The following is a 60,948-nucleotide window of genomic DNA, read 5'->3' as shown; positions in this document are numbered from 1 at the left end:
CATCAAAGAGTACAGAACAGTACTCTACTCTCAGCCAGTCTTGTCTCATTGTTCCAAGGTTACCACAGCGAGCAGGATGCAGTTCATGGCCTGACCTGATGGTAGAGTGGAGAATGGGAAGTGGGGACCTGACAAGAGCTGAGATGATAGAGCTGGATAAAGAAGGACGCGGTCTCTTGACATGTCTTCACCACAAAACTTCAAATGCTATTAGATTATTAATGATAATCTTAAACTATAATTTATTTTATTATTAAGTTTATTTATTTTATTTAGCCTTGTTGTGCAAGTTCTCTGGAGCTTGTGCAGAGGCAGCAGCTTTTGCCAGAGGGGAACTGGAATCCCCTGGTTGGGCCTGGGTTCTCCTGAGGTTTTTTTTCTCGATTAGAGTTTTGGGTTCCTCGCCACCGTTTGCATACTGTTTTTGCACTATCTGCCTGACCGGGGGGGCTGCTTTAGAATCTTAAAGTTTTACTTAATTAATATTGCATATAGGAATTTATAGTCTGTTATATTTGACCTGTGCTTCTCTCTCCTTTATCCTAAATGTGTGCTCTCACTGAGCGTGTGTGCGTACTTGTCCGTGTACGTACGTGTGTGTGTGTGTTGTGTGTGTGTGTGTGTGTGTGTGTGTGCGTGTCTCTGTGTCTGTGTGTGTTGGTGCGTGTTGTGTGTGTGGAGTGTTTTGTGTGTGGGTGTGTCTGTCTTCTGTGTTTCCAACCTTTTCTTGTTTTTGCAGGTACAACTTTGATTGTTTTGCTTGTAGTCAATGTGTCTCCTGTACAGCTGCTTTGTAACAATGAAAATTGTAAAAGCGCTATATAAATAAAGTTGAGTTGAGTTGAGTTGAGTTATAAAATATTTTATGATTCATACCTCCTCATATTATTCAAATAAATCAAGTCCAGTTCCCCAAATACAGTGTTTTTACTTTTATTAATGGAATTTAAAAAAATAATAAATATTAGTAAAATACTTTTGAAAGACACAATAATATATAAAAGACATGATACCAACTGCAACCATATTCAAGATATAGAACATTTCATGGTTTCTGTAGTTTCTGTAGATCGTGGGTTTACATTCCCGAGAAAACACTGACACAATTTAAATATGAATTAATGCAGAATTATTTCACTTTGAAGAAAAATGTCTGCCAAATATATAATGTAAAAATGTATTCTTATTATTATACGCATATAAGTTAGTGTTTGAGAGTGAAGCGTATCAAGTATGAGGGCTGCCAAACCTTGCTGCATTTCCTTTTGTTGCCATGGTAACAGCAACTTCTCTTATTAGTGGATCTCTCTTCAGGATTTGCGACCAGTGTAGTTCTTTACTGGGAATCCAACAAAGACACTATTTAAATATTTATAAAGCAAGCAGGTGATCAACGATTTGCAATATTTCAATTGAAAGAAAATAAACCCCGAAGTGTCTGTCATTATTATTCTTTAACACAGCAGCACACAATTCTGTTGCACATTCAGAAAGTTTTTTATTCATGTGCACGGATGAGTGCAGATGTGATGGCTGCTGTGCATCACAGGTTTTACCAGGCCATAGTTCTGAGCTCTACAGCGCTGTCACTCAGCTGTCAGACCGGCCCTTGTGGACCCTCACAGTACATTTCACACACAGCCCTCTCAGGGTCACTGATTTCCCAAACGCAAAGAGGTAAGTAGACTCGGGTTCACATTTACCCATCAAACCAGGAAAAAGAAAGACTCGCCGAAAAAGCATTTGCATAGACATTTATTGTTGAGGCTTTCAAAGTGCAGGTGCTTAGTAAAAAAACGAATGACCTCATAATGAATATACTGGCATAGCAACATGGGAAAGCAAACTTTTTTACATTTTCAATTCATTTATTCTCTATGAAAAATATTATTTTGTATATTATATTAGACAGGTTAAAAACAATAGATGGCAGTAAATGATGACATTACTCATTTTTTAAGTGTTCATTTAGAATAAAATGTTTATATTACAAGGTTTGGCCATAATGATTGTATTCTATTATTGACAGCCCCGTTCGGTTCCGATTTCTCGTCTGCATTATCTGCATCTGTTCCATTATTCCCACAAGTCCACATTAAAGAGCAGAAGACAGGCTGGCACCTGCAATTATCCCTGTTCATCCAGCCATGGGCCGATTCTCTCTCTCACACGCATAAGCACCTGCCAGTAAAGGCTGATTATTATGACTCTACACTTGATATAAAGACATAACATTTTTATATTTCCATTTAAGGACATATGTGCTTCCACCACTCCTTAAAGGTCCAGTGTGTCATTTTTTGGAGGATCTATTGACAGAAATGCAATATAATATACATAACTGTGTTCAGAGGTGTATAAAGAGCTTACACAATAAAGTGTTATGTTTTTATTACCTTAGAATGAGCTATTTCTATCTACATACACCGCGGGTCCCCTTGCATATAATTCGCCATGTTCTGTCAGCCGTTGTAGTGTTTCGAACGGGAGGGGTGGAGTGAGCGGTTGGTTGCAATTCGCAACCTTGTCGCTATTTCACTGACTGGACCTTTAACCTATGTGGTGAGGTTTTTTTAATGGTGACAACTGACAATGGCAATGGTGGCTATTAACCCACCTGTGGACAGAGAGAGAGTGAACAAGGATCCCACCAGTCGTGTGGTGCCCGGTTTGCACATACTGTATATGACTGATGCACCAAGTTAATGGCACATTAAGAGGGCGCTGCAGAGACCCTCATCACACCCATGTGCCAGTTTGTGACATTCCGGATACTGAATACTAAATAATTCCCCCTGCACACACACACATACACTCCAAAAACACAACAAAAAACGTTGGATTATTTCAACCCATCATTGGGTCAAACACAGACAAACCCAATGGTGGGTTAAAAGAACCCAGAATTTTGGGTTGAAACAACCCAGCATAGGTTCATTTTTAACCCAACTGTTGGGCTTTTCCCTTTGTGACCCAACGTTGGGTTGAACTAACCCAGCATTTTTTAGAGTGTAAAGTTATTGTATTTCGTTTTTTACATGTAACAACTATGATTTTAGTTGAGCGTTTTTCATCTTGGGAATAAGAAGGTTAGTAAAATGTGCTTCACAGCTGATGGAGAAAATGAAAAGGGGGAAATTCCCATTGAAAAGTGGCTTGTCACTGTTGACCTCTATTCAATGATATTCAGTGGCATGCATAAATACCACAGAATGTCCTCAGTAAGAAGGGGTGACTGAATGACAGAAAGGAAATAAATATCATATAATTCAGTTAAAGGTTTACTCAAAAGTGGAAGAAGGCTCGAGTTGCATTTTGGCTGTACTTCCTTTACCGGCAATACTGGATCCAGGATGTTTATCAGATTGTGTTGTGATTCTATTAATGAATGTACAGTCCAGAAATGTTTCTTCAGCTGGCATTGAAGCTGTCAAAAACCAAACACATTAATCATTTACAAAGAGAAGCAGGCCTAATCACTCTACATGTTTGGTTGTACTGTGCCAATCATCTTCCAATTTATTCCATCACATTCTGGGAACAGTCAGGAAGGGTTTGTTAAAATCTAGGGATGTCAGAATTGATGAAATTTTAACAGTATGGCGAAAAGGAAATCATCCTGAATAGCAGTAAGGCACCTCACTGATTTCCTGCTGGCATTAAGAACTGAAGCCAACTGTTGGGTTACAAGTCTGACTCTATAACCATTAGGCTACAATTGACCATTTATTTAATTCATTTAAGTAAACTTTAAATAAAACAGCTTATTGGATTCTCATAACGGTAGAAGCAAATACTTAAAGAGACTATGATGGGATCAAAATGCATCAAGATTGGGGATAAACTGTTTGGCCACTTGGCTAATCTAAACAAAGGAATTTCAGGGAGAACAAAGACTGGACTGTGGGATGGATTGAGAGCATTAAAAAGGTCATGTGGCTTGATAGGTCCAGATTAATCTTATTCCAAAGCATGTCAGGGTCAGATGGACCAGGGCTCAGATTGTGAACACATTGTTAAGAGAGCATATAAGGAGTCATGGATTGGCCACCACTTTTCCATGTTCAGTCTAAGCTTTTGACCAAAATGAACGCAACTCCAAACAAGACAAAATGTGACAGTGTATAAGGTGTAGAAACAATGCCAATGACAAATGCAATAGAATCAACATGACTCTGGATTTGGTCTGGCAATGTAAATGCTTCACCCCGCTGTTTTGATTTATGGTTGTATAATGCCCTCTTCTGTTTGAAGCATGAACAACATGAGCACTTCATTTCTAAAACTTCAATTTAAGGTTTAATCAGTAATTTACATATTCTGTATGAGTTTTGTTTTACCGATTAGGCCCGAACGTTAGTCTAAAAATTGTTTTCTGACATTTTCACTCAAAAAATGACATAGATATTGTGCATCTACAATGGCAAGTCAGGCAACAAAGTTGAACCACTTTACTTATTCAACAGAGTCAATGACAATGAAAAAAGAATGACAAAAGACAAAGAGGATCATTTAATTCCAGTGTTTTTTTCTCTTTCAGTTGAGAGTCACACATATGAGCATACAGCGGCTGATGAAATCTGTCATGCACACTCTCCTGAGGAACTGCTTTCATGCTGGCTACTTCACTGGTCGGCTCTGAAAAAGTTTGGGATTTTTGACAAAAGGTAAAAACATTACACACATTTAAGTTATGACCTCAAATAAAAGACCAGGGTAAAGAGCATAAAATGACTTAAGACTAGACTGACAAAGCAGGGGAAGATCTGGGTCTGCTTTTGCAACATGTTGTATTAAAAATATTTTTTTGTGTTTCTTTTTCTATCTTTAAAAAAAATCGGACATATTCCAAACGAACAAACGACACATTAAACAAATGGCACCTTTCCTGTCACCAGAACCATATGAGAGGCACTTTTTTGTGAGGAACTGTAATTTGACAGCTTATTTGCTGTTAGTTTGCATTCAAAAGGATTTAACGTGACAGTACCAGAAAGCAGGTACCGCTACAGAAACTCTGGCTCTGGTGCTTTCAGTTTAGCACTTACTTTCACAATCCTGTAGAAATATAAAAACATCCAGGTATACGTCTGGCTGTTATGATGCACCGTAAAAGAGATTTCCACAGTGCACAGCTCAGAAAACAGCCCCATCAGGGCTCACCTTCAGATTAAAAAAATATTCATTCAAGTACACAAGTTATTTACACTTTTTCACTAATGAAAACTGCAACAAGCAATTATTGTGTTAGTCAATATAACAGCAAGCATATTACATTCTTCAAACGAGTAAAATTGGATGAATTTTTGACTGTTGTAACCTTGTAGGAGATGCTTTTTCTTTTGATATTAGTAAATGTTTTACAAATGCATTTCTGTCCGAGTCAGAAAATTTGTGCTGTCAGCAGCAGGGCCGGGCGGTACTTCACAACACCGAGCCACTTCATCTGTACACCACATTAATAAGAAAACAGTTCTAGTACTCCAAAAACAAACAATTGTTAAAATTACTCCAGTAACTTCTCTTATAAGCCTATACATATAGGTATATACAATTTATATTTATAATATATATTCATATTTATAGATGCTTTGTAAAAAAGGGGGATGGGGGGTAAATAAAGGTGAAGTAACCTTTCATATCATACACATACATTATGACACATGCACATTCAGATGATCCTTCACTTTCAAAGATATTGGTAAAACCGTGAGCGCACCACCTGGGCTCCAGAAAGTTTCTGTGGATGAGCATCAGCTCCTAGATTCAGGTTGTTTTTGGATTTGCCTTTTGACGCACCTCCGTTCACTTGCTCGGAGCTGGACTGGACACATGAAGAGGCAGAAGTAGTCAGTGGTTCCGTACTTCCTTCTTGATTCTCTACCATTTCCACCTTGTCCAATGCAAACTGAGCCTCCAATTCCACTCGGCACTGCTCGCGCGCAATCCAGTTCCGGATAGAGAAGTCCTGAGAGTTGCAATCGGGATTTAGGCGCTCCACAGCAGACAGTTCGGCACCTTGATCCACCCCGCCCTGTTCCCTCCAGTCATGAATGACATCAAGTTCCGCAAAATCCCGCTGACCGCCCAAAGTATGCCGCCGTCTGATGCCCTTTTTCTTGTTGCGTGTTTCTGTTGAGCGGGACTTCACACCGAACATGTCATCAGCAGAGCCGCGCAGACGCAACAAGAGTCTCTCTGTGATTTTAAGATGCCAAGCTGGCTCAACGCGGTCAGATTCGCTGCGGCCTGACGCACTGAGGCTACCGGTTGACCGGCCTCTCTTCATGACCCTCAGAACTCGAGAGAATCGGTTTGATTCATTCTTGACCCCTTGATTCCCTGTTTCAACTGACGAATCGCTGTCCGTCTTCTGTCGGAGAGACCGCCTCCTCGACGACCTGTCACTTTCTAGCAGCTTTTGGCAGGATAACCCGTGACCGTCCAGCCTGACTGTGGCGTTGCCATCGTCCACCGTGGTTGGTATGCCAGGGGCAGAGGTGCCAGGACAGAACAGGGGGAAATCACTCTCGCTGTCCGTCTCCATCGGCCGTCCTTCGCTTACAAGCTCACTGCGCTCATCATCTGCTTCGTCCCCTCCCCTGCTCTCTGTCACAGACTGAACCTCCGGGCTTAACGTGACGGATTCCATCCCCGTCAGAAATGTGTTGGATGAAGTGGTAGAGTAGTCTGAGGTAATAGAGCTTACCTCTGCAGTCACAGATGCCCCACCAGGAACCTGTAACAGCTCGGAAGCCACTGACATCACTGTGCCCCATTTCCGAGGTCTGGTTCTGGAAACCGAAGCTCCAGAACTCATGGTGCCCAAGTCTGAGGTGGTCTCATCAAACTGATCCGAGAACGACGATTTGGGAGGGCAAGAGGTCTGGCGGATGAATCCGGGTGAACATGAGAGCTTGGGCGAGGTCTTCAAGAAGAAAGAGTTCCTGTGGTCTTTGTTCTTCGGGGTGGATGCTGCACCGATGCCGTTCTTCTTTTGTCCAGGTGATTTTCGGTCTGGGCTGCTGCCGGACCCTCCTGGAAGTTTCTCAAGGTTTTGGTGTTTCTGCTTTTCACTAGAACTTTCTTTCATTGTGAAGATGGTATCGAGGTCATCCTCAGAGCTGCTGGGCTGCAGCTTGGCCTTGTGCTTTTTTCGTTTGTGGTTGGCTGCAGCAAAGATGGAGGATACTTGCGGCTGAAGGAACTCGCGGCTGCAGTGATACTTCCCTGAGCCCCAGGAACCCTGCTGAGAAGACAGAGCGAGAGAGAGGAGGAGACAGAGAAAGTCAGAGATTGAGAAACTGGTGAAAGCACCGAACACACAGGCTACACAGCACTGAGACCTAGCAGAAAGAAAAAAGCATAACCGCTGCCCTTGTGGGTTGCTAAACCAGATACTCCACCTGCTTCTCTGAAAGCAGCACAAATCAGAGGTTGAAGGACTTGAACATAGAGAGAAACATTAGAAACAGTTACAGAGGTCCATAGAAAGCCCCTCATACTCAACAGTCACATGGCACAAGCAGCACTTGCAACACCAACAGCATGAAGAATGAAGCTGCATAGGTTGCAAAACAAAGCTGGAGCCAAATGACACGAATAGGGATGGGAATCTTAACCAATTTAACCATTCTGGTTATGATTTCACTTTACTCTATCCACGCCAATTGCAAGTTATCTCAGCAATCCTTGTTTTTCTCTATGATGCAGTGGGTGGGACTCTTTTCCACCTTTTAAACAGTACAACATATATGGATCAAAAAGCAGTAAATATTCTGTGTATGGTTGTATTCTTAAAGACCCCCTGTTGTGCAAATCAAGTTTTTTAGTGTTGTTTATATGTTTATGTGGTGTTTTTAATGTGCTTTAAGACAAACCATGTGCAAATGTATAATTTTAAACCATTGCTGAGTATTTTCTCCATAAAACTGTAGTTTACCAAAGACAGTTTTAAAAATGTGGTTTGAAACTGCCCCGGTTAATGATGTCATAAACCTGTAACTAATCACATCAACTCATTTTACGCATGTGGATCAGCAGTTTGAGGCATAAATATGCAAGGCGCATATGTTCGGTGCTGAATTGATCGCTGCACTCCTGTGTCAGCTCTCAGTTTCACTTTCAGTTTTAGCAGCGTCTGACCTGCCAAGTGCGATGGAGTGGAGGCGGAGCTAATTTGCATATTCATATATCTGTGTATACCTAATGAAGTAATGAGTTACATTCAAGGTATTCCAAGGCAAATTATTTTCACATGAAAAAAAACTTAAAATATGTAATTTTGATGGTCAAAGAGATAAAATTATTGACCACAGGGGGGACTTTAAAAACGCTGGTGGGGAATGAGTTATGCCGGGGCCTCGCCAAAAGATTTTTTAACTGTTTCAAACTGTGAGATACCACAAACATGAGGACAAAAAATCCTAGATTTAATCGTTTGGCTCCTATAATGTGTGGTGCGCCGTGATTTGTTGAAGAAAGCACACCACACACAAACAGATTTTCAAACAAAGTCCTGACTGTGAACACAGGAAATCTTGCAAAGTCTCTCGAGACTTCAGAATACGTTTTTTATTATTTCACTGTAGGCTGTTTATTATATATGTGTACATATAACCTTTTACGTGATTTTACAAAAAATATTTATGGTTGAGAAATTGCTCAAGCAGCGTCGTCTATAACGCATTTAAGTAGGCCCAGCACAATATATTATTTTATTGCAACTCAAATATTGTTGAATTTATGTCTTCACAGTAATTAAAAAAGAATATTAATACTGTTTTGTAAAAAAATAGCTGCTGACATTATCATCTGAAAGAGTCTACTGGCTTCACTAGCTCCACTGGACCTATTTTTTTCCGTTCTACCTTAAAGCATCAGCACACTCGGACTCCTACCACTACCATCACTTGCACACAGCCTGAATTTTTTTATTGAAATTATTCGTAATTGCGATGATCGTGTTTGTAATGCTTTTGACCGAAAATTGACAGAATAAAGAAAAGGGTTTGGTTGAAGTCATGACTACAGTTGTTGTGCTTCTGTCCACTGGCTTTCTGATTGGGTATCGTTTTGTTCCACGTGATAATCAACAGAGTTCTTGTGTGTTTTTCCTCGGGGTTTCCCCCACACATCAGGATTTCTGATCGTAAATATTCAACATGATTCGCGATCGGGATGGCTCCGATGTTCTTCCGATCAGGTTCATTCACTCTTAACACACATCACACCACAGGAAAATCTGTTAAAATAATCTGTAGAGCCGTTTAAGATCATCAGGACTTTAATTGTCGGAAGGGGAGAAATTGGCCCGATTATATTGTGGTGAGGCCCCGGCATTAAAGGAACAGTTCACATTTTTCCTTTTGTTGAACACTAAGGTTTTTTGATAAAAATATCTGCCATTTTATATACTATATATGGGTCCCACAATGCTTTAAAAAGCACATAAACACATCATTAAAGTAATCAAAATGACTATTAAGATTTGAAGCTAATTCTTACAAAAAAACTGACTTGTAACAACCTACGAGTTTTAAGACCCACTGACTGAACCATGTCATGAAAGTCTTATGGTTCCAGTATTTTCTAAATAATAATAATAATAATAATAATAATAATAATAAAAAGAGCCGTCTATCGATTCCCAACCCTAGACCGAAACACATACTGCACATTTTAGCACAGACTCATTTTATGGCAGGGAATGCAGTAAGCATGGCATGATGGCCTCTGATCCATCCGTCTCATTTTTTTTTTTGTTATAGCATGGCTCTCATGTGCTGCATTGGGAGGGGTGGAGTGTGTCAGACCGATGAAAAACTACACTCACCCTCTATACCTGACTTATCAGAGAATCGGCCACTGTCCAAGAGTCAAACTCACCTTAGATCTGGCAGAGTCACTGGTTGGTGAATCTGTGGAGTAAACACAAGTAATACACAGTTAGAAGCTTGATCGTGTCTAAAACACAATACTGTATCATAAAAACCATGCTGTGCATGACGACGAGAGAGTGGCAAACAAGGAGAGAGAGGGATAGGCAAAGATAAAACAACAGCAGGCATGCATGCGGATGAATTCCAGTGAGGAGCGATCATTCATGCTTTGGACCGCCTAGCAAACACAGACTCTATTTGTCTGGCACAAAAAAAACGTTATCGTGGTTGCAAAAGAGAGCAGCTGACATCATTATTTAAATGCCCTCAGTCAATGTTTAGCAGTTGGTGAAATATTAAGGATAATCTGAGCAGACAAGTCGATTAGACATGATGATGAGTGTCATGCAGTCAAATATCACTGACTGACTTTTCATTGTGTGCTACAGTATGATCAACTTTAAAGTCAACATCAAATTAAATGAAACCTGTTTACTTACAGACACAAGTGAAACACAAAAGTCAAGAATCTGCTGCAATGAAAATGATGGATTTCAACACGTAATGACTGTACTGAAGCTAATATGGTGTGTGTTGTCATGACAACAATAAAGACGAGACACTCAAGGTCAAAAGTGACAGGGGGTCAGAGAGGGGCTAGCTACCGTACGCACAACAGATGCTCTATGGGAAGACAGAATGTCAGCGGGGAAAAGCTACACAACTGATTCACAGCTTTCATTTCATTGACCGCTACGAATTTGGGAGGGTTATTTCTTGAGAGTCGAGCCGAGCCCCCCTGCACACCCCTTAGTGGTGACGAATGGTATGACCGAGTGATATTCAGAGCCGAGGAGCATTACCATGCTGTCTCTCCATTTGTCCAGCGTTCAGAGAGAGAGAGAGAAATAGAGAGGAGCGAGAGGTGGCGAAGAGCCTTTGAGACAGCAGCACTGCTCTACGCCAGGTACACTGACAAACACCACACACGCCCCCCTGTACACTGTTTCTCAGTGGCCCACATCATCGTCATAAAATGCCAGGGTGTCTGCAGACTAGGCAGCTACACTGCGGGCAACAGTCCTCCCTCTTCCTACAGTTCCAGCTGCCCATCACGGACACTATTGAGTCCATCAGGGACATCAGGGTGTGATAGACTCCGCCCACTTGGCCTGTGTCAAGATCAGTATGTGTGAATGCTGGGAAAGCCTTTAGGACACGCGACAGAGGGGCACTAGGAACAGAGGGATCAGAGATTGGCAAGCGAGTTCTGAGGTTTGGCTTTAGCTGTTGTCGCCAATTCCTCTTTGAGAAAGAACACATGCCGTGTTAGTGCAAACAGCGAGAGAGAACATAATAGAGAACGAAAAGCAAACATGAATCTCAACAAAAATGTCCAGGACATATTTCACCCCAAAATTAAGATAAAAAATTGTAAGAGCAGATTTAGCAAAATAACTATTTTTATTATTATTTAAACTTTATTGTTTTATTATTATTTAAATAAAAAATAGTATTTAATCTCAAAAATTGTTGTCTGCATTTCAGTAAAAAAATAATAATGCTTTCAATAAATAAAAAAGTGGCAGGTGAATAATTGTCATGAAAATTGACTTAATGTTTTTATTTATTTTAATCTTGGTGTAAAATATAACCCAAGAGTGTGGTTGACAGCAAGGTTATTTTAGTTTACTAAATGAAAACTTTAAAAACACTTCTATTTATTGAAATCAAACAAAATATTGGCCTAAAAATGATCGCAAAACAAAAAATTGAAATGTTGTTTCAAATACAATTAAACTAAAACCCAAACAAACATACACAAAAATAAAAATAAACTAATCTTATATAGCAACATAAATATGCTTAAAATGTAATTAAAATTAAAAATCTAAAAATTAAAGCTAGTTTAAAATATGAATAAAACTGAAAATAAAACTAATAACTCTGCTTGACAGGTTTTGTGAGATTCACCTAAACAGAAAAATAATCAAAATAGAAATGCGAAAAACCGTCTGAAATCAACAAAAGGGACAAAGAATTAAAAACACAAACGAAGGTCACACAGAAATATAGAAAAGTTTTCCTTACAAACCTCTGTTTCACAGCCATTGTAATTGTCATAGCACAGCTTTTATACAAGTGTAGAAAGAAAATGCTTCTGTTTCCCGAAAACCAACACATTTTGAACATTACAGATGCGGAACCCATCTCAGTGAGGGTCCGACCCTGGGCATACATTACCTGACACTTCCCCTGGAGTGGTACCGGTCCGGCCAATGTTAGTCAGCAGGTGGTCGATGTTTGGGACGGGTTGAGACTCCACAGCACTCTCCTCCTGAACCGTCGTCTGAACAGTGCAAGAGGAACACAAGTCACACACTTTTAATTTAGGAAAGAAAGAAAGACAGAAAGTTGTTGTGTGTTAATACACACCGTTGGCTCCATGTCGCCCTCCTCAGTGAAGAACCAGTCATACTGCGAGAGAAGACCACACTTCAATTCATTTTATCAAGGCTCAAAATTGAGATTCATTTAGGAGAGATGCTTTATTGAGATGCTTGATCTTTTTTAAATGATGAGAATGAAGACTCACATGCTGAATGAGGGTTTCCACAATCTTGTACTGGTCCGGCATGTGTGTTACCATGTGAGTCATGTTATCCTCTGATGTCCTCACCAGTGTTGGGCCGAACACAATGGCCAGATTCCGTGGCTCCATCTGAAGAATGACATGAGCAGTCAGTATGAGCACAAATTCTGTGATTTAATGTTTGATTGTTTTTTGGTGCATCAATGTACCCTTAACCACCTGGTGTCGTCCACACATGCACTGGCGCGCGCGCACACACACACACAAACGCACACACGTCTGATTCGACTATCAGTCGACTATAGGCAAGACGTGACAATTCTGATTCGACTGTGTAAATTCTTAGTCGGGACACCCCTAGTATTTTGCTTACTGTATGTATCTTGAGTATTTGTATCGTTTCAACTACATTACATTGAATCATACAAAATATCATCAGAAAACTACCACAGCCTTTTCCCCCAAAACACATCTTTGACATCTCATCAGCTTGTTTTTGAATGCAAGAACACATTTTGTTTGTACCTCCCATAACACACCCCCCAAACGTCTTACCCTGTTCTTTTCTGAATTTTCAGCTATGGTTTTGAGATGTGCAGAGAGAAACTTCAGTGTTTCATAATGATGATCAGGCAGCTCGTGAAGCTGAAAAATTAGGAGGATTATTCAGGATTTCCATAACATCAAGTAAAGCTATAAACTCTAACAACAAATGTTTCACGTGAGGTGGCTATATACAGCTTCTTACCAGTCTCTTCAGCACTTTGAGTCTCTCTACAGGATCCTCTATTCTGTTGCCGTCAATAAAGTCTGCATACTTTTCTAAAGAGAGCCAGAAAATGACTAGTCAGTTTATCAAATAAAGCGTTTGTTCCACTCACATCCACTAGATGGCAAACTTCAAGTGCCAGATGCACAAATTAAATGTGAGTCATAAAGAGCCTGGGGCGCGGGATTTCCAAAAGGACTTTTACCGTTAGTGAAGAGAGGTTCAGGAAGCTTCCTGAAGAAGGATTTGAGTAAACTGCTGATCACATTTAAGTCCCTCCATTTCTGTCCAAAAACACGCACCCAAAAAACATTTAACATAGGTGCCGTGCAAGATGTTATGAACACCAGAACCAGAAGAGTTCACTCACATCATCCTGAACATCAATGTCTCCCATGCCCTTGTTATTGAGCTCCTCCTGCATGATGGAGATGGCGGCGTTATTGCCCGGTACTCTGTAAATGCCCGTGTATTCCAGTCCGCGTTCCTCTACCAGCTTACAGCACACTTCCACTATCAGAGGAACAAACTGAAACACACATTTTAGTCGTACACATGCGAAACGAAACCCCTGCGAATTCTGCGAATCACGAAGCGTGCGTTTACTCTGTTAGTGTGAGCTGGAGGACAGTCATCTAGTCTCACTCCAAACGTGACTCCAGGAGACGCTTTCTTTTCAAAGGGCTTTCTCATCAGTCCAGGGATGCCCTTCCTCCACGTGACCTTATCCTTGGGTGGACTCGTTTCATCTGTTCACAGCGTGCACAAAGTTGTGTCAAAGAGACTGTTTCAAAACCAAGGGAGCTATTAAAGGGACAGTTCACCCAAAAATGAAAACTCTTGTCATCTATAACTCGCCTTTCCAAACCTGTACACATGTCTTTGTTCTGCTAAACACAAAGGAAGATATTTGGAAGAATGTCAGTAACCAAACAGATCTCATCCCCTGTTGACTCCCATAGTATTTATTTTCCCTACTATGGCAGTGAATGGGGGATGAGATCTGTTTGGTTACAGACATTTTTCCGAATATCTTTCTTTGTGTTCAGCAGAACAAAGAGATCTATACAGGTTTGGAACAATCTGAGGGCGAGTTATAGATTACAGAATTTTCTCTTTTTGGACGAACTGTCCCTTTAATGCCTACATCTCGCAAAAAAAAGAAATAAATCTTCTGGCAGCTGGGACACCAGAAATATTCCATAAAATAATAATTGTTTTCCTGCAAAATACAAGTTTTTCCTGTTTTCTTGTAAATTTGCAGTCTTTTCTGTAATTCAATATTTTTTACCGTATTCAAAATTTAAGTGCATAAGTGACAAAACGCTATGGTGGACCAGCATGGGCCTTAAAGGGATAGTTCAATTCTTTCATAATTTTCTCACCTGCATGCCATTTCAAACCTGTATGACTTTCTTTCTTCTGCAGAACACAAAAGAAGATATTTTGAAGAATTTTGAGAACCACGACTTCCATTGTATGAACACAAAACCACCGAGACATTTCTCAAAATATCTTCATTTGTGTTTCACAGAAGAAAGAGTCATATAGAGCTTTTTAACATCATGAGGGTAAATAAATGATGACAATGATGAATAAATAGATTTTTGTAAACCTTTTGTAACGGACAAATCACATGGTGTTACCTTTATGCACCGCTTTTCTGTCATAGTCCTTGTTTGGTGAGTGAGGGCTGGTGGCTTTACTCTCCCCCTTGCCACCCAACAGCGTCTGTCTGAAGCTCAGAGACTGCCGGGAGGCCTTCGGAGACGCTTCTGTCTTACTGCTGGTTGGACTGCAACAAACAAAGCTTTCAGATCTTTGTACCGAAGACAGAAGACCAGTGAACTCCCATCGATGGGAAGCCTGGAGTTTCCTGCTCACCTCATTAGAGTGTTGTACTCTTTTATTTTCCGGTTGATCAGGTCTGTGCTGGTAACAGTTGCATTCTGTGAAAGGAAAGAAGGAAACAGATGGGAGACAAAAGCTGGTGTCAGATGAGCAGACATAAGAGTGGAATCCCCAAACACACCAGAGGGCTTAAGGATATCCCAATGCTATCTGAAAACTGGAGACATGTGATAGTGTAAATGTCATGTGCTTTTCCTGAACATTAGGCCCTAAGGATATGCTCACCTTTTCTGAAAATGGCCTTAAAATAGGCTCATTTCTCCATATGTCATTGAGACATTCAAAACATTCTCTATATAAATGTCAAGTCCTAGATCAGGATACACTTATTCCATATATGCCATTTATTAGGAGTATAAAATGCTTTTTTCAAGTTCAATTTCAGATTCTGTAAATAAAATGTTCGCAGAGTTGCATGCGCTAAACGTATTTCACGTTTAAATGCATAACATTTGTATTGTACAAGCATGTGATTGATGATGGTCCACCTCATCATCCAAGTTGCTGTTTTCCTGAATGAATCGTATCCAAGACAGCATCTCCTCGCGGTCCTCTGCCTGGAACAGGTATTCAGAGTCAGACGTGGTCAGCCGCAGGACGTTCTTGCGCTTCGTATCGCTGTACGAGATGTCAATCAGACAGGCTTTGATGCTGATCGCAAGAGGCTCGTCTTCTGTCAGAGAGTTTTGGCCGTCCTTCTTGTCTTTATACAGATAGAGACAGTGACCGCGCAGCACAGCGTAGATATGCTTCCATGGTCGCATAACACTGGCAACACGCTGCAGAAGAACAGATGAAGTCATTAAGAAGCTAAAGAAAAACTAAAACAATAGTTTAAGCTATGAAATCTATGTCCAAATTTGCAGTTTTTCAGAAAATGGAAAAAACACTTTTTTACTTTTTAATGATAAAATTATGCGTCGTCAAAGTTGACAAGCACTTTTCAATACTTTTTATTTATTAGATATTTAAAAAACCCAGTGACAAAAATAAAGGGTGACTAATAATAATGATTTGCTGTAAAATACTCATAACTTCACATTAATTGAATTCTACAGTAATGCAAGATAGGTTGCACGTGTAAACTTGTTTATTGTTATTATTAGTCATTATTTTATAAATCAATAATATTATCAATAATAATAATATCTGTTATTAATAATGATAATTCGTTTTATAGTCAATAATAATAATAATTAATAATAATATCAATAATAATAAATGTTATTAATAACGATAAATAGGATTATAATTAATAATAATACTAATTATTATTATTATAATATGAGATACCTGCAGAATTTTAAAAAATATTGTCGTTATTTTAAAAAAACTATTTACAAATAATGACTAATAACAATAATAAACACATTTATTATTATTATATTGGAAATAGTTATTAATTGTAGTTTATTCCTTCAATATATCACGTTACATTATAGTGTTTTAGCTCTATGCAGTTTTAGTTCTTCACCACATAGTTAAAAGCTTTGGAAATACTTTGTGAAACATGAAATGACTCATCCAGATTGAATTATTTCTCAGTCTAAAGATTCTGCAGCAACATGTTTGCAATAAATTGTGTTTCACAAGTGAAAATGCTGTTGGTGGATGTTAAAGCACCGCAGATTTGAAGCTGTGAATTGTGGTTGTACCTTGCCCTTATCTGAGTTGAGCTGGCGGAAATGAAGCAGACCCTCTTTTGTGGCATCAGTGAAGACATCTGAAGTGGAGTCTCTTCTGGAGCTAGAGCTCGAGTCCTCCGATGACTTATCAACAACCTGAACATGAATCACATTTAATTCATCAATCAGTCTGCTGAACCATTCGTCCTACAACTGCTGAAGAAAACTATAGAAGATATGTTATCAGTCTAATGACCGAAGACTCATTGAGTCAGAAAGAAAGAAATCAAATGATAAGTCAGCTGAAAGTTTATCTGGAAGCAGTTCACTAAGCCTTTAACTTATTCAGTCGGACTTTCATTCTTCTGCAGAACACAAATGAAGATATTTTGAAGTACATTGATAACCAAACATCGAACGCCACTGACCTTCATTGTATGAACACAAACTAGGGATGCACGATAAATTATCGCCCATATCGGTATCGGCCGATAAATGGTCATTTTTAAAGTTATCGGCAAAACAATTTGGGCGATATATTATAGCCGATAAATAATAAATAATTTCCTCTGTTAAAACTTCTTCAGCTGCATGCTGCTCAGTTAAAATACAGTACCGCACTGTCTTTCTGTCGTGATCATTCACTTACTGCTATTAGCAAAACATTCTTGATGTAGGTACAGTATGTAGATACAGTATTTATGAATGTGTAAATTATAGGAACAAAAGCATATTGTTTGAATCAGACTGCTGTCTGAATGCTTTCTGTCTTGAGACCTGTTAGACATGTGGCTATTAAGAACATTTCTCTGGGCTGCTCTGGAAGAACATCTATCATTTGTTTATTAAATAAAAAATATACCAGAAAAGTTTGAAGGTTAAAGAATCGTTCAAGTGTAACAGCATGAAGGCAATGCTTTTATACAAGAATATACTGTATGAAGAGTTTGGTTCCAAAATGAGATTTAAAAAATCATGTTTTTTATTATGTTATCATGTTTTTATTGTTTTTTGTTGTGTTAGATCAGTGTTTCCCAACCCTGGTCCTCGGGGCACACCTTTCAGAATGTTTTAGTTCTCTCCCTATATGAAACACCTGATTGATGAATCAGGTGTTTTATATAGGGAGAGATCCAAAACATTCTGGAAGGTGTGCCCCGAGGACCAGGTTTGGGAAACACTGTGTTAGATAGCTGTATTTTTTGTTATTATGGCTTAAATCCAAACAAACCAACTGCAGTTTGATTGATATTAATTGGAATGCACAATAAAAAACATGGTTATCTCATTTTGGAACCAAACGCTTCATATTTTCTTAGTTAGAAATAAAACAATAAAATACAATCAAAATTAAATCTGGTCACCCTACTCGTTAAGAGAATTTATTTAGGAAATATTTAGTCTGTGAAAACCAGCCTGAAGTCTTATAATCTAATAGATAATGAGCGTCAACGTTTGATTTCAAGCATCCATTTCATTATGATTTCCATTTTTGACACGGCCTTACTCAGTTAGTATTAAAGATATCAAGGTTATATTTTTACAGAATGTTTTCTACATTATGTAGGATGATTTTACAGTATTAGCTGGGTTTTCACAGACTGCGTCACAATTGTTTGACAGTCCTAGTTTTAACAGGAGCTGAAGGAGCAACTGGTCAGACTTGTACCTGTAAGGTGTGAACTAATCATTATGCACTTAATGAAAGTGTTACAGCTATTTATTACTATCTCTACAGCAGTCTCACCTTTCTAAGGCCTTTGAATCCATGGGTGTGTTTACCGGACCTCCTGTACAGACATAATAAACAAAGAGGTCATTAAGTGACAGACGCAATGAGGGTTCTTAATACAGGACCAATGCAGTAACTCACCCTCTCTCCTCTTCTCTGTAGTTATCCAGGCCCTCATCAAAGGATCTGGAGCGCTCGGTTTTAGCCCCCGAGTCTGATTCCAGAACCGTGAGTCGTAAAGAATCTACGGAGGATCAATTCAGAAATAAAAACACAAAGCCAAACACGTTTTAATGTAACCGTGTGGGTAAAGCGGTTTCTCACCCTGGTCGTGGGAAAGCTGGCGCCGTATTATGGGACACGGGGAGGTAGGACTGGGTGGGATAGTGGTGATGACAGGCGTGCTGGAAATCACGGCGGATGCAATAATGTGTGTGGTGTCGTGGTCATTACAGGAACTCGATGGCTCATCTAATAACAACAGATAAAACTTATTTCACTTTGAGCAGGAAGCACTGAAGTCCAACGGGTCATGAAAGCACATAATCAGACTGTCTGAAGGAAACAAGATGACTCATACAGGAGTGAGCAGTCATTATACTGATAAGCCTTACACACCTTTCTAAACACAGAAAGACACGCACAAGCGACAATATTGCATCACTGGACCAGACGTGATGATATGTGGTTCAGCTGATAGATTATACTGATAAAACATAAGGCTTGAATGTAAGCAACTTTTAATACAAGCATCAAGACATTTTAAAATGCAAAATGACGGTTCATTTTTCCACAGCTTTGGGTTTGTTGTATTGCAGTCAATGGTAACATTTTGGCTTCTAGTGATCTCATGTTTGTACACCGCTAAGACATTACAACGTCTTATAAATAATATTGATCTCTAAACAAAGTCATGATGTCAATATGAAATCGAACCTAAAACAATCTAACAAATCAAACCCAAACCCAGTTTACTACACAAACCACACAAAATGTTGGCATTTTAGGAATTGGTCTAACAAAATCATCAGTTTCCACCGAGATGTCCAATTGCTTTGTTATGACATATCTTGCTTGTTTTGGAGCTGTGGATGAACTGGAAAGAGTGTGAATATCTCATTATAATATAACATTATCTGTGCCCCTGTGGACTATGATGTCATGTCCTATCACTGTACTGGTGTACATTACACTTTGGAGATGCTCCCAGGGATGCTGTTTGCTCATGTTCATCGCAGCGTTCATGACACTTTCTATAAATAAATGTGCATGCTGGTAGAGTATGTTGAGAAGCATCGCTATAGAGTACCTCAGAGAGGACGTATTTTTGTAGGCCAACCCGGAAGTTAGCGCTGCGTTGGTTCCCTCGACCAAAAGCCGATGCATTTTTTTCCCATAGACTTTTAATACAGTTAGATCTGTGATTAACAAATGTTCATGATGTTTACACACTTTGTCAATCAAGATAATCTTTACAAATTAACACAACATTTGTTACGTTTGAAGCCGAAATACAATCGGCAGAAGTAAAAAGCTGCTATAAACACGATGCTACACTAAGGTCGCTCAAAATCAACTTCACCACCACCAAGCCTCCGACAACTCTTTCAAACTTTATTAAAAATGTGTTCCCTGGTAAGTAATTACTCCGTGAATGAATCCCCAACAATGATTTTAGACATTTGTGCCCATGTTGCATTATTTGTAAGATGTATATGCGCAATGACGTCTAACGTCACCGCCAAAGAAAGTAGTCACTTTTAGCAACTTGTTAGCAACTGCCGTTTTTAAGACACAATAAAGGTTTAAAAAAAATCACAAGCAGGTTATAACTGGTGTGTTTTATGTCATAGATTAAAATGTGAAAATATTTAGAGGTATTGTTTACCACAGACCTTATTTTAGGCGATTTACCAAAAAATGCTTACTCGCTTCTGGTTTTGCATACAAATATACGTCATCTCTGAGGTACTCAATTTAAGATATATAGACTCATGTATGGAATTTAAAAACCTTTAGGGTGGTTGTTATGAGAAGTATGTTATGCCTAGACACTACACAATATTCTAAGGAACTGATGACTCATTTACGTTTTCATACATTTAGCAGATGATCTTATCCAAAGTTACTTAAATACATGCATTTAATCATATATGTGTTCCCTGGAAATCCAAAGCATATCCCTTGAGCTACAGGAACATGAAACATCACAAACGTGAAAGTCATTTACATTTACATTGGGCTGAATCTGTCATCCTTATAAAACACTGTATCTAAAACTATATGCAAAGCTAGGGCTGTTATGGACGGAGAAACAGTGTGGCTTTTATGATTTATCTGATTAATGAAAAGCAATTCATCATGTCCTGCCCTTCTGTAACAGCCCAATGAAGCAGACAATGACTGCCTTGTATTGAAAGTAGAACAGTTAAGGTTTAAGTTCACATATGGCTCTATGAGCAATGCAGAACAGTAAATATCAAAAAGTGTATTTCGTTTCTATCAGCTACTGATGAAATATATAAGAATCTAGTAGAAACATTGTTCTGAGAACCAAAAGCTATATAGGATGTATTTGACCTAGACAACAATGGGGCAAACAAACTGCCAAAAACATAACAGCACATGATCACTAAAACATTCACAAATGCCCTTTGCAAATGTCAACATCTAAGGTATGGCATCAAACCCATTGGACAAGTCATATACATTTACATTTAAGCATCTGACAGACACTTTTATCCAAAGCGGCATTTTGCGCTGTCTATCTTTGCGTTGCCAATTAAGCTACAAGAATGTCTGAGCTATGGTTTTAAACCAGGACAACAAAAACTACACTGAAAACATTTTTGCACAACCTAGCCTACAACCTATACAGAGCAGTTGCTATAGCAACAACATCCACAGTCATTTTATAAAGTTAAAAAGGGCGCTTACCTATAAAGGGGATGAAGTCCAACGAGTCGTCGACATTGCTGCAAAAGGAGGCTTTGCACTGGTCACTTAGTTTCCTCATGTGCATTTCACGCCGGGCATCATTTGGCAGACAGCATGCGTTGGAGTCGACAGGCGGTTTCGCCCCTCCATCAGTTTCATTAACGGCCAGAATGTAAGAATGGGGGCGGATGGGTTGAGATCCAGACTTCTTCCTACGAACCACTACTACGGTTGCGTCTGGACCCTCGACACCCTCCTTCTCATTGGATTGTGTAACTTTGAGCTTGGGCTGCTGAGAACCTGTACAATTACTGGGCTTGACTCCACCCTGATTTGTTCTGTGTGGTTTGGAGACAGCCGAGCAGGAGGAAGAGCGACCTCCACGGGCTACCTCTCTGAATGGCTCCCGAAGGCTGTCGGCCCGAACTCTGGGCACTGACTGCTTTGCATTGTGTGGCAGGTGGTTGGAAGTGGGAGGTGTTCTTTGGTCTGTGATGGAATTGGAGCTGTCACGGATATGTCCTTGTATTGAGGCCAGGGCAGAGGCTATGTAGGAAGCGGCAGCAGTGGAAGGGTCCGAAATGTAATTTTTGGCCGGTTGCAGTGACGGTTTGTTTGCAGAAGCAGTGTTACCCAGGCTTTCAGCTCTGGAGCTGAGGAAAGACTCTGTACCTCTGTTGAAAAGAGAGGTGACTGGCAACCCTGGGTAGCTTCCCCCTCGCCTATCTGGACCGAACACCCCTCTGTGGTGTTGGGGAACCATGCGTAAAGATGAAGACTGTCGGCTGGCTCTTGCATCATCCCCTGTACTCATGAGTAACCGCTCCTCTGTCTCTGTTCTGCAGCACATCTGCCTGTCCAAAACTGACAACACACTGTCATTCTGTTTGCCCAAATAGTCACAAGAATATGCCCTCGGTTTAGGCACTCCTGTAGGTGCGGAAGGCAGGGAATCCTGGGAAGCACTGCGAGGCCAGTTGCGTGCCAGAGCGCTCCGCTCTGCACCCCCAATCCTCTCCTGAGAGGCGCTGCGCAGAGGCGGCAAGCTGTATCCCTGATAACAACGATCATGCGAGGCACTCCTTCGTCTCAACTGTGCTCCAGAGAAGCCTCGCGAGGGGGTGGCTGTTGTGGATGCACTTTTCTGCCTGTTGCAGTCCGGAGACGTGGCTCGCAGACTGTCTAAACGCTCCTGAATGGTTCGGCAACCGTACATGTAGAGCCGCTTGTTGTCAATGTACTCCTTGTAGGTTGTGTAGTTCCTCCAGTCAATATTTTGGTGGGGGGAACAGGGCGAGGGGGTGGCTGGCGGAGGGGACGGTGTGTATGGGGTGGGAGAGGTGGCTGACGGGACGGCATCTGCTGTTGTGGTCTGTCTGTGGCATGTTGCAGGGGTATTGTCCACGTACGTTTGTGCAGTGCTGGACAACCCACTGGGCTCTGCAGTTGTCATAAGTACGTGTTGAGATTGTGCCGCTCCAGTTTGAGATGAGGTGACTTTTGAGTATTTTGAAGCAACGTACCGGTTCTCTTCGGTCCTGTGGCTGGGAGAAGCCCAGGTCACATGTGAAGTCCGATCTGAGGATTCGACGGACACCACCGTTGTCCTCATACTCTCATTAAACACACACACAACAGTTTGATTCTTCTGGTCCTGAGAGGTTTGGGGTGGGGTGGACATATCCACATGGTATCCTAAGTCCGCCTTGGAGCATCGATTCGCTCCGTGTCCTGTTCCACATGAAACCTCTGCATTGCGCAATGGATCTGACACCTGCGTTGAGGTGTTGGGCTCTATCCGTGGGTAACATATCGGGGGAGGCTCAGGAATATTCTGAGCATTTCCACTATATGCTTCGTTTCCTTTGAGGTACGCATCATTAGAATAGGCCTGCAAGAAATAGTCATTTTATTAGTAGTGATAAATAAGCAACAAATGAATAAGCTAAGAATAGGTTAACCACTAGGTCAAGTTAACTCCTTTTCAATTTGTGAAAAATCACAAGAACAGTCGGAGGGAGGGTAAGGTCAAGTAGTCAGACTCAAACACCTTTAACCTCAAGAAGGGATCAGATGGATTACCTACCTTCAGCTGAGCACAGACAGCAGTGTTTAGACAAGAAGACAGAACAAGAGGACGGCAGCCTTTTACGGCGCATCCAACAGATGCTAGTGGCAGCTCTGTTATCATCTCACAAAGTCAACAACTGACTAGAACCCTTAATACTAAAGTCCGCTCACTCCTGACACTGGTACATACAGTAGATTCAATTATTTACATCCCAGCTGTGTAAGGGACGGACCTGAAGCAAAAATGAGAGCGTTGAAGTGATAGCTGGACTTTTGACTGTACACCTGAAGAGTCAAGTTACATTTCACTACGCCAACAGACCTGTCTGTCCCTCCCTCCCTCTCTCTCTCTCTCTCTTTATCAGCCCCGCCCCTCCTCTAGAAATAAATATGACTCACAGGGCTACAGAGTTAAAGGTGCAACCCCACAGCAAGGACAAAATATTGTGTGTTGTGGTTGATGTGTTCAATACATATGTACTGTTTTAAAGAAGGCTTGAGGCTACTTTTGTAGTTTAGCACGAAAAAAGGCTAAACGAGAGATAGACATGCACTTCCATGCACAAGCAAAAAAACACAGACAACACAGAGCGAGACAGAGCATGTTACAGGTTTAGCTCCTTCTTACCAGAGCTGTGATGTCCCGGGAGAACTGCAGCCGGAAAGTTGGATTGACAAAAGGAAAGAAATAAGAAAAAGATGAAAGGAGCTTTACAGGTATACCGGGAGATTTCAGCCACTTTTCCAGTGTTGCTGTCATTCTATAAATATACAGTACACTGAGAGAGCGAGGCTGCTGGAGAGCTGCCAGTTCAACACCAGAGATGAATTAGGTGGAAGAGGACATGCTTGAGACTCTCAAGTTCTGTATCTCCTATGCTTGCATTGTGTACACTTTATGTCTGCTTTAGATGACATCTACAAGTCTCATTTAAAGATTCTGGATTATTTCAACGTAGCGCACCTCCTTTGTTAACCAAAATAACAAACACGAGTGTCATTCATATGATTTAAATGATGGGTTTATCAATGTCATGTGAGAAAGTGCTTGAGAATCAGAATCAGAATCAGAAGAGCTTTATTGCCAAGTGTGCTTGCACACACAAGGAATTTTCTTTGGTGTTGGAAGCTTCTAGTACAGACATTCAACACAATGACAATACAATATAAAGGCTCAAGCATTGAGGGCTCAAGCTGTGGAAATAAGAGCTCGCGTGGTTGGCATGTAACAGCCTGAGATTCAGATTTTTGTGTTCAGGTATATGAGAGTGGTAAAACAGCACCCGTTTCTGAGGAAAAACATTATAAGTGAATATAAAGTGCTGATTCAGTACAGGCGCCATCATGCTCCTCTGTTTTCTGGATGACTGAACTCCGGGACAAAGAGCATCATGATCATACAGAAAATAAAAACTCTGCTCTGCTCTCCTTCCCACAATTCCTTTGACTCGAGTCATTTCATGGCGCCCTGCAGTTTATCTATTCAGATGATCTTTAAGATGTTTAAAAATATTCACTGAAGAAGACAAATTTCACACCTGACAGCATATACCTATGATAAGAGATATAAACACCTATTGTATACTGCATAAGATGTAAACTGGACCGCTTAAAGGGAAAGTTCACCCCAAAACTCTCTAGTTGTTCCAAATCTGTCTACATTTCTTTGTTTGGTTGAACAGAGAAAGATATTTGGACGAATGCTTGTAACCAAACAGCTCTTGGACCCCATTGATTACCATAGGAAAAATAACAATGGTAGTCAAAAGTGCCCCAGAACTACATTGTTCAAAATATCTTCTTTTGTGTTTAACAGACCAAAAAAAATAGAAAGTATTTTTTTCTACTATGGTAGTCAGCGGGGTCAAAGAACTGTTTGGTTACAAATATCTATCTCTCTGTTCATCAGAACAAAGAAATGTATAAAGATTTGGAACAACATGAAAAGTTGCATAAATGATGGCAGAATTGTGAGAGCTACAGGGAAGTATTTCCAGTGAAAATACTTAAATACAATGTACTAATTAGCATTTAAAGACAAATCTATCATCATTTCTCCTCATCATTTTCATTTTGTTTGCAGCATTAGACTTGCGTGACTGATTTTTAAGTAAAATAAAATGAGAAACACAACCTACCAGCTGTAAAATGTCTTCATCTTTTGGCATCACACAGAGCTCCAGAGATGTTTCACTGTAAAGAAAGTTTTAAAAAGGTCATATCATACATTTTATAACGTGACAAGTCCTGACACTACAGTCATCTTTAAAAACTGTGTATATCCAGTTAAAAAGTAAGAACAAGGAAGCACTGTTATACCAAAGGCAATACCAAAGAAAATTGTGCAATAGAGAGTATATCTGATAAACTTCCTCAAGGACCGAGACATTTTTTGGAACACTCATCAGGAATAAATGAGGAAATAAGGAAAATATAAAAGACGCAGAGTAGCAGGTTTCTGTTTCGAAGGATCACTTCACCCAAAAACGCCATCCCAGACAGGCAAAACGGATATAATCAATATAAATACTGTATATGAATTTAGCGCTTTGATCGGTTTGTTTATATTTCAGTTTCACTAAATAAGTTATTTACATATTACTTGTTTTCTCTCACAAACACACCATTTTGCTTCAACATACATTTATTACACCAGTTGAGCCATTTTGGTTCTTTTAATGATGGATGGATGGATTTTTTGGAGAACCATGTCAAGTTAGCCTATATATTTCTGCGATGGCATAAAAATGAAGAGAAATGCTTCATTGTCTGGTGAACTATTCCTTTAAATATCTTGTAACATTAAAATGTAATCCAAGTCTCAGCTCAGAAACTACAGTATTACCGGTTAGCAGTCCTAATCTTTATCCATGAGTCTACACCGCCCCTCAGAGACAGAAATGAGCAGTGAAACCTCTGCGCTACCTGTTTTGGATCAAGGCGATTACTTGGGAATATGTCTTGCCGATGATGCTCTCTCCATTGACTTTTACAATACGATCCCCTGAGGAAAGACAAACAGAAAGACAACCAGATGCTGTTATTTAGTTTCATGAAAAGACTTCACATTTTGAAATCTATACCCAGATTTGTAACGCAGTATAACATCTCTTAAGACTGCTCATCCGCATGATGCTAGGGCAAGACCAGATCAAATCTGTGCTGAGAATGAACTCACAAGTAATTATGTTTGTTGAAATACGCTGAGCAATTTGTGCTGCAGAGGAAGACAGTCAAACAGGAAGACAGTCAAAGAGGGACAGCAATGGGTGATTGTGGGTAATTGTGGGAACGTGCGTTCCAGACACACCCAAATGTCTGTCCACAGAGACGAAAGCACTTGTCATAACTTCTCAATCTTGTGTTTCAGTCCAGACCGATCAGACTTGCATAACACTTTAGCTGCTTAGTCCTGCCAATAAGTTTTGGATGTTGGCTGGATGTACCAGCTCTTGCTTAGTTCAGCTCCAACTCTTTATTATTGAAGCTTTCCTCAATAACAGGGGTTCCCAGCCCGTGACCCCCAAAATAACAGTGCCAGTGACTCGAGACCCCCACTATCCTCGGAGGTCGTTAAAGTATACAAACGTTGCGCACATGCACTTATTAGGTCTATCCAACCACAAAAGAACACAGTCTAACATAATATTATTTTATAGTTATTGACTCATTACTTTACTTGTTGTTATACATAAACCATGAACTATTACTAGATGGTCAAATTTCATCAAACAGATTCGAGTGCTGATGGATGTCCTCTTTATAAACGTCGGCCTCTTTTCGTGCCTGAGGACGATGGCCTTTCTGACTGCGGTGCTTCTCTGCCCTCCTCTGCTGGCCTCCATGCGTTGTCTTTGGTTGACACATTTCATTTCGACAAATACAAATATCCTAAATTTAAAGCCTGAAAAATAATCTGCATGCATATATGGGAATGTTTAATGTTGTGCTCTAAATTGACTTGCTGCACCTAACCAACTTGTTACTTGTGTTGTTAATGTAACAATCACCTCAGGGGTCACAATTTTAATATTCATAGTTTTATTTTTAACATAACTAATATTTTTGTATTTTGTTACACTTATTGATTAAATACGCTAGTTCTAATTATAAAAAAAAGATTTCTGGAAATCATCTTGCGACCCCTACTTTGGGAACCCCTGCTCAATAAGACTCACTGTATGCCAAACACAGAGACTGTGGTTTTGTGTTCTGTTTGTGCCAGTTTTGACTTGTTGGTGTATATACATATGTCAGATGGATGTCATTTTAATTACAGCAGAGTTGAAAGGCCGAAAAATGGATAAACCTTTCCCGCATGTGTGAAAAGGGCTATTCAATTATTTTTCAATCCTGTGTATTCAAGACATGTCTTGAGACTCTTAATTTCTGCTCTGCATTGTTTAATGTTGTTTTATCAATGACAGAACATGTCATGTGTGCACAGTACAGTACCTGTGCAGAGTCCAGCTCCGTGGGCGGGGCCTCCCTCTTTCACCTGCTTCACAAAAATGGTGTCCATTGGCTCCAGTCTGTTCCGCTGTCTCCCTGATGATCGCACACAAAATATCAACATGTTAATTAGAAGTTATGTGCTACAGCATCGAAACACAGTAGTTAACTATGAAACTTTAATGGCATCAAAACAGGTGCCTTAGATGTTGTCCAATGTTAAAGGAGTAGTTCACCTTCAAAATGAAAATGCTGTCATCATTTACTCACCCTCTTGTCATTTCAAACCTGTAAGGCTTTCTTTCTTCAGCAGAACACAAAAGAAGATATTTGTAAAAAACAGACCAGCACAGAGGCCCCCCCCCCCCCCCCATTCACTTTTATTGTAACCAGTGCAAGTGAATGGGGGAATGTTCACAACATTCTTCAAAATATCTTCTTTTGTGTTCTGCAGAAGAAAGTCATACAGGTTTTCAAAATTGAGCTTTTCTCAATTTTGCATTTCAGAACATACATTTTAGCAGTAGAGACATAAGGAAAAAGAGTACAAAAATAAGGAAAAGTCAAATAAATGTATACTCCAAAATAACAAATTCACGGTGCTGTTGTACTTTTTAGAGTTGTTCTTGGCGTTTAATTTCTGTACAAATGTGCTGACACAGATTCTGTTTAATGGCAACATTACAACATAACCATATCGCCAAGACAAGTAGCCTAGAAAAATGCACAGCCATCAGATGCACTCATCTTACATGCACATGTTTGCACTGATGTATCTTTGTTGGGTAACAGTGACAACAATTTGGTGTGTGACTCCCTCTATAGGCCAAAGAAGCATTATAGAAGATTTCTGTCATGTTCTATCTGAATTTCATAGCTCAAACTACTAAACTGACCATATCACATACTGTACAGTATTATACTGTATATGACTTGATGAATAATTACTGTGCAAGTATTAGTTTGTGGTTACTCCCATGTTCTAAAACTAAAGATTTGTCAATATTTGTATATTTAAGTGTGCCACTACTGTTTACAATTTATATTAAATTCAATGCTGAACTCACTCCATGTCATGTAAAGGGCAGCAGTTTACGACTTCAGATTATTATCAACGTAGTGCTTCAGACAGAGCAAGGGTTATTGTTTCAATCATTACATTTGAATTATGGGCCAATGTGATTAGCATTGACATCTTTTGAGAGGCTCTAGCTAACATAATATGGCTCATCCTCATCTATTGAATCAGACTGCCATCATAGGATATTGGTTATAATGGTTATGCTTTATTGCCAAGTGGAAATATTCTGGAGGATGGCCTACTGATGGAGTTACGGTGTTACAGCCATCTAAAGGCTAATGCACATCAATCTGTCAAAATAACTCGTGGTCATCTTAATGTAACAATCTGGAAAAAGCTGACAGAAAGACAAGGTTTAAAAGAAACGTGAAATGGAAGTCACGACGAGTTTACATTTACAATCCATCAGGAAACATCTCAAACTCACATCCCATTAGTAAGGAGAGTAACGGCTGTAACTGTCATCTGGTCTGAAAGTGTCCACAGCTCTCTCATCTGATTGGTTATCTAAAGCGATGATGTTTCACATTAGCACGTTTGCCAAATTCTCTGCTGTCCCTTGGGTGATTCTTTCAAAGCCGGTTTGCTTGGACACATCAATAGCGGGCATTCTGAAAAGACTGTGTGGGACAGGTTTGTAAACCGCCAGCCCAGCCTTTCGTCTTTGTTAGTCTGTGTGTGTTTTGTGCTTGTGAATCAGGAATAATGTCCACACAAACAAACACACATCTTTAACTGGCCGTGATGTGCTTCTCACTAGCTCGCATTAAAACGAAGAACCTCTTTGCCAGAGTTAAAATCATGTTCCAGCCTTGTGTTCTCTTCTCCAGGGCTCTTTTCTCTTTCACTGTGAAGTGTATAAATAACTGATGCTTTCAGCTTGAACCGCATTCACCCTCCAAACCCACCCAGTGTCAACACAGCCTGTGTGACTTATTGTGGGAAATCCAGCCCTGTTCTGCTGTAGGCCGCCTCCACCTGCATCATATACAACTCACCCGGCCAACATGCGTGAGGAGAGAGTGTCAGGTGGTTGTCAGGTACATAGCGCTCTTGGGTTTGAGGGGCAAATGAGTTCAAACAAAACCAATTCGGTTGACGTCACGCACCACCATATATGGAAGGTCATATACTGTTTCCGGGTCCAAACGCTTAATAAGATGCTATTGGCAACCAATCTGCTAATATACGCTCATGGCGAGCTATTAAACTACCGGAAAACCACAAACCTAACCTTTATCTTCGTAACGAAATCCCACATGGCCAGTCCCATGGTGATTCATTTTCCATAATTTATTCAAATATTGATGTCGGAGATTCCGTAAGCCTGGAGACTGTAGTGTATACTGTGAGTTAATAAATGCTCCACTTAAATATGCGATGCGAGTAAACAGTGCTCATTTACAGCCGTTTAAGCTGTAGCCCCGCTTGAAATGAATAGATGCTTGGACCCGGAAACGGTATTCCTCACGTCACCACTTAACAACCGAATAGTGAGACTTCTCAAATGTATGCAATGTTGTATACTCAACAGTGTTGGGTGTAACTAGTTACTAAGTAATTAGTTACTTTAATTGAATTACCTTTCCCTTAAAAAAGTAAAGTAAGGGATTACTCTTATTTTTTCTGTAATTTAATTAGTTACTTCTGATGTAATTAAACTAAATACTGTGTGTAATTTATGTGTGTGCAATAGTGGAATTGACATCAAAATTCAAAGTTTAACTTTAAAATCTGTATAATGTATAATTCTCAGATTTGTAATACTTTGGTCAGTTAATAATACTACTTTATGTAGTTTTATATTATTTATTTGAAGGAATTAAAAGAGCCGTTTCATGTCTATCCTTGAATCACTTAACTAATCAAGGTTGATATAGGATATAGAAAGGAATTAGTAATAAATAATTAAATACTTTTCGGAGAGAGTAATTTGTACAGTAATCTAATTAGACTATTGAATATGTAATTAGTAACTAGTAATGAATTACCTTTTCAGAGTAACTTGCCCAACACTGATACTCAATACAGCAAAAGAATGCTGTTGAATATCAGCAAACACTAAACTGATGTACCAAAATATAACAGTTTATCCTCTGCAGTCTCCTAGTCTCAGAAGAATAGCGGACTCAACAACATTGACCTGCCAATCAAAGCCTATTCGAATTTAAAGGGCTCACGCCTTTAAAATGTAAAAAATGCATCACGCAAGCTTAGAACAAACATGTATGTGCATAAAAATAAACATGTATTCAACATGATTGTTTTCTAATATAGTTATAATAATCGTTCTTGGTGTGCGGGCCTTTCGAGTCTCTATCACATCATTTCGTTCTTTTTCTTCATCTCGTTCTTCGTTTCTTTATTGTTTTGGCTAAAGTGTCTCATGCACAGCTGGACCTCTGTTGTTTTGTGTTGGATAATGTTGTTTGGCAGTGGCTGGGGGATGCCCATTCTTTTTATTTCCCTGAACATTACACAGCAGGACCAAATTCCTGCATATCACAGCCACAGACTCTCTCTCTCTCTCGCTCTCTCAGAAATCAGAGGAAAGCACTTTACAACAAATGATATTTTCAAATATTTTGCAATCTTTATTTGCTCTGCCAATGAAAACAGGTCCAAACTAAGCAATTTAGGATTAACACTGCATGATGACAAGCAACAGAGAGACTAAATTCCCTTTCTGTCGGTCTCTCAACAGATTGGGTTTGACTTGAGAACCTATCATCTTCTGACTAACTTTGAAAAGGCCAATGAAATTGGTGAATGAAATTTGCATACCGGTCTCCACCCCGGATATCCGGGTATAAAAGGAAGACGACGTGCTGCATTCATTCACCTTTTGCTCTTCGGTGCCTTTGCATCTGATGACCAAAAATCTGAAAAATTGCTGGATTCTTACGACGTGCTGCAGCGGATTGTCCCTCTTCGTCAGTGACTTCCCCTGGACGTCTCGGCAGTTCCAGAGGAGTTTTCTAAAAGAGCTAATTTCTCCACCGCGGTATGTCCCGCTGTTCTCGTGGGTGCAATAATCTCATCGAGGAGGGGGACGGACACGATGTCTGCCTCAAGTGCTTGGGTGTCCGGCACGCTGAGGCAGCCTTCGTGGATACATCCTGCCCGCACTGCGGGCAGATGGCGATCCAGACGTTGCGGTCATGGGTGGCTGTGTTCTTTATGGACCCAGCCACCACCTCGTCTGCTTCCCGTTCCGTGACAGCAGCGGCTTCGGCCCTGCCGTCCCCTACGGCGAGCAGCGAGGGTGATATGGGGATTACCGTGAGCGTTAATCCGTCAGCCACAGGCTCGCGGACCGTTCGCACCCCATCTCGCTCGTCTGACCGTTCCCCAAGAGGCGGTCCTACTAACCCGTCTTGCTCCTCAGCCACGTATTCAGAAACGGTGCATGATGAAGAGTAGATGTCCCTTGCAGCATCGGAGGGCGACCTACTGGCATCCGACCTCGACGATTCCTCGGAGCTCCCTCCCTCGGGAGGTCGAGCCCAGGAAGAGGCGGATGTTGAGATGTCAGCCATGCTCTCCTGGGCCACCGCGAGCATTGGGCTGCAGTGTACCGCCCCTTCCCCAACGCTCGCGGTTGGATACGTGGTACCTCGGATCTGAGCGCGACTCCAAGCCGTGCCTGGCCCTGGAACCATTTTTCCCGGAAGTGCATGAGGAGCTGAGTAAGACCTGGAATGCCCCCTTCTAGGCGCATTCCCATCAAACTAGCTCCGCCACCTCACCTCGATGGTGGGGCAGCTAGGGGCTATGTCGACGTGCCCCAGGTGGAGCGTGCCGTCGTGGTGCATTTATGCCCGCAGACGGCAGCCACCTGGAGAGGTCGACCTAGACTCCCGTCTAAGGCGTGTGCCAGGCATACTCTCCAGCAGCCCTCAGCACTCTCAGTTCGACGGTGTGCTGAGCTGCATTTTCGCCAGGCAGGTAAGACAGCAGAGCTGCTCTCCTCCCCAGGGGCCCCCCCTCGGCGAGGGAGCCGCACTGCTAGCCATCGAACCACCCCCTGGGGGATCGATGAAGCAAATCAAACCCCTAGTCCCCCTGTCTCGGTCCCTGGGAGCCTGGTTAGCGCTTCCCAGACCGTCATGGTGGCTAGGGAGAACGATCCGTCTTGGCTATGCAATCCAATTCGCCAGACACCCGCCCAAGTTTCGGGGCGTCCTCTCCACTTTCATGCAAGACAAGGATGCTCCCGTGCTTCGGGCCGAGGTTGCCACCCTTCCGGCGAAGGAAGCGATCGAGCTTGTCCCTCCAGCCGAGATGTTCTGCGGGTTTTTACAGCCCATACTTTATCGCCCCCAAGAAAGGCAGGGGGTTGCACCCCATTCTAGACCTGCGTACCCTGAACAGGCACCTACACAAGCTGCCGTTCAGGATGCTCACGCAGAAGCGCATCCTGACGTCTGTCAGATGTCAGGACTGGTTCATGGTAATCGACTTGAAGGACGCGTACTTTCGGGCGACCTGAACCAGTCAGCCGATGCCTCTCTCATCACTCCCTCCCTGGACACCACCCATTGCCCGCTTTGGTACTCCCTGTCCGAGGCCCCCCTCGGCATGGATGCCCTAGGGCACAGCTGGCCACGGGACAAGCGGAAGTCCACCTTCCCCTCAGTGAACCTCATTGCACAGGTCCTGTGCAAGGTCAGGGAAGAGGAGCATCAAGTGCTACTAGTTGCACCGTACTGGCCCAACCGGACTTGGTTCTCAGAGCTAATGCTCCTGACGACAACTCCCCCCTGGCTGAGTCCCCTGACGAAGGACCTTGTTTCGCATGGGAAGGGCATGTTGTGGCATCCGAGACCAGACCTCTGGAACCTCCATGACTGGCTCCTGTACGGGACGAGATCCTGAGTGGCCAACCCCCTGCGGTGGTTGAGACCATCACTCAGGATAGGGCCCCTGCCACTAGGCGGCTATACGCCTTTAAGTGGCACCTCTTCTCGTCCTGGTGCTTTTCTTGAGGAGAAGACCCGCGGAGTTGCTCGGTCAGGAACGTGCTGTCCTTCCTGCAAGAGAGACTTGAGAGTAATCTCTCCCTTTCCACACTGAAAGTGTATGTAGCCGCCATTGCCACTCATCACGAACCAGTCGTTGGTAAGTCTCTGGGACAGCACGACCTGATCATTAGGTTCCTAAGGGGCGCGAGAAGGCTGAATCCGCCTCGTCCGCGCCCTGTACCCTCTTGGGACCTCAATGTGGTCCTGGCAGGCCTCCAGAGGCCCCCTTTCGAGCCCCTGAGAGATGCCGCTCTTTCTCATTTTACAATGAAGACAGTGGTCTCTTGGTGGCGCTCGCCTCCATCAAGAGGGTAGGGGACCTACAAGCATTCTCCATGTCCACTGATTGCCTAGAGTTCGGGCCTGGAGACTCTCACGATATCCTGAGACCCCGGCTATGTGCCCAAAGTTCCCACCACTCCCCTTTTGGGACCAGGTGGTGAACTTGCAGGCGCTCCCCACCGGGAAGGAAGACCCAACCCCATCCGTGTTGTGTCCAGTACGCGCGCTGTGCCTCTACTTGGACCGCACACAGAGCTTCAGAAGCTCTGAGCAGCTCTTTGTCTGTTTTGGAGGTCAGCAGAAGGTGAGGGCTGTCGCCAAACAGAGATTGGCGCACTGGATCATGGACGCCATCGCTACGGCGTACCCATCCCAAAATCGCCCATACCCGCTGGCAGTGAGGGCACACTCAGACACTCTGGGCTATGCCCAATACCTTCGCGAGGTTCTACAGCCTCCGCGTGGAACCGGTGTCAGTCCGAGTCTTGCACGGTAACCAACAGGTGAGACCGGCGGCCGGTAGGGCGTACACCTGCGAAAGCACCTTCCCCCCTCCTAGGTGGGTCAGTGTGCTATTTCCGCCTCCCTTCTTCCCCCACCAGGTGAAGAATAGGCATTCCATCCACCACTAAGCACTTTCTGGTGGCGGGCTGGGCGGAGCAGCCCTGCCTCCTTAGGCCGGATATCAGCCGAGTTATCTAGCGCATAGCTCTAACCGGACTTAGTGCCCCACACGAAGTAACCCCCCCAGCAGGGTGGTTCCATCTGATGTATCCTCATGATCTGGTTCCCATCTTGGTAACCCATGACTTCCCCTAGGTGGGCCTCCACCTCGCAGTACTCCTTTCAGTCCGCACATTCCTCCCATGAGTTCTCCCCTGTCGGCAATACCATGTTGGTGTCTCCACTAAACTACTCCCTACGGTAGGAAGGCGTTTCCTCAGTGAGGAAATAGCGCTTCTCCAGTGGCCCTTACGGTACCGGGCGGCTTCTCGCCATTAGAGAAACAAGGCCTCCGCTCGTGACAACCGGTGGCAGGGGATTCCCACCTTTCCAAAGCTCTGGGACCCCCTACCTCCCCACTGTATCGTTACAATTTTGCGCTAGCGCTCACGTCTGACACGCCCAGGCCAGTCAGCGTCGCTTCGCTAGAGATTGTGACGCGTCACAGCATCGTGGCGTTTTCAATAGCAACCCCATCTGTCGGTTCGACACAACGTCGAGAGACCGACAGGAAGGGAAAGTCACGGTTACTTATGTAACCTCCGTTCACTGATAGCACGCCGTCTTCCTTTCATACCCGGATATCCGGGGCGGAGACTGGCATGCAAATTTCATTTGCCAATTTCATTGGCCTTTCAAAGTTAGTCAGAAGACGATAGGTTCTCAAGTCAAACCCCTCCGGGACCAAATGTCCCCTCCATCAGGGAACGGAGGTTACATACGTAACCGGACGTTTATACAATATATATATATATATAATATATATATATATATATATATATAGGAATGCTGTTAATTATATCAAATTATGGGACCAGAAAAAGGTATAGACTGATTATTTAATTCTACAAAATGGAATCTCGTGTAGGTATGAGTTGATTTGAAATCCAGTATACACTAACCGGATAGAAACATTAGTGACCTGATCAATACTCCACTGTGTTTTTACTTATAGCAATCAGTTTCCAGTTACCAATAAGCTATCAGTTACCAAGTAAGACAATTTCCTAGAAACCTGCCGTCACCACACATACGCAACATGTGGCATTGTAGTTGAAGACACAAGGCATCTGAGGTCAATGCAGCGACCGAACATACTGTCATGCCTCTGGATACTTGTTGGGGCTGCAGTTTGCTTTGACCAAAAGAGTTAAAAATCATATTGTGAAAGAGCTTTATCATTTCCTGCTTCATCATAACTTCACCTCATAACACTGAACCTATAAACAGGTGCAGAAATGCAGGACAGCAGCCAAGCCAACAGCCCATTCAGTTGGGAAGCCAGAGCTCTCTTATTTATGAGACTTCTCCGCATCTACTGCGGTCAGACGGCACCTGAGCCGGCAGATACACTGGAGTTCACATCTGGAGAACATCCAAACTGTAATGAATGTGGAGCTTTACAGTAAAAGTCCTCCAAGAATTGTGTCGAATTCTGTTTGCTTGTGCTATTGCACATATGCACATATATATTGCACAGTGTTCATGGACACCACCCAAAACATTGGCGTGAAAATACAAATGAAATTCAATATCTCCAGCATGTGTTCATAGAAAAAGGAGGACAAATATTTGAACAGATGTTGAGTTTTTCTTTTGCTGTGGCTTTATTAAACTGTTGCAAAGTTAAAACTCCAGTTTTCCAACTGGGATCTTGAGGTTCTGCAATGTTAAAAACAAATACTGCTAAACATACAAAACAGCGTCATTTGCAAAAAGGACAGAAAACAATGACAAAAGGTTTTTAAATTAAACTTGAACATTCAAAATTTGTGTGAATCTCTGTTTCATAGTTACCTTTTATAGGAGAAAACATCCCAATATTATTCTATTTAAAGTAGGGCTGTCACACGATTAATCGCATCCAGAATAAAAGTTTGTGTTTACACAATAATGTCTGTGTACTGTGCATATAATTGTTTTATTTATAAACACAAACACATACACACACATGTATACATATTTAGTGTGTATTATATGTATTTATATATATTTATCAAGAATTTAAATGATATATAAATGCGTATACATTTTTATATTTTTCTAAAATATATGTATGTGCATGTGTACAGTATGTTTGTATAATACAAAATTAATATGCACATTACACAGACATACTGTATATTATGTAAACATACTTTATTCTGGATGTGATTCATCGCAATTAATCGTTTGACAGCCCTAATCTAAAGTGATGGGATGTGAGCAATGTGGGATGAAACTGTGAGGAATATTCAACACAAAGACAAGATGCATTCAGTCTTGCTTTCAAACACATTTTTAAGTCATTGAAGAGCGATGATCTCACAAAGCTGTTTACACACAGCATCTACTGGAGCCCATCCAATCGTTCCACCCAGATTGTGTACACGTGGAGAGCAGATCTCCATTCACACGCACACGCACGCCTGCCTCTTTAATATTCTAATACTGAATATTCGCCAGAGAAATCAATCTCAGGGTGACTGAACCAAAAATTGAAAACGTAAATATAAAAGATGAAGACAAACAGATCTGCGGGCACAGCACTGCTCTTCCTCTGAGCTTTGAGGAGTATTTCTAGCCTTCAGTGGAATAAGCTGCTAAATGTGTGTGTGTGTGTGTGTGTGCGTGTGTGTGTGTGCGTGTGTGTGTGTGTGTCAGGGACTCTGGTTACACCCCCCCTCTCTGGAATGCACCATTTAGGAATGGTAACGAGACATTTCTGCAGCTCAATTTCCTGTAGGAAAGCCTCTTTATTGGATCTATCAGGTCAACAGGCTTTATGCCGAACATCACAGGCAGAAACCGGAAAACTGGTCTCATTGCATCCGGTTCAGGTCTTTTGCTGTTTCACTCAAAATGCTTTCAAAGGTTCTTTATTTTTCTTCGTCTCACTGACATTTGAATATGAAAGGGGATGTGCAACGGTGTTTCCTGCATTCTGACTTCTTTACAATGTTAAACGTGCTGTCTTCTCATGCTTGACATGGTCAACTTGTCAAAAAACGAGTTGGACGTATAACGTAATATTTCTGTGCTCGATACACTCCTCCAGCGTTCGTATAAGTTTCAGAAAGTTTTTTTCGAACATGATAATCCGTTTCGTAACAACTATTCTTAGTCCATTATTGCACTGCGTTTGCGAAGTTCAGCTGTGATTGTTTGTTCACTGCGTTTTAGTGAGGAATGTTGTGCGTGTGTGTGTGTGTGTGTGTGTGTGTGTGTGTGTGTGTGAAACGGATGATAAAACGCTGGATTTGGAGATGGTTTGAAACTGATAGATGGAGTGGTCCCAGCGCTAAAAGATGCCGGACATGAACCGCACGCGGTAAGTGAAACCGAGTCATTCTGTATGTCTGCGTTTTGTTGGCAATGGGTGCGCACATGCTTTAGTTCAGCCACCCCATCCCCCCCGCACGCGTCATATGTTTTCGAAAATAATCGTACAGCTGCCGCTGTCTTTTAAAAATGTGATCAAACTAAATACTCTATGGATATTTGAAGGGTGCAGTACAACTTTAAGTACTCAAGATTAACATGAGATATGCAGAAACTGCCTGAGTGACGGCCACTTTAAAATATATAAAACACCAAAAAGGAAAATGAGAAGCTAGGTTTACTGATTACCACAAATATTCATATATTGCTGTTAGTTTACACAAATTTCTATGACAAGCGGATGAAATGAGACCCCTTTTTCAGTTTAGTCATGTGATTTTTGACAGATATCCTATTGATTCGCTACAGTCGTCATACAGTTGACCTACACACGACAGCCAAAATGATTTGTTATGGGACATTGTTATGCAATTAATTCAGTCAGTGAAGGACTAAGATTGGTAATTATATTACTAAGCCATCTTTAGCATGTCATAATGTTGCTTCAATCGTGTGTTTCAAAGAAAGTGTACAATAGCGTATTTTATTAGTCTAAAACCACCAGCTCTGTAAATAACAGTACATTACTGTAAGTAAACACAGACTCTGTATGATGTAGAGTATGCGTAGTATGTGCTTGTGTGAGAAAGCTAAAAATGATCTGTGTATGTGGGTCACGCTGGGGTGTATCAGACGTGAGGCGGATGTGAACGAGGAGAGACCTGTCAAACACTACAGCAGAACACCTCGCTGTGTTTCTCACACAGATCATTCAGACACGCATCCCATGCTACAATTCACAGACGTTCACGCACTGTTTTTCTGGGGCAGAGATTCTGAAGTCGAGCGCCTGTGAGTGTGAACTGATAAAGTCACCTGACTGCATATCTTTGGACATGTGAACCGAGCTGCAAGCGCTCTTTACCAGGAGCATAAAAATAAGAAATAATCCCAGGTACTAAAACAATGGCCTCACTGTGAGGGCAATGCGAATAAAGTGAATGCGAATAAAGTGACAGAGCCAATGAAATGTCAAAAGTGACAATAATCTATACTTTTTTATGATTAATTGCACAAAATGTTTATGAAATCCTCAGTGTTGCATTATTAGTAAAACATTTAAAGTGATAGTTCACCCAAAAAAGAAAATGCTGTCATCATTTACTCACCCTATAGTCATTTCAAACCTGTGCGACTTACTTTCTTCAGCAGAACACAAAAGAAGATATTTTGAAGAACATTGGTAACCGAACACCACTGACCCTCATTCACTTCTATTGTATGGACACAAAACCAATGCAAGTGAATGGGGGCCACTTAACAACATTCTTCAAAATATCTGATTTTTTTGGGTGAACTATCACTTAAAGCAAATGTATAAATATTTATATATATTTCAATACTATATACATTATTCTCAATGTATTTACAGTATTTATTACTTTTGTGCATATTTGACGAAAAAGGGTGCTAACATGGCAGTTTGCTTGAAATAATGGTTGTCCTTTTCTGAAAAATAAAGCCACTAAATTGACTATATTCCAGCTATATCACACATCTCTATCTTGTGTATATTCCACAGTCTAATACTATGTGAAATACGGATGCCTACCACTACCACATTCCACAGGCTGCATCATCAAAGATTCCCAACTACTCACATGGTCCAAGGTCAAATACAGGCCACTGAACGCTACACCTCGCTCATGAGTTAACAGCAGATGCTGCTGGTGTCGTCGAGAAAATTTCTCATTCAAACATATGATCAAAATCACCGCAGCACTAGTTGTGTTCATATGACGTGAACATATGATCTACCCAAAAAAGCCTTAAAAAACACAAGGCCAGGTCATGTGGAAGACAGGTAAACTCACCTCTGCTGCTGTTGTCTTCATCCTGAAAGAGAGAACAGAAGGAAGAGCGTTAAACTGAAGATCTTGAGTTAAACTCGTCTTCGGGATCACATACATTTGCAGTGTGATTCAATGCGTCATGTTCGCACATGTGAAGGAATAACAAAACACTACATTAATATGCATTCATGAAATCCAAATGGGTAAAAAAAGTCCAGTTCTACATTATCTACAATATCATTAGTTTATTTTTAGAGCTATCAAACGATTAATCGTGATTAATTGAATCTAGAACAAAAGTTTGTGTTTACATAATATGTCTGTGTGCCGTGCATATTAATTTTGTATTTATAAACACATACACATACAAATATTTATATGTATTTATTTATTTATTTTAACCAATCATTTAAATTATATATAAATGTTTATATTGACATTTTTTCTTAAATATATTAGGGGTGACCCCGAATAGTCGAAGATTCGATGCTTCGATAGGAGGAACCTGATTCGACTACAAATCTCAGTCGAATCTTCACAGAGGTGTTATGCAATGGGGATCATGCCATTTTGGTTATATGTGCAGTGGCGTAGCAGACGCGCATGCACTGCGCCATCAAAAATATTATTTATGATGTAAAGAAATGAGACATTTTAAGGGTTGGGTACCGAAACCCCCTGCGCATATGAGCGCAAGGTCTGGCTATGACCCAGCGCAGGATCGCATCTCTCCGCGTCTTCTGTGCTGTGAGACCGGTAAAGAGAAGCAGCGTATTTCGCACACACCTGCAGATGATTCGCAAATGAATGTGTGCACCATTTCCAAACATTTGTCACTTACTGAATGTTTGGGCATTGAAATATGAATTAACACTTTGTCTGTAAATGCACGTAGTTCGTTACTTGGACTGAACTTTGCGCTGATACAAATATAATAAAGTAATACAACCAAAATCACCGTATATAGCAAGCACGGCGCAGACTTTCAGAACTTGTTATTCTCTGCACTGAAAGCAAGCGTGTGTGACAGGAGGACGAAGAAAGAGTGCGCAGGAAAAAAGGTGAAAGGGACTTGACTGTTTAAATGGTAAAATGCTTTATTGCATTCCTCCTTTACATGCGGTAAATTATGTAACTTTATTGGTAGTTCATTGGTATTTAACGTGGTAATTACCTTTGGTATTACCTTTTGTAAAAAAATAATTCGTTATTATTGAGTTTTGAAAATAGTTTTGAGGCGAGATCTGGTCTAGTAAGTGGCACAGCATTGTTACGTGATGTTTAAGGAAAATGTCCATTAATATTACTATTTGTGGCTTGTGTTTTGAATATACAGTATGTTCTCCTGCATTTCAGACATTTTGCCTAAACACATTTATTTCGTTTTTTTATTTATTATAAAGGCATATTTTGTTCTAAACATATTCTGTAAATTAATCTTCGATTGTTCTTTGGTGCATCAATGTTGCGCTGCACTTTGCGCTGTACCCTTGTTAACCACTTGGTGTCATCCCCACATTCATGCGTGCGCGCACACACACGCGTGCGATTCGACTATCAGTCGACTATAGGCAAGACGTGACAATTCTGATTCTTGAGTCTTGTATTGCCTTCTCATAAGGGCAGTAAATGGCTTTCCCGCTCATTCTCCTTCACAATTCCTTCCTGGTGGAACATTCTTCCTAACTCAGTCCGGTCAACCACATCTCTCACAACATTCAAAAAACTACTTAAAACCCATCTCTTCTGTGAATACTTGACAGCAAAATAAAAAAAAAACCCTCTCTCTTTCTCTCAACAGGTATTGGTCTAGCTTTTGCTGAAACTAGTAACTAGTATTAGCACCTATTGTATTATTGCTCCTGTATGACATATCGCTTATTGCTCCCTGAACTCTCTGTAAGTCGCTTTGGATAAAAGCGTCTGCTAAATGACTAAATGTAAATGTAAATGATTCGACTATGTAAATCCTTAGTCGAGGACACCCCTAAAATATATGCAAGCATATCTATGTTTTATACATGTGTATGTATTATAAATACAAAATAAATATGCACAGTACACAGACATACTGTATATTATGTATACACAATCTTTTAATCTGGATGTGATTAATTGTGATTAATCGTTTGAAACCCGTAATTATTTTAAATGAATAATAATCGACAATAATCAACTAAAAATATTCATGTAAAACCATGTCACATCACATACATTTAATGTGACGTTAACGCTGTTTCATGATTTAAGATTATCTTTTTTTGGCAATTCATATGAATTACTGGGACCTAATAAATTAAATCCAATATCATTTTCCCCCCTAAACTGATTTTGCTTCATTGATAAAAAATGTCTCCTCTATATTCATGTTGTGACCGTGTTTTGTTTTCAGATTTGCGGCGATCACAGGGATTACCGTGAATCACATGTTTGCTAACAGTAACTAAGCTGTAAAGAGGCATTATCTGAAAGCGACAGGAATGATCTGCCAGGTTTCCATTTTAAGCTTTATCTCCAGAAGCTTCAGAAATGCCAGTTGGTGGATGGTGGGAAAACAGAGCTTTAATCCTGTTATGGACCAGTGGTCACTGGAAGGGGGGATAGTCATAAAGACTTGCATGGAGGCCATGGTGGACGTGTCATCTGAGACTGAGACTATACTGCATTTACCAACTTCACGTGTTTATATTCTGTTTTCTGATGATTTTATTTGGCTCAGATGCTAATGTAGAAAATACACAAAAATGTCTGCTGAAGACAGCCTACTGACAAGAACAACCAACCCAACCATTCGAATGATTCTAACACCGTGTCTACATCGCACCACGTCCGGTGTGGACAAAATGTAAAATTATAATAGGTTCTAATGCATTCTATTGTCTCTTGTCATGCCACATCCGGTGTAGACACAGTGTTTAGTGCAAGCGTGTGTTTTCTGACCTTAAAAGTGGACTGAACGGCAGACTCCGGCGGGTACACAATGAAGTGCCGGAGAGTAAAGCCAAAGCCGTGCGAGGTGCGGCGTAGGTTGAGTGTTTTAGGGCCCGGCCAAGAGAAGAGCTCCTCTTCAGCGGTCGGTGACAGAGCTGAGGTCTCGCTGCGTTCATTCCCATCCTTCTGCTTGGCCTGAGAGAGAGAACAGAGAGAGTAATTGGTCATTTAACTGATAAATGACTGATTTCGTAACAATTTTTCTTAGTCCCTTATTGGACAATTCTCCCGGAAAAGCATGCGGCACGCCCATGCGGCAGCAAGGAGAGCAGGAGAAGGAGCATGCGCAGACGTCACTTTCACTTGTGTGCAGGAGAGAGGGAGAGAACATACGTTCGCGAAGTTCAGGTGTTTGTTTGTTCACTGCATTTGGGTGATGGATGTTATATAAACGGTGGATATAACGCTGGATTTGGAGATCGTTTGAAACTGATATATGGAGCCGTCGCAGCGCTAAAATATGCCTGACATGAACCGCATGCGGTGAGTGAAACCGTCTGTGTTTTGTTGGCAATGGGTGCGCACGTGCTTTAGTTCAGCCTACCCCTCTCCCCCGCACACGCCATATACTTTCGGAAATAATCGTACAGCTGTATCTATCTTTTATAAATGTGATCAAACAAAATACTCTTCGAAGATACGAAGTATGCAATACTACTCTATAGGTACTCAAGATGAATATGAGATTGGCAGAAACCGTGTGTGTTAGGGCCGCTTTAAGTACATCTATTACAGAGAGAGTACGTCTGGAGAAACCTGAGGTTAAGTATCTTGACTGCTTGAAAATCTTCCCCGTGGCATAGCTCTCAAATCTCATTTGCACATTATCTCATTTAAACATGACACCTCAAGACTGGTAGTCAGCGCCATGCATTTCAATTGATTTGAAATGTATGTATATGAAATTCATGGATTCATTCTTCAGTTTTTTTTACACGGAGCAATATGACTTACGATACATCACAAGTCAAATAGATCAAGTTTATTTTTGGTGCTTTTAATAACAGTGGTGTTACCGTTGAAGTTAACTAGAATTCATTTGGGTCTTCTTGACTGCAGTCTACTTAATTTGCTTAGCAATGGCATTTTTCTAATGAAAAGCAAGACTATTCTGATCACAAAACCAGCACTACTGTAAAAAGTAGCAGCATACAATAAGGTAAGCCACTAGGTTTTGGAATACAGCTTGAATGACCAATGTCATGTCAGTCATCTATATGGTATTTGTGTAGAACAATGAACATCTCTGAAGGGCAAAAGGTGAGGAAACAGAATATTCTGTGAGTGTTTATAAAGCATCGCTAACATGGCATCTCAAATATCTGTCATGACAATCGCATCCACACTGAAAACACAGTGAATCAAGCCAGACATTTTTCTTTCCTATGACCGATGACCCACACATGCATGTCCATGCATCACAACACAGTCAGCACCTGACACCCTTATCAAGTTCCTCTGGTAGTCAGAGATGGTATTTCACATTGAAAATTCTGGGACAGGCAACATCAGCCCATTCCCCATCTTCTAGAGGAAACTAACTTAACATCATATACATGATCAAATAATGTCAGTGAAATCCCTCTGTACCGCAGAGTGTGTGTCTGTGGTCTGTTCTCACAACATCGTACTGACTTCAGGTCAGTCTCTGACTGCCAAACAGAGCAGACTGTGGAGATGGATTATAAGGGAATGGATGTATTTTAGCTGGTGGCTGGGCTCAGGTACAGAAAGCTGTGGAAACCTCTAGAGTCTGGGCTGGGCTTTTACATAATCGAGCCTGTGAATGACATCACTGACTTTCAGCGTTGGACGCAATCCACAGCAAAGAACACACAGCTAGAGAGAGAAACAAAGACGTCTATTTTGAATGGCATACCACTTTATTATTTTTGCATTATGTATACTATGTACACAATGTTTTCAAAGTTAAGTACTTAACTAGTTTTTTCGCAGTAATGCTAAGGTACATTTCATGGTTTTATTGAATATTCTTTATGTATTTCGCAATGCTGTTTGTTTTATATTATTCATATTCATTATATATTACCCATTTTAACGCATTATCGAATGGCATGCATGAGACCTGTCATTCATCAAACTAAATGTATTATTGTTTTTATGTTCTAAATATAGCTCTTACATACAATATCAACACTGGACATGCATTAAAGGGACAGTTCACCCAAAAATTTAAATTCTGTCATCAATTACTCAGACTCAGATTGTTCAAAACCTGTATACATTTATTTGTTATGCTGGGCACAAAGGAAAATATTTGGAAGAATGTCCGTCACTTATTAGATATCGTCCCCCAATGACTCGCATGGTATTTATTTTCCCTATGGCAGTAAATGGGGGACGAGATCTGCTCGGTTACTGATACAATTTTACAATGAAAAATTGCGAAAAGAACTTTAATATAAAGTTAACTTTAAACTTGAATGTGCATTCTGCACGCATAGAACACCTGTATATCTTCCTACATTTGTTACAAATGCAAAACTCCTATATCGACTTGTGCAAAACAACATGACAATGGTCTTTACTATATTATAATGGTTACTATTGGTTATATCATTAATACTGCTTCGTATTTATAGAAAAAAAATGTTCATATAGTTTTTCCATAGTATGCTGTACAGTAGCAGCATGCTATAAATAATTTTTAAATCAAATAGCCGATAATAGAGACAAGTCATGAGTATTGTTGACTTCGGCTACAACTACAAAATAAAAAACAATCATAATATAAACTTTTAATAGTGTCCCCCACAATGCAATGCGCTTCATTTGCCCTGTGATTTCCAGTGGGATTTTTTGGTAATGCCACCTTGATTCATACACATGGTTTTTCAAACGGTTACCAAAAGTGCCTAACATAACTTTCCTCTGCCTTTCATTTTTTATTTCCCACCCATTAGCCAGTTCTTGTGTCGGGCATGTAGTTCTGTTTCCAATGCTAAATTTAACCTGTTAAATTATACAGCAGGAAAAAGCACTCATCTGAACTGCTGAAGGTCCTGCAGAGGAGAATGGCTGCTCTGTCCGAGACTCAGAAACACCATCATTCAGTCTATCAAAAAGCGTGAATAACACACCCAATCCCATCGGTCACATTCAAGAATCAATAACATGCTCTCATTTCACCAACACATGCAGTTGTTGTTTAAAACCTATTTTGAAAAAACCTTTAAAAAATGTGACAACTATTTGTACAGCAAAGATACAGTGTAATATAAAGCATTTCATTTGTTTCTCCTGACAGTGAAAGTAATAAATAAGCTAATGCTAAAAGAGAACAGTTTACCCAAAAAATGAGAAATCTTTTACCTTTTACTTACTCTCATGACATATTAAACCTGTTTGACTTTCTTTCTTCTGCAGAACACAAAATAAGCTATTTTGAAGAATGTTGGTAACCGAACAACATGGAACCCCATTGACTTCCATTGTATGGACACAAAACCACTGAGACATTTCTCAAAATATCTTCTTTTGTGTTACACCGAACAAAGAGACAACTATCCCTTCTTCTATTCTTCCATTCAGATTGTTCTCAACAAGTGTCCTCTTTAAATTTGCTTCATTTGTATGGATTAACAAGAATTTAGAAGAGACCCATAAGACAGTGTATCCTTAAATGATAAGAACGCATTTTCCAAGCTGTGACAGAGTCACCGTGAAGCAATTTTCCTCCCTAATGTTGTTATGATGAAATGCATGAATATTTGTGTGTGTCCTGTAGCAGTTTAGTTATGGCAGTTGTGAGTCATTCCCGAGCCACAGTGGAACTCTCTGTGAGCGCACAGACCTCTCTCTCTCTTCCTGAAACACGCATGCTTTTCCAAATATAAAAACATAGCAACTCGACCCCTCAAAAACGCACTTTCAAACAGATATTCCACTTGACGATAATATGCAGGCGATTACCCACAGCTGAATCCAGAGGTCTCTCTTTAGGACCGCTGCTTATAGAGAAACAATAGCTGAAACGTAAAACCCCGGCACCTACACGCATGCCTGTCCCGCTGTGAAAAATATACTAGATGTTGTGTCAATACGAGACTCCAGCAACCACCCTGGACGTGAGTGACGCACGGAGCATTCCTGAGATCTGTCTCCTCACCCCCCTCAGCCCTGCGTAACTCAATACACCACCAGGAGCCAAAAACCTCCATCCCGGTGCCAGAGATCCTTACCCAAGAACGCATGCAGTTCCTCTGGGATGTCTTCCTCGGTCTACGCCAGGAGACACCCTTCTGGGCCTCCCGGAGCCCCAGTTCCACGTCCCCCCAATACGTCCTGGCCAGGAGCTGGAACCAAAGGCAGGATGTGTCCGATAAACAGCCGTTCACCCCCGCTAAACAATCCCAGGAACAGTCTCCTGTGGAGCAGGTACAGTCCGTAACGTCCACCTGATCCGAGCCATCTTTACCGGGTGGAACGCAGCTGACACACGCCCCGTTCCTCTTAGTTAGCATGGCAAAGCCTGCTGATCTCTGCTCTTCCAGCAGTCCTCGGCTGATCTTCTGATGTTGTGATTCGTTCTCCTCAGCGTTCCCTCCCTCTCTCTCTTTCGGAGTGGGACGGGAGAGCACACATGCATGAGGTTTCCATTGAGACTTGTCAGGGAGAGAGTGAGGCTGGGAAAGAAAACGTCAGAGAGTAAACCGAATTACCGCACGCGCTCGCATCTGACGGTGCTGAGAGCGTTTCCTCTTTTCTCTCCGGACACTTTTTCTTTTACTTTCCATGTTCTTTGATTTGTTCTTCGTTGCTCAGAGGGTTCGCAACTGCCAGAACTACCCGCCAACACGCATTACATTAAACGGCATAGCATGGAAAAAAGACGCTCTTTTGAAAGAGTTTATTCTACCGTGTACACACTCCAAGGGCGTTTTCAGACCTGTAGACAGATGGCTCTGTATTGAAACAGGGATTACACTGGTACTGAGTTGCATCTTCTCGGTTTGGTTCGAGATGGGCTAAAATTTGTTCATGAAAGCCATGTGTGAGTGAACTATCCTCTCACTGGTCAGCGTGCATGCGTTTATGTTACAGGATTTTTTTCTGTTGTGGTCATCCATCAGGTAGACAACCGTTTTGGGCTTACTGTGGCTTTCTTTGTAGCTCTTATATTATTTTATCATTTTGACTGCAGCACTGTTCAACACAGGGATTCAAGTTCTTGAAATGAATTTAAAATGTGAAAAAATCTAAACGGCACTACTTATACAAGTGAATGAACATTTGTTACCAAAATAATGAACAAATAATCGGAAAATGTTTCGTTGCATATGCAAAACCCTCTAGGGCTGTCACGATTATGACATTTGGCTGACGATTAATCGTCTATTAAATAATCGCGATTATGGTGATTAATTGTCTATTTTAAGGCTTTGACAACATAACGATTAATTTACTCAACGAAGAAAATATATCTTTTAGAAATGTGAAAATTTTGTAAATAACTAATAATATTTACTATAGAGTGACCTTAAAGGCGGGGTAACCGATTTCCGAATTACGCTTTAGACAACTGAGTCGGGCCGAGTACCAAAACAACCTTCTAGCCAATCAGCGGTAAGGGGCACAGTGCACAGGACGGACATTAGCCGAGCCGAGCGCTGACGAAAGCGAAAGATGGGGGTAGGGGTGTGTCTGTTTTGGTGATTTGAACATCAACAACGGCTAAGAGAAATCGGACACCCCGCCTTTAGCAGAAAACTAAAACTAAATATGAGCATGGTGTCATCTTGGCGTGTAGATGCAGCAAGTTTGGAATCACAGTAACAAAACAAAACAACATAAAAAACACAAAACAAATAGATCAAGGACGGTGGACGTAAAATGATGCAGATATTGCAGATCACCCTTGTTTTCACAATAATTGCGATGTGACAGCCCTAAAACCCTATAAAAGCCAATGAGATTATGACGTCACTCAAACAATTTAGTTTCAAAACCCACTAAATACCCCACTCTGCCCAGTCTGAAATATCTGGTATTGCTGAAAGTAAATGTAGGAGCCCGATAAAAAATGCTAATTTAATCAAAAAGTGGTCTGACGGATCTGAACTCTACATATTCGGTTGAAAAGCCAGTGTCATGCCTGATAGATCAGTGGAGCATCTCCATTAGTTCATCTGCTTGTGTAGTGTTGTGTAAGGTAAGAGCTCAGTGACAACCAGCACATGCACTTTAGATGCTCAGTGCAGCTTTATTATTAAGGTCCACGTCCCAGTCCACACTGACCAACTACACAGTATCCCGCTGAGATACATCTCAAACAAGTGCACCGATGGATCCAAACATTCCTTCATGAAGCCACACGGCACGGACAAACCACATCTATATAAAGCTGCACTTTCTCAGAGAAGCAATAATTCTCTCAATAAATTCACACTCCCTATTCCACAAGCATGTTCTGCTCTATTTTTTGCGAGATACACAGAAAATATTCCGAAATGTGAAAACAGGAAACCGACGATGGCATGCTCATTTTCATTCCTCTACACTAGCATGGCATCTCATTACCACACGCATTCCTTTAGACATAAGCAACCACTCACACATACTATTGCGTATGGAAAAAATATCACCAAAATAACTCATCCAGACATCTGAGGCATCCTTGTTTGTGAGCTTCGGGGTGAAAGAGCTCTCAAAGAGGGCACTGTGTGAGCCCTGCCCATATACCAGCCCTAAAAAAAGAAGCCACGCTGCGGTATGGCTTGGTGTTCATGCCAACGGCTTACGCTCCGGACAAAAAAACATTTCAGTTCGTCTGACATCAATGTCTTACAAAAGACAGCTCATAGTTTGAATGCACGTTAATGAAGTTTAAACAAGGTGCATGAGTGCTGAAAGTTTTCCGCGTTTATGGCACATCATAAGAAATCCACACGCTGTATATAAAGAGCTATTCCAGCAGGCTGATGTCATATTCATGGAGGTTATTTTATAGAATTAAGAGGGCAGGAACTCCCTGCTGCCATGGAAACAAACAGAATCACAGGACATCACAGCGAGCTCGACCATGGGTGTTTCCTTACAATTTAATGATAGACATAGTGGTCCCAAAAGTCTTTCAACACTTAAATCACACTTTGTGTATAAATGTCTATGGTTTAAGAGTTTGGTTCCAAAATGAGATAACTCCGTTTTTAAATTTTGTCAAAAATCATGTTTTTTTATTGTGCATTCCAAATAATATCAATCAAACTGCAGTTGGTTTGTTTTGATTTAAGCCGTAATAACTCAAGAAATACAGCTAACTAACACAATAAAAACACTTTAACGTAATAAAAAACATGATTTTTGACAAAATTTAAAAACGGAGTTATCTCATTTTGGAACCAAACTCTTAAACCTGAGACATTTATACATAAAGTGTGATTTAAGTGTTGAAAGACTTTTGGGACCACTGTGTCTATCATTAAATTGTGTTATCATTAAACTGAGTTCTCATTTTGGAACCAAACTCTTCATATATATAGTATATATATAAAAAGTCATTCATTTTAAAAATCACAAAAATGTTTGACACATTATGAGCATGTAAGGATACTAGGGATGCCACAATACTCAATAAAATATTGAACCGTTCGGTACGACCTCCACGGTTCAATACGTGTACGTGAATCGCAGTTTTCCGGTTCTGCGTTTAAAATTTTCTGTGCGCTTAATTACACTGTGAACTGGCTCTGTCCGTGTTTGTCTGTATGCTGAGATAGATAAACGCATCCCCACGAGTAATATCTAATAGCGAGTAGTGATCGGGCGGTGAAGTGAGACTGCCTGCAACACGAGAAGCAATGTGCTGTTGTCGAGTTTAATGCTGACGAACAGACGCGGGCTGGCTTTATTGTATGCCCGTTGTACTAAAGTGATAATGTCCAAATTTGGCACATCAAGAATGTATTTTTACACTGCATATGAAAGCAGCACGTTTGCGTTGTTCTCAGCACATGCAGAAAGAGCGTCTCTTCCAGCACCACGCCAAAGTCCGTTTAACGAAAGTCATGCCACTCGGCGGCCTTTAGGACAGCTATTTACGACATAGCAAGAGCACCTCCAAGCAGCTATTTAGCACTGCATTTCTTCCAATTTATTGCAATGGCAGTGGAGCACCTTGTTAATATATTATCTTTGGCCTTTCCCATTGAGCGCACGTTTACTTCCATTACAGCAATCACAAGTTTTGCATTACGTCATTTTAAATACTCTGATGCGCAACACCTCTTCAAGAAGCTTATTTTACTGGCATGTTGATGAACAGTAAACCAAAAACTGCTGTGAGCTGCCAGTGTAAATCTTTACATTTATTCAATACACCAGGAATTTGGAAGTTGAGTTTTGCTTAAAGATAATAAAATAAGTCAAGTAAAATAAAGACTGTAGTAAAATATCGGTAAAATAGTTTTTTTTTTCATCATAAGTTTTTACTGTTCCTGTCACATAAGCATAAAACAATGAAAAAACACTTTAATGTGCCGAAGCCATCAGAACCGAACCGAACCGAAAACCGTGGGCGAAAAACCGAGGTTCGTATTGAACCGTGGGTGAGCTGTATTGTTGCATCCCTAATGGATACTGTATATAAGAAGATACTTTCTGGTAGTCAGATGTTAGCGAGCATGTCTACTGCTGCAATCTGTAACTTTGTGCCTCTCTTTCGCCATCTCTTTTTGAAACACAAAATCACAAATTATGCACTTTTCTTTATGTGGGCCAAATGATGTCAAACTGACATTTCCTAAAATAACACTTTATAGACGGTTTCATCGTAACAACATAAACAAACGGTGCTGCACATGCGCACTTTTGTGACCCCACCTTAACTTCCGGTACACATTCACAAACAATAGAGTGCCTGTAGATTATTTCTGATAACAATCAAAAGAAACTGAGAAGAACTTTTACTTGGCTAAATTTGTCTCTCCAATATTTTTAATTTAGACTGCGATACCAAACTCAGCCGCTAGATGTCAATTGAATTTACCATACGGTTTGTTTAAATGCGACCGAACTACAGGACCCATTCAACAAACCATTTATTTAATACAATTATTATACAATAAAATAATAAAATAAATTAATATTAGCATAAATAAAATATAAATAGTTATTTTATTAGACACTAGCCAAACACAAACCAGAAGTTCACTGCGGGTCAGGTGCGTCCGATGAAACGGTCTATACAGCCACGAAAATCACCTTGCACAAATGTGAACACAACTTCATATTAATATTAAAGTTGAACTCACAATAATACACAACCATAAGACATTTGCTTGTTTCATTACCAACAGCATGTTAGGCATGTTAATGGAATGTGAATAGTTCAGTTAAGGCCACTAACCACAGCCGGGCAGAGACTCAAAATGACGTATTTCAACAATGAAAAGGATAAAAAGGCATGTTTGCACATTTTTTCAAAGGCTCACGTGTATTTGCTTCAAAGAAGCCACAGAGTGTCTTTTGAAAGCCAGTTAGTAAAAGCCCTTTGCCATCACAGGTGCATCATTTCAGTCACCTGTTCACCTTTCAATACGCATGTCAGTAGACAAAACTTCATTAATGGCTGTTCAATCTTTTAGGTGGATCAATAAAAAAGCAGCATAATAGTTTCATAAGCGAAGTCCCTATGACCCTGCATTAATTCAACATATACTTCTGTGTCCCATAAAAGAGAGAAATGTATACAAGTTTGAATAATTGTTTTTATTACATTTTGGGAAAAGTTACATACTCTCACTGCTGTGAATAACAAAAGAAGATATTTTGAAAAATATCCCAGTGGTTTTGTGTTCATACAATGACGTGAGGGTGAATAAATCATTTTTTAGGTAAACTTTATGGTATTTGCATTAAAACAACAGTAAAGACAAATTAACCATGATCTGACTACTGGAACCGAAATTTCACCATGACATTTCTAGCGAAACTATGACACAAATAGTACACAATAGTGTACTATAAATAAGCTTGCCAAAAAAAATGTATACTATATTTTTACTACAGTAAAACCATGATAGGTTTAGGGTTGGGCCGATAGACAATGACATCGTCCATCGCCGATGGCTGACAGCTATCACGATGTTGGGCTGGCATCGTGATTCCCCTGCATGACGCAATTTTCGTCATCAGGAGGGTGCGCGGTCGTTCCTCACGTCCCGTACGCGTAAAGCAAATTCCCAAGACAAATGTTGACAGCCGAGTCCACAGTATGACATTCTGCGCATGTGTCGAGCTTGTCTATTCGCGCTTATCTGCGGTTAAGTATGATTTGGCAGCTGTGCAACGTGTGTGCGCGCGAGACGGAGACGAACGTAGAAAGTGAAAGCAAACATTGAATCCTAGTAATGCGCTCACATTGTGTGTGTGTAAACTTGTCAATGATGACCTGTGCGATGGCAGCGGGAAACATCAGTGAAGCGTGACCCGCGCAGTTGACTAATCACACGCACGCACGCACACACAGCCTACACTAATGGGCTCACGATCTACTCATCTTTCCACATGAAATAACATCTGGAAGAAATTCAAAATTCGCAGGTCGTACATGCCCGAGTACTTGTAAAAATGCTTACGCTGTCTTTAAAACTGGTCGCAAAATGCGATTTGGTCGCATTTGGGAGCCCTGATATAATCATCATCCGATGCCAATTTGGTAGACATCGCCCAACCCTCTTCCAAGCAAAACTAACTCTTCTTGTCTTACTGTAATAAATGCCTGTAGTCAGAACCTGCAGTAAAGATGATCCCAGCGCTGAGTTAAATCATCTACAGACAGCAGCGTTTCATTAAAGCTCTTCCTGTAGCAGGTGAGTTTGCTAAACCGCAAAATGACTGCCTGTAATATTAGCAGCAGTTTAAACATCCCTCTGAGCTATCGTCTGCCTGCTACCTTTAACACATTTAGACACACACACTGACAAACTACAGTATAACATTACAAACTGAACCATAGCCACATCTTCACAACTGTTACACTGGCTCTTCTGATGAGCTGAGCATAAGTCAACAAGAATAAAAACAATGATGACAAGATCATGTTTTTCAGATGTGTACAGTACAACATTGTGGAATTCACAATTGTTTTAAAGTACTTTGAAGGCTGATGTACCATGGTATCAGAGTTATCATCTAATACTGCACCATCACCTTTCTATAGCAGGTTTCCCTTGGTTTCTGCGTTTTTGTCTAATTTGTTGACTTTTCTCAAATCAGAAGTCAGCCCTCATGGCACAGGAGTCCTGTGAGTGGCTGTGCCAGTGGATTGTGGGTAAATGCATTAGAAGACTCCAGGCCAAGTGAAATCACTGTAACCGAGGCAGGTTGTTTGGGTGTTCTTTATTACTTGGTAAACAATAAGCAAATAAGTGGTGAAGAGAACTAAGGGGGAAAAGCTAGCCAGCTTGTGGATTTAGATATAATGCAGAGTGGAAAATACATATACACAGCTACCGAAACATCAGTTGTGAAGAGTGAAGGTGAAACACCATACTGAAATCCTCCAGACCAGCAATGTTTCCAGCATCACTATGCAGTATTTTACTGCTATTACACCTAAAATCAGATCTTCCTTCAGGTTTTTCTTATCATTTTTGTGTAAAAAGGAAAACCTTCCAATAATATCATAAATTATGCTACATGTTGTATAATGTTTCAATCAAAGGGGTCCTCTTTTGACTATTTCTAAGTCTTTATTATGTTTTTGATGTGCTACACAATCAGTGTTCATGTTTCGATTTTCAAAAAACGCTTTATATATTACATATTTCACCTTGGTTTTACACCCTCATCTCGATTCTCAGAAAACAGGCTGTTGAGTTCCTGCTTCTATGAAGTCCCTCCTTCCAAACTGCTGTGATTGGTTAAGATGAGCCAGTCTTTTGTGATTGGTCTACCGCTTGGAGTGTGTGTTGAGATCCCCCACCCATTACCTTATCTGTGTACCAGGGTTTATGTCAAATTTGGCCATCATGATGTAATCATGATGTACTGCAGGAAGTATAGTTAGTCATTGTAGTCCCATCGAGTCATTCACTGTAGTCTTTACAAAGTAATTTCTGTTAAAGGTGTGATGAACTGGGCTTTTTTATTGTTTTATACTGTAGTATGAGGTCTACTTATGACATTCGCGTGGTTTTTACATTCAAAAACATCAAAATCAATAAGTAGTAGGCTATTTTCTACCCAGGTTTTTAGGCCGGCTCTACAAACGATCGGTTTGAATGGGCGTTTGTCTCCATGAAGACTTGGAAGTAAACGCCCACTGCTATGATTGAATAGCAGTTTGCGTAGTAAATTTAGTTGGAGCCTTCTGTGAATTTGGTTAGAGACGTAACTAAACGGTTACACATTAGCACCATTCGGACGAGATTAGCATTATCTGGGGACCTCATGTGATTTATAAATTACCTTCCCACATCAGTATTTCATGTGACACATTCGCACGGGATGATTTTACTCGACTTATTTCCCAGATGTGATGGCAAGGCTTTGCGTATACTTTGTATAGCCTATAGTTGTATTCCGTTTAATGATATATGACCGTACCTGTCAGCATTTGAGACCTGTGATCGTGAACCGGACAGAAGATCACCGCGATCGCGGGTCTCAAATGTTACGAGAGTTTCCATGATAAATAAACAAACGGGAGATTCCCGGTAATTTATGGATATGACCCAGCACCCAAAATAATACCAAAACACTTCAAAACAGCCTCAATTATTTGCAAACGGTGGATAAAACCTTGAAAAATGATATATTAGCCCGCCAAATCACAGAGATGCCGATTCGCAAGGGATTAAGATCACAGACAACCTCTGCAATTATTACAAATGACTAACGTTACAGGTCCACAGGTAATACTAACTTAATCCCGTGGGCATATCAAGTGATCTCTAGCAAAGCCATAGTAACGCATGGTACAAAAATGTTTTACTCACATAGATTGCTGCGCCATTCCTATTGGATTCAATATTGACGGCACAGCACTGCTTTTTAATTCTCTCTGCAAATCCAGCTTCGATCTGTGCCTTGTTCACGAAGGAATCCTCAGAGAAATTAAACGATCAAATGCTCCATGTTTTTCCCACGTGAGCTGGAACATCTTTAAAAATAATCTTTAACCACGCATTCCTAATATCGGAATCCGAAGGAAGGTTATGCAGCGACTGTGTTCTTCCACAACCAGGGATGGCACAATATTTAGCTATCTTTAACTGCGTGTTTGTTTATTGCTTGCTCGCTCCATCTGGTTCCGCGCCACTTGTGTTACTTCAGTTCTGTCTTGCGCGAACCAGTGGGCCGGGCTAGAGAAGTAGTCGTTGATATTCTTTCTGTGGAGGCGGTGTTCAACCTATCTAGGTGCATTCCAGAACCTGCCGTTCGCTGGGCCTGGTGTCAATAACAGTTGTAATCTCAGTAACAAGGGCGTTTTCAGTTCTGACACTTACATGATGTTCGCGTGAATACGATTCCCTCTTATATAACAAAAGCTCGAGTTAAAATTGTGGTTTTAATTCATGGCACCTTTAAAGAAAATATCTTCCTTTTCTGTGAACTTTGAGCGTTGTGACTTGGCAGATGCTGTTTTCTCAAACAGCTATACTACCCCACTAACTAAATTTAAAGAAGTGAAATTCCATCAGACCTCCCCTTTAAATAATATTTCAAAATATTTACATTATCGCATTTAGCAGATGCTTTTATCCAAAGCTATTTATCAGTACATTTGTTCCCAGGGCATCGAACCCACAACCGTTGCGCTACCAAAGGAAACCACTGAGCCACAGGAACACTAAATAAAAAATATACTAATATATCCATTTATTTATTTACACTGTAAAAAATGCAGGGTTATTTTAAAACCATGTTTTGGTCAAAGAGGGACGATCCCAGCCGCTGGGTTACATTAACCCCAAAATGGTTAAAACAACCCAGCATAGAATAAAATACAACCCAATGGTGGGGTTCATTCCTTTTTAACCCAGTGCTGGGTTATTTTTATAATAACCCAGCATTTTTTAGAGTGTAAGCAGATTTGATCATAAAATTTAAATCTGAAAAAATATTATTCTGTCCCTCCAAATCATGAAATTTCATAAGTGATACCAAAAAAGAATCTTTGTAAAACTATGGCCCGGTTTCACAGACACGGTTTAGCTTAAGCCAGGACTATGCCTTAGTTGAATTAAGATATTCATGTTGCTTTTACAAAAATGCCTTAGAAGAATACACTACTGGTGTGCATCTTGAGACCAAACAATGGTGCGAACATATTTTAAGATATTTCTGGGCAAGTTATATTCAGTTATGACAGGTCAAACATTCATTGTAGTCTGGGACTAGCCTTAAGCCTTGTCTGTGAAACCGGGCCATAGACGTTTACTTACTTAAATGCTGTGGGCTCAGATTTGATAAGGAGGATTTGTGTGACAAAAGGAACAGGGTTACGCTCAAAGACAAAAGGGATGAAGTGGATCGGCAGAAAGAGATTACAGCCACAAGACATTCACAAAGGAGTCCAAGAAACCCTGAACATTCATACGAGAGGCAGGCAGAAGAAAGATTAGCCTCCGTTCAGAATGAATTGAATCTGGACGGACTGCATCTGGACTCACTGGGGTATGTCTTACAGTAACAAAAGCAGCTCTTATGAAGGCAACGGACGGAAAACCACACCGAGGCCTCTCACACAGCCCCCTAGTCATATGACATTTAGTGTTATAGCAGTCTAACTAGCTCTGCCTCCTGACCTGGTGATACTGCCACACTCCACTACACTACATGCAAAATAACAGATGGGCCATTATGTGTAATGGAGTTTCACATTGCTTAAGTCCTAAAGGTGGGAAGTTGTGGGAAAGTCAGAGGGATATTTCAGTATTGCTGGTTGTGAGTAAAGTCTGAATTTATGTGGCTGAAATGTGCGAAACATGCTTAGATTGGGTAAGTACTGTTAGTCTAGTGTTGAGCATGACTGACCTGAGAGGATTTAGTCACACACTGGTTTTCCCCGTCCTCATGAGGAAAAGAATGAAATAAAACAAACTCCTACACACATTTTCTGCCTAAAACGTACCAACGAAAATAGACCGACGCAAATGATAAAAAATGTAGGCCTATTTCATTTTTGCACAGCAAGTGTGAGTCACACACCAACCACATTTTTACCAATAGAATAGAAACCACATGACAAAATAAACAAAGCATGGATCTACACGGAGAACACAGTGGCTTCCATTAGAAAATCAATACAAGCTTTATTGACATCATTTGTAACATACTGAATAAGGTGATTTATTTATGTATTTTAAGTTAGAATGTTACAGAAACTGAACAAACAGTCAAGCAAAAATTGTAAGTATTTAGCTTAGCATCAAATATATCTTTAAAGAATGACTAGCGCTGCAGGCACAGAGAAGATCCCTCGTTCCTATAGAGAACAGTAACAAAGAACCCAACGGAGTGGTGGGGGGGATTGGGCTACTGGGTCTAAAGGTGTGGTGGCCATTGCTCGGTGGAGAGCTCAGCTATTGTCCCCACGGGTCCCCAGACACCTACAGACAAATGCCCCTGTCAATCACACAACCTTTCATTCATTTAACAGCAGCTGCTCGCATCCAGAAAAGAAGAGAAAATATTTCTGTGACAAAAGAAGAGTGATGATAATTAGAATATTTGCATGCAGACAGATTGTGCCTGAGGGAACCAAAATCTGAACCAAATCTGACAAACAAAACCTGAAAAACGTAAGGCCTGTTCATGACATTCAACGAAAGAGAAAACCACAATGTGTGTAGGCTTCCTTGCCCGCTCATTACAGTTATTTGAGCAAGGAAGGGTGTTCGGGTACGCTCTGAGCATGGGGGTGTTGTTTACAAAGCAGTGTGTAAAAATAAATCAACATACAAAACAATGCAGTTTAATTTAATAAGATGCATGAACGTTTGGAAGAAATAACACTAAAAAGAAAACTACACAGTGTTTGAGGTAGCACCCAAAGCATGTTCATAGGCACATTATTAAATCTGACTGATGTGTGATGACAGGTGTACTTTATGTACAGTATATTAGCATTTTACAGTGTTTTTTTTTCATTTTACATTTGACAAAGTTGTCAGATTTCTTGATTTTGTAAAAAAATAGCGCAGTAATGCAATCATCTGAAATAGTTTCAATATTTTCAATTCCTCCCTTAAAAAAAACAACACGCGTTCACACATGTTCAAGTCTACACCGCACAAGCACCTGATTCATACATAAACAGCCCAAGATACAGAACAAACAAATGGAAATATAAGGAACATGTGAAGGTATAGACTGACTGTGCGGTGTGTCAAATGACTCATGCGTTCCAGTGGGATGAAAGAGGTCTCAGTGAACGTTTGGAAGGACTACATTACCATGCACCAATGGAAAACTACTGACATATAAAGAGAAATACAGCAAAAATCACATGTCCTTCCATAACTATGTGTCTCTCTTTTCTCAGTGATACACAAAAGGAAATGATTTACATGCATTGGAGATAATGGAGACTGAGGCTGTCAAGCTCCACCCCTATGAAAATGAACCATGGTACAGTTTTTTTTTTGTCGGGTTGATTATAACCACAATTTTACACAAATAATACAAATACTGCTTAAAACACGGTTTTGACACAGTAACCAGGGTAAATTTGTGGTTACCATGGTTTAACTATAGTAACCGTTTTTGGTTTTATTTGTAGATGAACTTTTGTTAATTTTCAAAATAGGCTAAAAAAGATAAAAACAGAACATATTTGTCAACATTGCGAGTCATAAGAATAACCATATTGTAACTGTCAAGCCCATTACACATTACTTTTAATTTTATAGAAAAGAGCACCGTGAACCTTTTTTTTGTTAAACCAACATATTAGGGCTGCACGATAACTTATCGCGATACCACTAAATCCTATTGTAATCGAGCTGGCTGTGATATGCAATGTGTCGCGGTTTTTTTTATGCGTAGCTACTCCGTGAAGCACGGCTCTGGGATCAGTAGGAAATGCTGCTCGATATAAAATCAGTGCGAGTTTGAGTCGCTTATCATGTGTATTTGATAAAGCAACACCCGTCAAACATGATCATTATAAATATACTTTATTATCATAAAAATACACAATGAGGCTTGAGTAACAGTCATAAAAAGATGTCCATAGGCATTTCCTAGATTCTAGAAGGTGTTATGGTCTTCTTCTGCAGTGCGTATTTGGCGTTTCCACACGAGCGCGCCCTCTGGCTTTCGGATGCAGCAGCATTTTCCAGTACGTCACTCAAAAGCCGTGCATAAATCACGTGATATTTATCGTCGGTTTATCGTGACAGCCCTAATGGACATGATCAGGGTGATGTGTTGAATTTGAAGTGTGTGATGTAACGTATCAGGTAAGAACAGAGAGGCTGAACATACAGTATAAACAACATAGTACAGACCCTCCTAAGCTGTTTAGGAAACACAAGTCCCCCATAATCTTGCCTGAAACTGCCATGAGAAATTGATTTCCTACTTGTATATATGAACTTTGAATGAGTAGGATTGAAACGTAACACTTTGTTGAAGCATTCTCAGATATACACACACACTCAAGAAATACCATGCATGTTACTGACTGCATCT

The 60,948-nt window shown here is 40.7% G+C and overlaps 1 protein-coding gene across 4 annotated transcripts; it reads right to left on the bottom strand.

Moving 5' to 3' along the window:
* Positions 1–4,416: 4,416 nt before the first annotated feature.
* LOC130547363 (rho GTPase-activating protein 21) lies at positions 4,417–47,856 on the bottom strand. 4 transcript variants are annotated; one of them, XM_057323269.1, is made up of 25 exons: positions 47,487–47,855; positions 43,234–43,419; positions 40,315–40,336; positions 27,974–28,066; positions 26,444–26,522; positions 25,657–25,711; positions 24,147–24,170; positions 21,449–23,339; positions 18,836–18,982; positions 18,653–18,755; positions 18,527–18,569; positions 16,810–16,935; positions 15,643–15,933; positions 15,128–15,192; positions 14,890–15,038; positions 13,850–13,992; positions 13,614–13,772; positions 13,449–13,527; positions 13,223–13,296; positions 13,030–13,119; positions 12,478–12,603; positions 12,318–12,359; positions 12,126–12,231; positions 9,889–9,920; positions 4,417–7,246 (listed from the first exon to the last, which is right to left on the bottom strand). In XM_057323269.1, exons 1-25 carry the CDS (start codon positions 47,766–47,768, stop codon positions 5,690–5,692), a joined length of 5,964 nt encoding a protein of 1,987 aa, XP_057179252.1. In that variant the 5' UTR covers positions 47,769–47,855; the 3' UTR covers positions 4,417–5,689. The 4 variants fall into 4 exon arrangements, with proteins under 4 accessions (XP_057179252.1, XP_057179251.1, XP_057179254.1 ...); XM_057323268.1 differs by having other exon boundaries at positions 4,417–7,249; positions 47,487–47,854; XM_057323271.1 differs by lacking the exon at positions 24,147–24,170 and having other exon boundaries at positions 47,487–47,856.
* Between the last annotated feature and the right edge of the window lie 13,092 nt (positions 47,857–60,948).

This window comes from Triplophysa rosa, linkage group LG23 (assembly GCF_024868665.1).
Source record: "Triplophysa rosa linkage group LG23, Trosa_1v2, whole genome shotgun sequence".
In the NCBI taxonomy this organism is placed as follows: Eukaryota; Metazoa; Chordata; class Actinopteri; order Cypriniformes; family Nemacheilidae; genus Triplophysa; species Triplophysa rosa.
The sequence above is the reverse complement of the archived record's forward strand: the minus strand, read 5'-3'. Positions and strand labels throughout refer to the sequence as shown.

Bases quoted from the DNA above. Each gene is read 5' to 3' on its own strand.
- LOC130547363 (XM_057323268.1), bottom strand. From the start codon at position 47,768: ATGCTAACTAAGAGGAACGGGGCGTGTGTCAGCTGCGTTCCACCCGGT. The intron at 28,067-40,314 runs GTGAGTTTACCT...TGCGATCATCAG, and splicing joins TGAAGACAACAGCAGCAGAG to GGAGACAGCGGAACAGACTG. The intron at 13,528-13,613 runs GTGAGTGAACTC...GTTTTTGGACAG, and splicing joins ACATTGATGTTCAGGATGAT to AAATGGAGGGACTTAAATGT.